The sequence below is a fragment of the Nesoenas mayeri genome (genome assembly GCF_963082525.1).
Source record: "Nesoenas mayeri genome assembly, chromosome: 31".
Classification (NCBI taxonomy): Eukaryota; Metazoa; Chordata; class Aves; order Columbiformes; family Columbidae; genus Nesoenas; species Nesoenas mayeri.
This window is the reverse complement of record NC_137567.1, coordinates 1,059-72,286: the sequence shown is the minus strand read 5'-3', so window position 1 is coordinate 72,286 and position 71,228 is coordinate 1,059. Positions and strand designations below refer to the sequence as shown.

The 71,228-nt window shown below is 63.5% G+C and overlaps 4 protein-coding genes and 1 long non-coding RNA gene across 5 annotated transcripts in view; 3 read left to right on the top strand and 2 right to left on the bottom strand.

Annotated features, from left to right (window-relative positions):
• Positions 1–5,832, top strand: part of LOC308051087 — a 7,580-nt gene extending 1,748 nt beyond the window's left edge. The window contains exons 2-3 of the long non-coding RNA XR_013923436.1: positions 2,490–2,522; positions 3,923–5,832. This is a non-coding gene — a long non-coding RNA (uncharacterized lncRNA). The remainder of the gene's footprint in view (positions 1–2,489; positions 2,523–3,922) is intronic.
• A 1,647-nt stretch (positions 5,833–7,479) lies between these two features.
• On the bottom strand, positions 7,480–15,012 carry PCP2 (Purkinje cell protein 2; the record flags this gene model as incomplete). Its single annotated transcript, XM_080361299.1, has 3 exons — positions 7,480–7,562; positions 10,856–10,986; positions 14,847–15,012. 3 exons carry the CDS (start codon positions 15,010–15,012, stop codon positions 7,557–7,559), a joined length of 303 nt encoding a protein of 100 aa, XP_080217425.1. The 3' UTR covers positions 7,480–7,556.
• An 8,590-nt stretch (positions 15,013–23,602) lies between these two features.
• Positions 23,603–32,368, top strand: TRAPPC5 (trafficking protein particle complex subunit 5). Its single transcript, XM_080361375.1, has 3 exons — positions 23,603–23,652; positions 25,988–26,259; positions 31,874–32,368. The coding sequence occupies exons 2-3, from the start codon at positions 25,990–25,992 to the stop codon at positions 32,168–32,170; spliced, it is 567 nt and encodes a 188-aa protein (XP_080217501.1). The 5' UTR covers positions 23,603–23,652; positions 25,988–25,989; the 3' UTR covers positions 32,171–32,368.
• Positions 32,369–34,475: 2,107 nt separating this feature from the next.
• On the top strand, positions 34,476–42,536 carry NDUFB7 (NADH:ubiquinone oxidoreductase subunit B7). Its single transcript, XM_080361376.1, has 3 exons — positions 34,476–34,679; positions 39,085–39,253; positions 42,350–42,536. Exons 1-3 carry the CDS (start codon positions 34,568–34,570, stop codon positions 42,438–42,440), a joined length of 372 nt encoding a protein of 123 aa, XP_080217502.1. The 5' UTR covers positions 34,476–34,567; the 3' UTR covers positions 42,441–42,536.
• Positions 42,537–44,322: 1,786 nt separating this feature from the next.
• On the bottom strand, positions 44,323–68,731 carry TECR (trans-2,3-enoyl-CoA reductase; the record flags this gene model as incomplete). The annotated part of the gene is made up of 12 exons (XM_080361422.1): positions 44,323–44,541; positions 49,260–49,305; positions 50,276–50,364; positions 52,503–52,560; positions 53,472–53,515; positions 54,714–54,786; positions 54,879–54,984; positions 58,133–58,248; positions 60,117–60,220; positions 62,547–62,591; positions 68,414–68,465; positions 68,564–68,731. The coding sequence occupies 12 exons, from the start codon at positions 68,729–68,731 to the stop codon at positions 44,414–44,416; spliced, it is 1,029 nt and encodes a 342-aa protein (XP_080217548.1). The 3' UTR covers positions 44,323–44,413.
• Between the last annotated feature and the right edge of the window lie 2,497 nt (positions 68,732–71,228).

The window sequence follows — 71,228 nt, the reverse complement described above, 5'->3', positions numbered from 1 at the left end:
ACTGGGACTCGGGTGACATGGGGGGACAGCGGGTGACACCAGAACATGGATGACATTGGGGACGGTGTGACACCAGGACACGGGTGACACTGGAACACAGGTGACATTGGGGGACAGTGGTTGACACTGGGACACAGGTGACATTGGGGACAGTGGGTGACACCTGGACACGGGTGACATTGGAGAACAGCAGGGGACACCGGGACATGGGTGACACCGGGACACTGGTGACATTGGTGACAGTGGGTGACACCAGGACACAGGTGACATTGGGGACAGTGGGTGACACTGGGGACAGCAGGTGACACTGGGATACAGGTGACAGTGGGTGACACTGGGACACGAGTGACATTGGGGGACAGTGGGTGACACTGGAACACGGGTGACATTGGGGACAGTGGGTGACACTGGGACTTGGGTGACATGGGGGGACAGTGGGTGACATTGGGGGACAGTAGGTGACACCAGAACACAGATTATATTGAGGACGGGGTGACACTGGGGACAGGGGGTGACACTGGGACACAGGTGACATTGGGGGATACCGAGGGACACCGGAACACAGGTGACATTGGGGACAGTGGGTGACACCGGGACTCGGGTGACATGGGGGGAGAGCAGGTGACATTGGGGGACAGTGGGTGACACCAGAACATGGATGATGTTGGGGATGGGGTGACACCAGGATACGGGTGACACTGGGGACAGGGGGTGACACTGGGACACAGGTGACATTGGGTGACACCGGGACACAGGTAACATTGTGGACAATGGGTGACACTGTGACATGGGTGACATTGGGGGACAGTAGGTGATAATGGGACACAGGTGACATTGGGGGATACCGAGGGACACCGGAACACAGGTGACATTGGGGACAGTGGGTGACACCGGGACTCAGGTGACATGGGGGGAGAGCGGGTGACATTGGGGGACAGTGGGTGACACCAGAACATGGATGACATTGGGGACCGGGTGACACCAGGACACGGGTGACACTGGGGACAGGGGGTGACACTGGGACACAGGTGACACTGGGACACAGTGGGTGACATTGGGGACAGCGCGTGACACCAGCACACGGGTGACATTGGGGACAGCGGGTGACACCGGGATGCAGGTGACATTGGGGACAGCGGGTGACACCAGCACACAGGTGACATTGGGGACAGCGAGTGACACCAGCACACAGGTGACATTGGAGACAGCGGGTGACACCGGGATGCGGGTGACATTGGGGACAGCGGGTGACACTGGGATGCGGGTGACATTGGGGACAGCGAGTGACACCAGCACACGGGTGACATTGGGGACAGCGGGTGACACTGGTGCAGAGGTGACAGTGCCGGTGTCGCCGCTGTGACCCCAGGGGGGTGACAGGAGGTGACAATGTCACTGTCCCCAGATGTTCCTCTATTTGTCCTTCCCTGTTGGCGTCTTCTGGGTCTCGAACCAGGCGGGGCCGTTCCAGGGGGGCGTGGTCAAGCGCAAGGTGGGCGGGGCCCAGACGCCTGGGTCCCCTAAAGGGGGTTGGGGCCCCGGACGCCTGGGTCCTTCTTGGTGGGAGGGCCCCGGATGCCTGGGTCCCCTAAAGGGGGTTGGGGCCCCGGACGCCTGGGTCCTTCTTGGGGGGAGGGCCCCGAATGCCTGGGTCCCCTAAAGGGGGTTGGGGCCCCAGACGCCTGGGTCCTTCTGGGGGGGAGGGCCCCGGATGCCTGGGTCCTTCTTGGGGGGAGGGCCCCGAATGCCTGGGTCCCCTAAAGGGGGTTGGGGCCCCGGACACCTGGGTCCCCTAAAGGGGGTTGGGACCCGGACGCCTGGGTCCTTCTTGGGGGGAGGGCCCCGAATGCCTGGGTCCCCTAAAGGGGGTTGGGGTCCCGGACGCCTGGGTCCCCTGAAGGGGATTGTGGCCCCGGACGCCTGGGTCCCTTAGTGGGGGAGAGCCCCAGACACCTGGGTCCTTCTTGGGGGGAGTGGCCCCGGACGCCTGGGTCCCCTGGTGGGGAGGGCCCCGGATGCCTGGGTCCCTTGGGGAGAAGTGGCCCTGGACACCTGGGTCCCTTATGGGGAGAGCCCCGGACGCCTGGGTCCCCTAAAGGGGGTTGGAGCCCCGGACGCCTGGGTCCCTTAGGGGGAGAGGGACCTGGATTCCTGGGTCCCCTAAAGGGGGTTGGGGCCCCGGACGCCTGGGTCCCTTAGTAGGGGAGTGGCCCTGGACGCCTGGGTCCCCTAAAGGAGGCTGGGGCCCCGGACGCCTGGGTCCCTTAGAGGGAGAGGGACCTGGATTCCTGGGTCCCCTAAAGGGGGTTGGGGCCTCGGACGCCTGGGTCCTTCTTGGGGGGAGGGCCCCGAACGCCTGGGTCCCTTAGGGGGAGATGTCCCCAGATACCTGAATCCCCTAAAGGGGGTTGGAGCCCCGGACGCCTGGGTCCCCTGTTGGGGAGGGGCCCGGACGCCTGGGTCCCCCCTGACCCCACCTTTGTCCCCAGAGGGAGATTTTCCCACCCGACAACCCTGAGCGGGTGAGTAACCCCCATGTCCCCAATGTCACCTCCGTGTCCCCAGTGTCACTGTCTGTGTCACCCCCATGTCCCCAACATCTCTCCAGCGTCCCCAATGTCCCAAACGTCCCCCCAGTGTCCCCCACAATGTCCCCAACAACCCTCTCAATATCCTCACAGTGTCCCCAGCATCCCCCTAGTGTCCCCAGTGTCCCCAGGGTCCCCAAAATGTCCCCACTGTCCCGTGTCCCCTGTCCCCACTGGCCCCATGTCCCTGCTGTCCCCTGACCCCCTATTGTCCCCTCACCTCATGTCCCCTGTCCCCACTGTCCCCTTTATCCTGTGTCCCCTGTCCCCAACTGTCCTCTGATCCCCCGTGTCCCCATGTCCCCACTGAGCCCCTGTCCCCACTGTCCCATGTCCCCTGTCCTCACTGAGCCCTTGTCCCCCCTGTCCCCATGTCCCCTCTGTCCCCATGTCCCCCCTGTCCCCATGTCCCCACTATCCTGTCCCTCATCCCTGTGTCCCCCATGTCCCCCATGTCCCCCTGTCCCCATTGTCCCCACTGTCCCCCGTCTCACTGTCACCCTGTCCCCATTGTCCCCACTGTCCCCATGTCCCCACTATCCCCTGTCCCTCATCCCTGTGTCCCCCCTGTCCCCATGTCCCCCTGTCCCCACTATCCCCTGTCCCCACTCTGCCCATGTACTCACTGTCCCCTTGTCCCCACTGTCCCCACTATCCCCTGTCCCTCATCCCTGTGTCCCCCATGTCCCCTGTGTCCCCTGTCCCCTCGTCCCACTGTCCTCTGTCCCCATTGTCCCCACTGTCCCCATTGTCCCACTGTCCCCATGTCCCCACTGTTTCCTGTCCCCACTATCCCCTGTCCCTCATCCCTGTGTCCCCACTGTCCTCCTGTCCCCATGTCCCCCTGTCCCCACTGTCCCCATTGTCCCCACTCTGCCCATGTCCTCACTGTCCCCACTATCCCCTGTCCCACATCCCCATGTCCCCACTGTCCCCATGTCCCCACTGTCCCCCTGTCCCCATTGTCCCCACTGTCCCCACTACCCCCTGTCCCCCATCCCTGTGTCCCCACTGTCCCCATATCCCCATGTCCCCACTGTCCCCCTGTCCCCATTGTCCTCACTGTCCCCCGCCCCCATTGTCCCCACTATTCTCTATCCCCCATCCCTGTGTCCCCATTGTCCCCATATCCCCCGTCCCCATGTCCCCACTGTCCCCACTATCCCCCATCCCACTGTCCCCATGTCCCCTCTGTCCCCCCCGTCCCCATTGTCCCCAATGTCCCATGTTCCCACTGTCTCCTATCCCTGTGTCCCCATGTCCCCACTATCCCCACGTCCCCCCCGTCCCCATGTCCCCCTGACCTCGTGTCCCCTTTGTCCCCATGTCCCCAGCGCCGGGCTCTGGCCGAGCTGAAGCGGCGGCTGCGGGAGGGGACCCGAGACTGAGGGGACACGGGGACAGCGGCCACCCCAGCGTGTGACACCGCGGACGTGACACCGGGGACACGCGGCAGCTCGACGTGGCTTCGCGGTGACACCGAGGACACGCGGCTTCGTCCTGGTGCCGTCACCGTCACTGTGGTGGTGACAAGAGGGGACATCCGACTGCATTTGTCACCGTGGCCGTGTCCCGATGCCACCGCCATGGCCGCGTTGGTGACAAGAGGGGACAAAGGGGACACGTGGCTTCGTCTTTGTGCCATCGCTGTGACCGTGTTGGTGACAAAGGGGACAGCGACTGCCACCTGTTGCCATTGCCATGGCCACATTGGTGACAAGAGGGGACAAAGGGGACATGTGGCTTCGTCTTCGTGCCATCACCATGGCCACGTTGGTGACAAGAGGGGACAAAGGGGACATGTGGCTTCGTCCTCATGCTGTCACCATGGCCACATTGGTGACAAGAGGGGACAAAGGGGACGTGTGCCTTTGTCCTCATGTCATCGCTGTGACTGTGTTGGTGACAAAGGGGACAGCGACTGCCACCTGATGCCACCGCTGTGGCCACGTTGGTGACAAGAGGGGACAAAGGGGACATGTAGCTTCGTCTTTGTGCCATCGCCACGGCCACGTTGGTGACAAGAGGGGACAAAGGGGACATGTGGCTTCGTCCTCATGTCATCGCCATGGCCACATTGGTGACAAGAGGGGACAAAGAGGACACGCGGCTTTGTCCTCATGTCATCACTGTGACTGTGTTGGTGACAAAGGGGACAGCGACTGCCACCTGATGCCACCGCCATGGCCACACAGGTGACAAGAGGGGACAAAGGGGACATGTGGCTTTGTCTTCGTGCCATCGCCACGGCCACATTGGTGACAAGAGGGGACAAAGGGGACATGTGACTTCGTCCTCATGCTGTCACCATGGCCACATTGGTGACAAGAGGGGACAAAGGGGACGTGTGCCTTTGTCCTCATGTCATCGCTGTGACCGTGTTGGTGACAAAGGGGACAGCGACTGCCACTTGATGCCATCGCCGTGGCCACATTGGTGACAAGAGGGGACGAAGGGGACATGTGGCTTTGTCCTAATGTCATCGCCATGGCCACATTGGTGACAAGAGGGGACAAAGGGGACATGTGACTTCGTCCTCATGTCATCACCATGGCCACATTGGTGACAAGAGGGGACAAAGGGGACATGTGGCTTTGTCTTCGTGCCATCGCCATGACCGTGTTGGTGACAAAGGGGACAGCGACTGCCACTTGATGCCATCGCCGTGGCCACATTGGTGACAAGAGGGGATGAAGGGAACATGTGGCTTTGTCCTAATGTCATCGCTGGGACCATGTTGGGGACAAAGGGGACATGTGGCTTTGTCCTCATGTCATGGCCATGACCATGTTGGTGACAAAGGGGACAGCGACTGCCACCTGATGCCACCGCCATGGCCACACAGGTGACAAGAGGGGACAAAGGGGACATGTGACTTCGTCTTTGTGCCATCGCGGTGACCGTGTTGGTGACAAAGGGGACAGCGACTGCCACCTGATGCCATCACTGTGGCCACACAGGTGACAAGAGGGGACAAAGGGGACATGTGGCTTTGTCCTGATGCCACCGCTGGGACCACGTTGGTGACAAGGGACATGTGGCTGCGTCCCGGTGCCACCGCCGTGACAGAGGGGACATCTGGCCACGTCTTGTCACCACGTCCGTGACACGGGGACACGTGGCCGCATCCTGATGTCACCACGCGAGTGACATGGGGACAAGTGGCCGTCCCCGTGTCCCTGCCCTGGTGGCATCACCATGCTCGGAGGGGACAATGTCACCCGCGGTGTCCCCAACGCCAATAAACAGCGCTGGTATTGTCATTGTCACTGTCACCGCCTGCGTGGGGGGACACGGTGACACGGGAGGTGTTGGTGTCACCCAGGGTGACACGGGGGGTGGCTTCGGTGTCCCCTGGTGCCACCAGAGGGGTCCTGGGGACCTCATGTCCCTTTGTGCCACCTGTGTGCTGTGGGTGTCCCTTAGTGTCACCCGTGGGACCCCCTTGTGTCACCCGTTGGTGCGGGTGTCCCTTAGTGTCACCCATGGGACCCACCTTGTGTCACCCATTGGTGTGTGTGTCCCTTAGTGTCACCCGTGGGACCCCCTTGTGTCACCCGTTGGTGCGGATGTCCCTTAGTGTCACCCATGGGACACCCCTCGTGTCACCTGTTGGTGCGGGTGTCCCTTAGTGTCACCCATGGGACCCCCTGTGTCACCCATTGGTGTGGGTGTCCCTTAGTGTCACCCGTGGGACTCCCTTCGTGTCACCCGTTGGGTGCGGGTGTCCCTTAGTGTCACCCGTGGGACCCCCCTCGTGTCACCCGTGGGTGCGGGTGTCCCTTTGTGTCACCCGTGGGACCCGCCTCATGTCACCCGTGGGTGCGGGTGTCCCTTAGTGTCACCCATGGGACCCCCCTTGTGTCTCCCATTGGTGTGTGTGTCTCTTAGTGTCACCCATGGGACCCCCCTTGTGTCACCCGTTGGTGCGGGTGTCCCTTAGTGTCACCCGTGGGACCCCCCTCATGTCACCCGTGGGTGTGGGTGTCTCTTAGTGTCACCCATGGGACCCCCCTTGTGTCACCCGTTGGTGCGGGTGTCCCTTAGTGTCACCCGTGGGACACCCCCTCGTGTCACCCGTTGGTGCGGGTGTCCCTTAATGTCACCCGTGGGACCCGCCTCGTGTCACCCGTTGGTGCGGGTGTCCCTTAGTGTCACCCATGAGACCCCCCTTGTGTCACCCGTTGGTGCGGATGTCCCTTAGTGTCACCCGTGGGACCCCCCTCGTGTCACCCGTTGGTGCGGGTGTCCCTTAGTGTCACCCGTGGGACCCCCCTCATGTCACCCGTGGGTGTAGGTGTCCCTTAGTGTCACCCATGGGACCCCCCTTGTGTCACCCATTGGTGCGGGTGTCCCTTAGTGTCACCAGTGGGACCCGCCTCGTGTCACCCGTGGGTGCAGGTGTCCCTTAGTGTCACCCATGGGACCCCCTTGTGTCACCCATTGGTGTGGGTGTCCCTTAGTGTCACCCATGGGACTCCCTTCATGTCACCCGTTGGGTGCGGGTGTCCCTTAGTGTCACCCATGGGACCCCCTTGTGTCACCCATTGGTGTGGGTGTCCCTTAGTGTCACCCGTGGGACTCCCTTCATGTCACCCGTTGGGTGCGGGTGTCCCTTAGTGTCACCCGTGGGACCCCCCTTGTGTCACCCGTTGGCGTGAGTGTCCCTTAGTGTCACCCATGGGACCCCCCTTGTGTCACCCATTGGTGTGTGTGTCCCTTAGTGTCACCCATGGGACCCCCTTGTGTCACCCGTTGGTGCGGGTGTCCCTTGGTGTCCCCCCCACCGTGTCCCTCAGTGTCACCCCGTGTTCTTTATCCCCCCACAATGTCACCCGTGTCCCCACGGTGACGCCATCAGGGGGTTTATTGGGGGGGTGACAGCTTTGGGGGGGTTGTACACACACGTGGGGTGACATCACGAGCTTGGGGACGTTGGGGGTCGGTGACACCATCGGGGGCTGGGGCTCAGTCCTGTGGGGAGATGGGGGAGGTGACAATGGGGGTGTCCCCAACACGGGGGTGACACCACGAGGGTCCCAGGTGTCCCCCCTATGTCCCTGTGTCCCCTTCCCTGGTGTCCCCCACACCCCTTGTCCCCCTGTGTCCCCCCCGGTGTCCCCTCTGTACCTGGCCCCCCCAGTCCCTGTCCCCCTATGTCCCCATACCTGTCCCCCTCAAACCCCGGTTCCCTGTCCCCCGGTGTCCCCAATGTCCCCCCATGTCCCCCATGTCCCCCTCAAACCCCAGTTCCCTGTCCCCCCATGTCCCCAATGTCCCCCCCATGTCCCCAATGTCCCCCCATGTCCCCCTCAAACCCTGGTTCCCTGTCCCCACAGTGTCCCCCTTGTCCCCCCATGTTGCCACCTGTCCCCTCTGAACCCCAGTGTCCCCCCGGTCCCCCTGAACCCCAGTGTCCCCATGTCCCCTGTTGGTCCCTGTCCCGGTGTCCCCCAGTGGGTCCCTGTCCCCCTGTCCCGGTGTCACCTATTGGTCCCTGTCAATCCCTGTCCCCCCTGAACCCCGGTGTCCCCATGTCCCCCCTGAACCCCTGTGTCCCCCCATCCCAGTGTCCCCCTATTGGTCCCTGTCCCCCCTGAACCCCGGTGTCCCCCTATTGGTCCCAGTGTCCCCCTGTCCCTTTTCCCTGGTTCCTGTCCCCCTGTCCCTCCCTGTCCCCCCCGAACCCCGATGTCCCCATGTCCCTGTTCCCTGGTCCCCCTGTCCCAGTGTCCCCACGTCTGTCCCTGTCCCCCTGTCCCAGTGTCCCCCTGAACCCCAGTATCTCCCTGTCCCCCTGTCAGTCCCTGTCCCGGTGTCCCCCATCGGTCCCTGTCCCCTGAACCCCAATGTCCCCATGTCCCTGTTCCCTGGTCCCCCTGTCCCGATGTCCCCATGTCTGTCCCTGTCCCCCCGAACCCCGGTGTCCCCCTGTCCCGGTGTCCCCCATCGTTTCCTGTCCCCACCCCAGTGTCCCCATGTCCCTGTCCCCCCTGAACCCCAGTGTCCCCCCTGTCCCGGTGTCCCCCCGAACCCCGGTGTCCTCCCATCTCAGTGTCCCCCATTGGTCCCTGTCCCCCCTGTCCCGGTGTCCCCCTGTCCTCCAGTCTCTGTCCCCCCAAACCCCGGTGTCCCCATATCGGTCCCTGTCCCCCTGTCTCAGTGTCACCCGGAACCCTGGTGTCCCTCGGTCCCTGTCCCCCCGAACCCCGGTGTCCCCATGTCCCCTGTCAGTCCCTGTCCCAGTGTCCCCCTGTCCCGGTGTCCCTGTGTCGGTCCCTGTCCCCCCGAACCCCAGTGTCCCTCTATTGGTCCCAGTGTCCCCCTGTCTCTGGTCTCTGTCCCCCTCTAACCCTGGTGTGTCCCTGTCCCCCCGAACCCCGGTGTCCCTATGTCGCCGTGTCCCCCAGTCAGTCCCTGTCCCCCCCGAACCTCAGTGCCCCCCCTATCCCGGTGTCCCCTGTCTGTCCCTGTACCGGTGTCCCTGTCCCCTGGTCCCTGTCCCGGTGTCGCCTGTCTCCTGGTCCCAGTGTCCCCTGGTCCCGATGTCCCCTGTCCCGATGTCCCTGTCTCGGTGTCCCCTGTCCCCTGGTCCCAGTGTCCCCCGTCCTGGGGTCCCTGTCCCGGGGTCCCTGTCCCGGGGTCTCTGTCCCCTGGTCCTTGTCCCGGTCCCGGGGTCCCTGTCCCGGTGTCCTGGTGTCCCTGTCCCCCTTCTGTCCCTGGCCCCCCCGAACCCCAGTGTCCCCCCTGTCCCGATGTCCCCTGTCGGTCCCTGTCCCCTGGTCCCAGTGTCCCCTGGTCCCGGTGTCCCCTGTCCCGGGGTCCCTGTCCCGGTGTCCTGGTGTCCCTGTCCCAGTGTCCCTGTGCCCCCCGAACCTCAGTGTCCCCCCTGTCCCGGTGTCCCCTGTTGGTCCCTGTCCCGGTGTCCCCTGTCCCGGGGTCCCTGTCCTCTGGTCCCTGTCCCTGTCCCGGGGTCCCTGTCCCGGTGTCCTGGTGTCCCTGTCCCCCCTCTGTCCCTGTCCCCCCCGAACCTCAGTGTCCCCCCTGTCCCGGTGTCCCCTGTCGGTCCCCGTCCCAGTGTCCCCTGGTCCCGATGTCCCCTGTCCCGGTGTCCCCTGTCGGTCCCTGTCCCAGTGTCCCTGTCCCCTGGTCCTTGTCCCGGTCTCGGGGTCCCTGTCCCCGTGTCCTGGTGTCCCTGTCCCCCCTCTGTCCCTGTCCCCCCCGAACCTCAGTGTCCTCCCTGTCCCGGTGTCCCCTGTCGGTCCCTGTCCCGGTGTCCCTGTCCCCTGGTCCCGGTGTCCCTGTCCTCTGGTCCCTGTCCCTGTCCCGGGGTCCCTGTCCCAGTGTCCTGGTGTCCCTGTCCCCCCTCTGTCCCTGTCCCCCCCCGAACCTCAGTGTCCCCCCTGTCCCGGTGTCCCCTGTCGATCCCTGTCCCAGTGTCCCTGTCCTCTGGTCCCGGTGTCCCCTGTCCCGGGGTCCCTGTCCCGGTGTCCTGGTGTCCCTGTCCCAGTGTCCCTGTGCCCCCCGAACCTCAGTGTCCCCCCTGTCCCGGTGTCCCCTGTCGGTCCCTGTCCTAGTGTCCCCTGGTCCCGGTGTCCCCTGTCCCGGTGTCCCCTGTCGGTCCCTGTCCCGGTGTCCCCTGTTCCCTGGTCCCAGTGTCCCCTGGTCCCGGTGTCCCCTGTCCCGGTGTCCCTGTCCCCTGGTCCTTGTCCCGGTCCCGGGGTCCCTGTCCCAGTGTCCTGGTGTCCCTGTCCCCCCTCTGTCCCTGTCCCCCCCCGAACCTCAGTGTCCCCCCTGTCCCGGTGTCCCCTGTCGGTCCCTGTCCCCGTGTCCCTGTCCCTCTCCCCTGGTCCCTGTCTCGGTGACCCTGTCCCTGTCCCCTGGTTCCTGTCCCGGTGTCCTCTGTCGGTCCCTGTCCCGGTGTCCCCTGTCCCCTGGTCCCAGTGTCCCCCCTGTCCCGGTGTCCCCTGTCGGTCCCTGTCTCGGTGTCCCTGTCCCCTGTCGGTCCCTGTCCCAGTGTCCCTGTCCCCTGGTCCCTGTCCCGGTGTCCCCTGTCGGTCCCTGTCCCAGTGTCCCCTGGTCCCGGGGTCCCTGTCCCAGTGTCCCTGTCCCCTGGTCCTTGTCCCGGTCCCGGGGTCCCTGTCCCGGTGTCCTGGTGTCCCTGTCCCCCCTCTGTCCCTGTCCCCCCCGAACCTCAGTGTCCCCCCTGTCCCGGTGTCCCCATGTGTCCCGGTGTCCCCCCTGTCCCGGTGCATCCCGGTCCGTACCTGTCCGTTCCCGAAGCCGGGCAGGCGCGGCACCGGCAGCCGCTGCTCGTCCATCCGCCGGCCCTGCGCACTCGCCACCAGCTCCAGCAGCGCCGACAGCTCGGGGGGGGCCGGGGGGGCGGCCCCGCCCGCTGTCACGGGGATCGCGACATCGCGACATCGCCCCACACACCGCGACACAACCCGACACCGCGACATCGGGACCCAACCCGACATCGGGACACAACCCGACATCGGGACACAACCCGACATCGCGACATCGGGGCATCGCCCCACCCATTGCGACACAACCCGACATCGCGACATCGGGACACAACCCGACACCACGACATCGGGACATCACCCCACCCATTGCGACACAACCCGACATCGCGACATCGGGACACAACCCGACACCACGACATCGGGACATCACCCCACCCATTGCGACGCAACCCGACATCGCGACATCGGGACACAACCCGACATCGGGACACAACCCGACATCGCGATATCGCGACATCGCCCCACCCATTGCGACACAACCCGACACCGCGACATTGGGACACAACCCGACATCGGGACACAACCCGACATCGCGACATCGGGACCCAACCCGACATCGCCACCCCCCGGCCACCCCCGGCATCACCCGTGTCCCCGCTTGTCCCCCCACGCCCACGTTGTCCCCCGCTCCGTGTCCCCTCGCGTTCTCTCCATGTTCCCCTTGTCCCCCTCGTGTCTCTTGTGTCCCCCCGTGTCCCCTTCCCACCTGTGTCCCCCCCATGCCCACTTTGTCCCCCCGTGTCCCCCCATGTCCCTGTGTGTCCACCTGTGTCCCCCGTGTCCCCCTGTGTTCTCTCATGTCCCCCCCCGTGTCCCACACGTGTCCCCGTGTCCCCTTTCCACCCGTGTCCCCCCCATGCCCACTTTGTCCCCCCGTGTCCTCTCATGTCCCCCCCATGTCCCTTGTGTCCCCCTGTGTCCCCTTTCCACCCGTGTCCCCCCCACGCCCACGTTGTCCCCCGCTCCGTGTCCCCTCGCGTTCTCTCCATGTCCCCCTTGTCCCCCTCGTGTCTCTTGTGTCCCCCCGTGTCCCCTTCCCACCTGTGTCCCCCCCATGCCCACTTTGTCCCCCCGCGTCCCCCCATGTCCCTGTGTGTCCACCTGTGTCCCCCGTGTCCCCCTGTGTCCTCTCATGTCCCCCCCCCGTGTCCCCCCGTGTCCCACACGTGTCCCCGTGTCCCCTTTCCACCTGTGTCCCCGCCACGCCCACTTTGTCCCCCCGTGTCCTCTCATGTCCCCCCCATGTCCCTTGTGTCCCCCCGTGTCCCCTTCCCACCTGTGTCCCCCCCATGCCCACTTTGTCCCCCCGTGTCCCCCCATGTCCCTGTGTGTCCCCCGTGTCCCCACCCCATGTCCCCCCATGTCCCCCATGTGTCCCTGTGTCCCCTTTCCACCCGTGTCCCCCCCACTCCCACTTTGTCCCCCCGTGTCCTCTCATGTCCCCCCCATGTCCCTTATGTCCCCCCATGTTCCCTTCCCACTCGTGTCCCCGCCATGCCCACTTTGTCCCCCCATGTCCCCCCATGTCCCTGTGTGTCCACCTGTGTCCCCCGCATCACCCCGTGTCCCCCCGTGTCCCTTGTGTCCCCCTTGTCACCTCGTGTCCTCCCGTGTCCCCCCGTGTCTTTCTGTCCTCCCTTGTCCCCCCTGTCCCCGTGTCCCCTCGGCAATGGGTCCCCCCATGTCCGTCACATTCCACTGTGTCCCCCACTGTCCCCTGTCCCATGTCTCCTGTCCCACGTCCCATGTCCCCATGTCCCCATGTCCCCATGTCCCCATGTCCCCATATCCCATGTCTCCATATTCCCTGTCCCCATATCCCCATGTCCTCTGTCCCCATGTCCCCCATGTCCCCATGTCCCATGTCCCCTACCCCCATATCCCCATGTCCCCATGTCCCATGTCCCACTATCCCATATCCGCCTATCCCCTAACCCATGTCCCCTGCCCCATATCCCCATGTCCCCATGTCCCCTGCCCCCCTGTCCCCTGTGTCCCCATGTCCCTTGTCCCCCTGTCCCCCATGTCCCCATGTCCCATATCCCACATCCCCTGTCCCCGTGTCCCCTGCCCCCATATCCCCCTGTCCCCATGTCCCCCTGTCCCATGTCCTGTGTTCCCCTGTCCCATGTCCCTTGTCCCATATCCCCATGTCCCCTGTCCCCCTGTCCCCATATCCCCCTCTCCCATGTCCTGTGTTCCCCTGTCCCATATCCCCATGTCCCTATGTCCCCTGTCTCCATATCCCCCTGTCCCCATGTCCCCTGCCCCCATATCCCCATGTCCCCATGTCCCCCTCTCCCATGTCCTGTGTCCCCCTGTCCCATATCCCCATGTCCCTATGTCCCCTGCCTCCCTGTTCCCCTGTCTTGTGTCCCCCTGTCCCCTGTCCCCTATGTCCCCATGTCCCTGTCCCCCATATCCCCATATCCCCATGTCCCCTGTCTCCCTGTCCCCATGTCCCCCTCTCCCACGTCCTGTGTCCCCCTGTCCCATGTCCCTTGTCCCATATCCCCATATCCCCATGTCCCCTGTCCCCATGTCCTCCATGTCCCATGTCCCCATGTCCCCATATCCCCCTGTCCCCCATGTCCCCTTGTCCCCTGCCCCCCTGTCCCCTATGTCCCCATGTCCCTTGTCCCCCTGTCCGCCATGTCCCCTGTCCAGTGTCCCATATCCCACGTCCCTTGTCCCTGTGTCCCCTGCCCCCATATCCCCATGTCCCTATGTCCCCTGTGTCCCCTGTGCCCTGCCCCCCTGTCCCTATGTCCCCCTCTCCCATGTCCTGTGTCCCCCTGTCCCATGTCCCCTTGTCCCCCTGTCCCCCATGTCCCATATCCCACGTCCCCTGTCCCTGTGTCCCCTGCCCCCATATCCCCCTGTCCCCATGTCCCCTGCCCCTATATCCCCATGTCCCCTGTCCCCCCGTCCCCATGTCCCCCTCTCCCATGTCCTGTGTCCCCCTGTCCCATATCCCCATGTCCCTATGTCCCCTGCCCCCCTGTTCCCCTGTCCTGTGTCCCCCTGTCCCCTGTCCCCTATGTCCCCATGTCCCTGTCCCCCATATCCCCATGTCCCCTATGTCCCCTGTCCCCCTGTCCCCATATCCCCCTCTCCCACGTCCTGTGTCCCCCTGTCCCATGTCCCTTGTCCCATATCCCCATATCCCCATATCCCCATGTCCCTATGCCCCTTGTCCCCCATGTCCCCTGCCCCCCTGTCCCCATGTCCCCCTCTCCCATGTCCCATATCCCCATGTCTCATGTCCCTTGTCCCATGTCCCCATGTCCCATGTCCCCATGTCCTCCATGTCCCATGTCCCCATGTCCCCATATCCCCATGTCCCCCTGTCCCATGTCCCCCATGTCCTGTGTCCCCCTGTCCCATATCCCCTTGTCCCCCTGTCCCCCATGTCCCATATCCCACATCCCCATGTCCCCTGCCCCCCTGTCCCCTATGTCCCCCCCTGTCCCCCATGTCCCCATGTCCCCTGTCCCCATATCCCCATGTCCCTATGTCCCCAGTCCCCCATGTCCCCTGTCCCCTGCCCCCCTGTCCCATGTCCCCATGTCCCCTGTCCCCATGTCCCCCATGTCCCATGTCCCCCTGTCCTATGTCCGCCTGTCCCCTATCCCATGTCCCCTGCCCCCATATCCCCATGTCCCCCATGTCCCCATGTCCCCTGCCCCCCTGTCCCCTATGTCCCCATGTCCCCTATGTCCCCATGTCCCTTGTCCCCTTGTCCCCCATGTCCCCATGTCCCCTGCCCCCCTGTCCCCTATGTCCCCATGTCCCCTATGTCCCCATGTCCCTTGTCCCCCTGTCCCCCATATCCCTATGTCCCCTGCCCCCCTGTCCCTATGTCCCCATGTCCCTTGTCCCCCTGTCCCTATGTCCCCTATCCCCCATGTCCCCTGTCCCCTGTCCCCTGTCGCTGTCCCCTCACCTCCGGCCCCCCCCAGGCTGCAGCGCTGCTCGTCCATCCGCGCTCCCTGCACCGAGCTCAGCAGCGAGAAGAACCCCTCCTGTTCCGGGGAGCCCCGCTGCTCCGGGGACCCCCCCTGCTCCGGGGACCCCCCCTGCGATGGGGACCCCTCCTGCAAAGGGGGCATCACCCCTAAATAGGGACCCCCTGCAATGGGGACCCCCCTGTGCCACTGTGCCAGGGATCCCTCCTGCAAAGGGGGCATCACCCCTAAATCCTGCAATGGGGCACCCCCATGCTGGGGACCTCCCTAATGGGGACCCCCCCAGCGATGGGGACCCCTCCTGCAAAGGGGGCATCACCCCAAATAGGGACCCCCTGCAATGGGGACCCCCCTGTGCCAGGGATCCCTCCTGCAAAGGGGGCATCACCCCTAAATAGGGACCCCCTGCAATGGGGACCCCCCGGTAATGGGGACCCCCCCTGCGCTGGGGACCCCTCCTGCAAGGGGGACATCGCCCCTAAATAGAGACCCCCGGTAATGGGGACCCCCCGGTAATGGGGAACACTTCGTGCTGGGGACCCCTCTAATGGGGACCCTAATGGGGACCCCCCGGTAATGGGGACCCCCGGTAATAGGGACCCCCCCGGTAATGGGGACCCCCCCCGGTAATGGGGATCCCTCCTGCAAGGGGAACATCACCCCTAAATAGGGACCCCCCGGTAATGGGGACACCCCGGTAATGGGGATCCCTTCTGCAAGGGGGACATCACCCCTAAATAGGGACCCCCGGTAATGGGGACCCCCCGATAATGGGGACCCCCCCCTGCACCGGGGACCCCTCCTGCAAAGGGGGCATCACCCCTAAATAGGGACCCCCTGCAATGGGGCACCCTCATGCTGGGGACCTCCCTAATGGGGACCCCCCCGGTAATGGGGACCCCTCCTGCAAGGGGACATCACCCCTAAATAGGGACCCCCCGGTAATGGGGACCCTCCGGTAATGGGGACCCCCGGTAATAGGGACCCCCCCGGTAATGGGGACCCCCCCCGGTAATGGGGATCCCTCCTGCAAGGGAGACATCACCCCTAAATAGGGACCCCCTCGGTAATGGGGACCCCCCCGGTAATGGGGACACCCCTGCAATGGGGACCCCCTGCAATGGGAACACGTCCCCGGTAATGGGGACCTCCCCCTGCAATGGGGACCCCCCCGGTAATGGGGACACCCTGGTAATGGGCACCCCCGGTAATGGGGACCCCCCCTCCCCGTTCTGGGGCCCCCCCACAATGGGGACCCCTCCGCCCCGTGCTGGGGACCCCCCTAATAGGGAACCCCCGGTAATGGGGCGACCCCCCCCCCCGGTAATGGGGACCCCCCCGCAATGGGACCCCTTGCTAATGTGGACCCCCCCGGTAATGGGGATCCCCCTGTAATGGGGACCCCCCTCCCGCAATGAGGACTCCCCGGTAATGGGAAACCCCTCGGTAATGGGGCCCCCCCTTCCCGTTAATGGGAACCCCCCTAATGGGGACCCCCTTAATTGGGACCCCCCCTGCAATGGGGACCCACCAGTAATGGGGACCCCCCTGCAATTAACCACAATGGGGACCCTCCCCGTAAATGGGGACCCCCCCTAAAACGGCACCACCCGTGTTCTGGGGAACCCCCCTAATGGGGACCCCGCTGCAATAGGAACCCCCCCCGGGAAATGGGGAACCCCCCTCGGTAATGGGGACCCCCCCCCATAATAGGGACCCCCCTGCAATGGGACCCCCCCCCGGTAATGGGGAACCCCCTGTAATGGAGACCCCCCCCCCCCCAATCCAGGACTCCCCCTGTTCTGGGGACCCCCCCTCAGTGCCCCCCCACCCACGAGTGCCCCCCACCCACGGGTGTCCCCACCCCCCCGGGTGCCCACCCACAGGTGCCCCCCCCCACACTTTGTGTCCCCCAACACCCCCCTATGGGTGCCCCCCACCCCTTTGTGCCCCCCACCCATGGGTGACCCCCACCCTTTGTGCCCCCACCTCCCACGGGTGCCCCCCACCCATAGGTGCCCCCCACCCCCCATGGGTGCCCCCCCACCCCTTTGTTCCCCCCACCCCTTTGCGCCCCAACCCCTTCGTTCCCCCCACCCCTTTGTGCCCCCCAACCCTTATGGGTGCCCCCAACCCTTTGTGCCCCCCCCCCCATAGGTGCCCCCACCCCTTTGTTCCCCCCACCCCTTTGTGCCCCCCAACCCCTATGGGTGCCCCCACCCCTTTGTTCCCCCCACCCCTTTGTGCCCCCCCACCCATGGGTGCCCCCCACCCCTTTGTGCCCCCCAACCCCTATGGGTGCCCCCAACCCTTTGTGCCCCCACCTAGAGGTGCCCCCCCCCAATAGGTGCCCCCCCACCCCTTTATTCCCCCCACCCCTTTGTGCCCCCCAACCCCTATGGGTGCCCCCACCCCTTTGTGCCCCCACCTAGAGGTGCCCCCAACCCTTCGTGCCCCCTACCCATAGGTGCCCCCACCCCTTTGTTCCCCTCACCCCTTTGCACCCCAACCCCTTTGTTCCCCCCACCCCTTTGCGCCCCAACCCCTATGGGTGTCCCCACCCCTTTGTGCCCCACACCTATAGGTGCCCCCACCCCTTTGTTCCCCCCACCCCTTTGTGCCCCCCAACCCCTATGGGTGTCCCCCCACCCATAGATGCCCCCCAGCTATAGGTGCCCCCCCCCCATAGGTGCCCCCCACCCTTTGGTGCCCCCACCGCTTTGCGCCCCAACCCCTTCGTTCCCCCCCACCCCTTTGTGCCCCCCAACCCCTATGGGTGCCCCCAACCCTTTGTGCCCCCCACCCATAGGTGCCCCCCCCCCATAGGTGCCCCCCCCCATAGGTGCCCCCCCACCCATAGGTACCTCCACCCCTTTGTTCCCCCCACCCCTTTGCACCCCAACCCCTATGGGTGCCCCCAATCCTTTGTGCCCCCCAACCATGGGTGCCCCCCACCCCTTTGCGCCCCAACCCCTTTGTTCCCTCCACCCCTTTGTGCCCCCCAACCCCTATGGGTGCCCCCAACCCTTTGTGCCCCCACCTATAGGTGCCACCCACCCATAGGTGCCCCCACCCCTTTGCACCCCAACCCCTTCGTTCCCACCACCCCTTTGTGCCCCCCAACCCTTATGGGTGCCCCCAACCCTTTGTGCCACCCCCCCATAGGTGCCCCCACTCCTTTGTTCCCCCCACCCCTTTGTGCCCCCCCACCCATGGGTGCCCCCCACCCCTTTGTGCCCCCCAATCCCTATGGGTGCCCCCACCCCTTCATGCCCGCCACCCATAGGTGCCCCCCAACCATAGGTGCCCCCCACCTATGGGTGCCCCCACCCCTTTGCGCCCCAACCCCTTCGTTCCCCCCATCCCTTTGTGCCCCCCAACCCCTATGGGTGCCCCCCCACCCATAGGTGCCCCCCACCCATGGGTGCCCCCTCACCGCCGCGTGCTCGGTCTGTGTCCCCCCCGGGGTGGCCATGGTGGGTGCGGCCCCCGCCGCGCGCCGCCACTTATAGTCCCGGACCCCCCCCCGAACCCACCCGTGTCACCCACCCCCCGTGTCACCCACCCCCGTGTCACCCCCCCCCCCCCGTGTCACCCACCCCCCCGTGTCACCCCCCCCCCCCCGCGGCCGGATCAACCAGGGGATGCGGGGGTGGGGGGGGGCGACACGGGGGTGGGTGACACCGCGAGTGGGGGGGAGGGACAAGGGAGGGTGACACGGGGGGGGTGGGTGACACGGGGGGGCGAAGGGGGGTGACACGGGGTGGGTGACATAGGGGGGACAAGGCGGGGTGACACGGGGTGGGTGACACCCCGGGGGGGGGACAAGGGAGGGTGACACGGGGGGGGACAAGGGGAGGGACATGGGGGGTGACACGGGGGGGGTGGGTGACACGGGGGGGCGAAGGGGGGTGACACGGGGTGGGTGACATAGGGGGACAAGGCGGGGTGACACGGGGTGGGTGACACCCTGGGGGGGGACAAGGGAGGGTGACACGGGGGGGGGACAAGGGGAGGGACATGGGGGGTGACACGGGGGGGGTGGGTGACACGGGGGGGGTGACACGGGGGGGGGTGACACCTCGGGGGGGGGACAAGGGAGGGTGACACGGGGGGGACAAGGGGAGGGACACGGGGGGTGACACAGAGTGGGTGACATGGGGGGGGTGACACGAGGGGGGGGTGACACGGGGGGTGACACGAGGGGTGACATGGGGTGGGATAAGGGGTGGGTGACACGGGGGGGGGACAAGGGGAGGGACATGGGGGGTGGCACAGGGTGGGTGACACGGAGTGGGTGACATGGGGGGGGTGACACGAGGGGGGGTGACACGGGGGGTGACATGGAGTGGGATAAGGGGTGGGTGACACGGGGTGGGTGACACGGGGGGGACACGGGGAGGGACACGGGGGGTGGCACAGGGTGGGTGACACAGAGTGGGTGACATGGGGGGGTGACACGAGAGGGGGGTGACACGGGGGGTGACATGGGGTGGGATAAAGGGTGGGTGACATGGGGGGGTGACACGGGGGGTGACATGGGGTGGGATAAGGGGTGGGTGACACGGGGGGGGACAAGGGGAGGGACATGGGGGGTGGCACAGGGTGGGTGACACAAGGGAGGGTGACACGGGGGGGACAAGGGGAGGGACAAGGGGGGTGACACGGGGTGGGTGACACAGAGTGGGTGACATGGGGGGGGTGACACAAGGGGGGGTGACACGGGGGGAATGACACGGGGTGGGATAAGGGGTGGGTGACACGGGGTGGGTGACATGGGGGGTGACACGGGGGTGACAAGAGGGGGTGACACAGGGTGGGTGACACGGGGTGGGGGGCACGAGGGAGGGTGACACGGGGGGTGAGACGGGGTGGGTGACACGGGGGGTGACACGGGGGGGGTGACACGGGGAGGGTGACACGGGGTGGGTGACACGGGGGGTGACACGGGGGGGTGACACGGGGGGTGACACGGGGAGGGTGACACGGGGTGGTTGACGCGTGGGGGACAAAAGGGGGTGGCACGGGGTGGGTGACACGGGGTGGGTGACATGGGGAGCGGTGACATGGGGTGGGTGACACGGGGGGTGACACGGGGGGTGACACGGGGTGGGTGACACGGGGGGGGTGACACGGGGTGGGGGACACAAGGGAGGGTGACACGGGGGGTGACACGGGGGGGGTGACACGGGATGGGTGACACGGGGTGGGTGACACGGGGGGGACAAGAGAGGGTGACACGGGGTTGGTGACACGGGGGGTGACACGGGGGGTGACACGGGGTGGGGTCCCATTGGTGCCCGTGGGTTCTGTAGGGTCTGTGGGTGCTGGGGGGTCCCCCGTGGGGTCTGGGAGGTCCCCGTGGGTGCTGGGGGGTCCCATGGGTGCCCATAGTGTCTGTGGGTTCTGGGGGGTCCCCGTGGGGTCTATGGGTGCTGGGGGGTCCCCCGTGGGTTCTGGGAGATCCCCGTGGGTGCTGGGGGGTTCCAGTGGGTGCTGGGGGGTCCCATGGGTCCTCGTGGGTGCCCGTGGAGTCTGTGGGTGCTGCGGGGTCCCCCTGGGTGCTAGGAGGTTCCAGTGGGTGCTGGGGGCTCCCCGTGGGTGCCCGTGGTGTCTGTGGGTGCTGGGGGGTCCCCCGTGGGGTCTGGGGGTTCCCCGTGGGTGCCCGAGGGGTCTGTGGGTGCTGGGGGGTCCCCGTGGGGTCTGTGGGTTCTGGGGGGTCCCCTATGGGGTCTGGGGGGGTCCCCGTGGGTGCTCGTGGAGTCTGTGGGTTCTGAGGGGTCCCCCGTGGGGTCTGTGGGGGTCCCCGTGGGTGCTCGTGGGGTCTGTGGGTGCTGGGGGGTCCCCCTGGGTGCTGGGGGGTTCCAGTGGGTGCTGGGGGTTCCCCGTGGGTGCCCGTGGGGTCTGTGGGTGCTGCGGGGTCCCCCGTGGGGTCTGTGGGGTCCCCGTGGGTGCCCGTGGAGTCTGTGGGTGCTGGGGGGTCCCCGTGGGGTCTGGGGGGGTCCCCGTGGGTGCCCGTGGGGTTTGTGGGTGCTGGGGGGTCCCCGTGGGTTCTCGGGGTCCCCGTGGGTGTTTGTGGGTCCCATGGATCCCCGTGGGTTCTGGGGGGTCCCCCGTAGGGTCTGGGGGGTCCCCGTGGGTGCCCGTGGTGTCAGTCGGTTCTGGGGGGTCCCCCGTGGGTGCTGGGGGCTCCCCGTGGGTGCCCGTGGGGTTTGTGGGTGCTGCAGGGTCCCCCGTGGGGTCTGTGGGTTCCCCGTGGGTGCCCGTGGGGTATGTGGGTTCTAGGGGGTCCCCGTGGGTGCTGGGGGGTCCCCGTGGGTGCCCGTGGGGTCTGTGGGTTCTGGGGGGTCCCCGTGGGTGTTTGTGGGTCCCATGGATCCCCGTGGGTTCTGGGGGGGGTGTCCCCTGTGAGTTCTGTGGGTCCCATGGGTGTCTGTGGGTGCCGTGGGTGCCCCCGGGTGCTCGCGGCTCCCAGCGGGGGGTGCTGGGTGGGGGATGGGGAGGCCCCCCCCCCCCACGCCCCCGCGTGTCCCCAATCCCCCCCTGGCAGCCGCGAGCAATTAACCAAATGGAGCTTTAATTGCACCGTAATTCCCCCTCCCCCCCCCCCCCTCCCCATGAACAGGGGGGGCCCGGACGCCTGGGTCCCCTCAGCACCTCCCCCCCAACACGAGGAGGGCCGCCCGGATGCCTGGGTCCCTTCTCCAGCCTCTGGGAAACCAGAGCACCCGGGGCGGGGGGGCACCCACCCCCCCAGTGTCCCCAGTTACCCCCCAGTGTCCCCCAGTGTCCCCAGTTACCCCAGTGTCCCCTCCCAGTGTCCCCAGTGCTCTCCCAGTTACCCCCCAGTGTCCCCAGTTACCCCCCAGTGTCCCCTCCCGGTGTCCCCAGTGTCCCCAGTGCTCTCCCAGTTACCCCCCAGTGTCCCCAGTTACCCCCCAGTGTCCCCTCCCGGTGTCCCCAATGTCCCCAATGCTCTCCCAGTTACCCCCCAGTGTCCCCAGTTACCCCCCAGTGTCCCCTCCCGGTGTCCCCAGTGTCCCCAATGCTCTCCCAGTTACCCCCCAGTGTCCCCAGTTACCCCCCAGTGTCCCCATGTCCCCTCCCAGTGTCCCCTATTACCCCCCAGTGTCCCCCCCCGTGTCCCCAGTTACCCCCAGTGTCCCCAGTTACCCCCCAGTGTCCCCCCCCGTGTCCCCAATGTCCCCAATGCTCTCCTAGTTACCCCCCAGTGTCCCCTCCCGGTGTCCCCAATGCTCTCCCAGTCACCCCCCAGTGTCCCCATGTCCCTTCCCAGTGTCCTCTATTACCCCCCAGTGTCCCCCCCCGTGTCCCCAGTTGCCCCTCAGTGTCCCCATGTCCCCTCCCAGTGTCCCCTATTACCCCCCAGTGTCCCCCCCGTGCCCCCAGTCACCCCCCGGTGTCCCCATGTCCCCTCCCAGTGTCCCCTATTACCCCCCAGTGTCCCCCCCGTGCCCCCAGTCACCCCCCGGTGTCCCTCTGTCTCCTCAGTGTCCCCATGTCACCATGTCCCCCCATGTCCCCTCAATGTCCCCATGTCCCTCTGTCCCCTCAGTGTCCTCATGTCCCCCCATGTCCCTCTGTCCCCTCAATGTCCCCATGTCCCCCCATGTCCCTCTGTCCCCTCAGTGTCCCCATGTCCCCCCATGTCCCCTCAATGTCCTCATGTCCCCCCATGTCCCTCTGTCCCCTCAGTGTCCTCATGTCCCCATGTCCCCCCAATGTCCCCATGTCCCTCTGTCCCCCTATCCCCCCATGTCCCCCCCATGTCCCCATGACCTCATGTCCCCCCATGTCCCTCTGTCCCCTCAATGTCCCCATGTCCCCCCCATGTCCTCCTGTCCCCTCAATGTCCCCATGTCCCCCAGGTGGGGGATGGGCTCCCACCCCTTCCAGATGTGCCCAGGGTCAGGGGTCAGGAGGGGACCCAGGCGTTCGGGCGGGGAGGGGTCACCCAGGTGTGTATGTGGGGGGGGAATCACCCGGACGCCTGGGTCCCCCCCACCTTCCTCTCCCCCTCCCTATGACGCTCCTGGTGACGTCATTCAAGAGCCCCTACCCCGGGGGGGGAGAGGGGACCCAGGCGTCCGGGCTCCTCCCCTCCCCCACCCCAGCTGGCGGCCCCAGGTGTCCCATGGGGGAGGGGCGGGGGGAACCCAGGCGTCCGAGCGCGCTGCTCCCACCAACCCGGGACAGTGTGTCCCCCCCCCCCCCCCCGTGCCACCAGATGTCACCAGATGCCACCAGATGTCCCCTTGTGTGGCCCCCCCCGCCCCCCTCCCCACTGTGGGCGGGGTCACGGGGGGGCGTGGTCATGGAGGAGGCGGGGCCATTGAGACGTCCCCTTGTGTGTCCCCCCTCGGCCCCTCTCCCCCACTGTGGGCGGGGCCACCGGGGGGCGTGGTCATGGAGGGGGCGGGGCCACTGAGGGGATGCCGGTGGGGTCATGGGGTGAGCGGAGCCGCTAGGGGCGTGGCCACAGAGGGGCGTGGCAAATGAGGAGTCGGATTGGGGCGGGGCCATGAGGGGGCGTGGCCATTAAGGTGGCGTGTGCGCTCGCAGCCGTGAGTGAGGGGGCGTGGCTTCGCTGGCTCTGACCCCGCCCCCACCGCCCAATCCCCGCGCCCGTCTCCGCTCCTTGGCCCCGCCCTCCGGTTGCCCCGGGCGACGCGACCCCGCCCCCCTCCCCTCTTCTTGCGCTTTGCGGCGCTTTTGCGACGGCGGCGGCCATAAAGCGGGAGCGGGAGCAGCGCCGGACCGTCGGTACTGGGGGGGGGGGGGGAGGGGAAGAGGAAGAGGGGGGGTTTGGGCCCGATCCCTTGTCACCGTGACCCCTCCCCCACCCCGGGGGTGCCCCCTCAGGGTCTCCCCCGGGCCTCCAGGTGTCCCCCGACCGCTCTGGTATCCCTCTGTACCCCCTTTTCACCCCTGTAACGCCCTGTACCCCCATTTCCCCCTTAGAACCCCCTGTACCCCCATTTCCTCCCCTATAACCCCCTTTCCCCTCCATTTCCCCCCCTAGAACCCCCTGTACCCCCATTTCCTCCCATATAACCCCCGTTCCTCCCATATAACCCCCTGTACCCCCATTTCCCCCCCTGTACCCCCCATTTCCCCCATTTAACCTCCTGTATCCCCATTTCCCCCCTATAACCCCCTGTACCCCCCATTTCCCCCCTATAACCCTCTGTACCCCCATTATCCCCCCATATAACCCCCTGTACCCCCATTTCCCCCCTATTTTGCCCCCTATACCCCCCATTTCCCCCCATAACCTCCTGTACCCCCATATAACCCCATGTACCCCCATTTCCCCCCTATAACCCGCATTTCCAGGCATGGACGCCCATTGCACATGGGGCAAGTCCCCCCTGCTGGAGCGGGGGCTGGGCTGGCCCTGTACCCCCCTTTTCACCCCCTGTACCCCCCATATAACCCCCCGTACCCCCATTTCCCCCCCATATAACCCCCATTTCCCCCTATTTCCAGGCATGGATGCCCGTTTCACGCGGGGCAAGTCCCCCCTGCTGGAGCGGGGGCTGGGCTGGCGCTGTACCCCCCTTTTCACCCCCTGTACCCCCATTTCCCCCATATAACCCCCTGTACCCCCATTTCCCCCCTATAACCCTCTGTACCCTCCATTTCCCCCCATATAACCCTCTGTACCCCCATTATCCCCCCATATAACCCCTTGTACCCCCCATATAACCCCTTGTACCCCCCATATAACCCCTTGTACCCCCATATAACCCCCTGTACCCCCATTTTCCCCCTAGAACCACCTGTACCCCCATTTCCCCTCCTGTACCCACATATAACTCCCATTTCTCCCCATAACCCCCTGTACCCCCATTTCCCCCCTATAACCCTCTGTACCCTCCATTTCCCCCCATATAACCCTCTGTACCCCCATTATCCTCCCTATAACCCCCTGTACCCCCATTTCCCCCCATATAACCCCATATAACCCCCCGTACCCCCCTTTTCACCCCCCGTACCCCCCTTTTCACCCCCCGTACCCCCCATATAACCCCCCGTACCCCCATTTCCCCCCCATCTAACCCCCATTTCCCCCCATTTGCAGGCATGGACGCCCGTTTCACGCGGGGCAAGTCCCCCCTGCTGGAGCGGGGGCTGGGCTGGCGCTGTACCCCCCTTTTCACCCCATATAACCCCCTGTACCCCCCATTTCCCCCCCATAACCCCCTGTACCCCCGTTTCCCCCCATAATCCCCTGTACCCCCATTTCCCCCCCATATAGCCCCCTGTACCCCCCATTTCCCCCCTAGAACCCCCAGTACCCCCCACTTCCCCCCCTGTACCCACATATAACTCCCATTTCCCCCCTATAACCCCCTCTACCCCCCATTTCCTCCCCTATAACCCCCTGCACCCGCCATTTCCTCCCATATAACCCTCTGTACCCCCATTATCCCCCCATATAACCCCCATTTCTCCCCCTAGAACCCCCTGTACCCCCATTTCTCCCCCTAGAACCCCCTGTACCCCCATTTCCCCCTATAACCCCCTGTACCCCCATTTCCAGGCATGGATGCCTATTTCACATGGGGCAAGTCCCCCCTGCTGGAGCAGGGCTGGGCTGGCCCTGTACCCCCCTTTTCACCCCCTGTACCCCCATTTCCCCCATATAACCCCCTGTACCCCCATTTCCCCCCTATAACCCTCTGTACCCTCCATTTCCCCCCATATAACCCTCTGTACCCCCATTATCCCCCCATATAACCCCTTGTACCCCCCATATAACCCCTTGTACCCCCATATAACCCCCTGTACCCCCATTTTCCCCCTAGAACCACCTGTACCCCCATTTCCCCCCCTGTACCCACATATAACTCCCATTTCCCCCCATAACCCCCTGTACCTCCATTTCCCCCCTATAACCCTCTGTACCCTCCATTTCCCCCCATATAACCCTCTGTACCCCCATTATCCTCCCTATAACCCCCTGTACCCCCATTTCCCCCCATATAACCCCATATAACCCCCTGTACCCCCCATATAACCCCCTGTACCCCCCATATAACCCCCCGTACCCCCATTTCCCTCCCATCTAACCCCCATTTCCCCCCATTTGCAGGCATGGACGCCCGTTTCACGCGGGGCAAGTCCCCCCTGCTGGAGCGGGGGCTGGCGCGGCCGCGCGGCGAGGTGGCGCTGAGCGCCTTCGCGCTGCTGTTCTCGGAGCTGGTGCAGTACTGCCAGAGCCGAGTCTACTCGGTGGCCGAGCTGCAGGCCAAGCTGGCCCGCCTGGGCTACCAGGTTGGGCTGCGCGTGCTGGACGCGCTGGTGGCCCGTGAGAAGAGCGGCCGCCGCGAGACCAAGGTGCTCAACGTGCTGCTCTTCGTCAAGGTGAGTTGGGGGGAACCGGGAGCCTTGGGGCCGGCTTTAGGGTCGGCTTTGGTGCCGGCTTTAGGGTCAGCTTTAGGGTCGGCTTTAGGGTCGGCTTTAGGGTCGGCTTTAGGGTCAGCTTTAGGGTTGGCTTTGGTGCCGGCTTTAGGGTCGGCTTTAGGGTCGACTTTAGGGTCGGCTTTGGTGCCGGCTTTGGTGCCGGCTTTAGGGTCGGCTTTAGGGTCGGCTTTAGTGCTGGCTTTGGTGTCGGCTTTGGTGTCGGCTTTGGTGTCGGCTTTGGTGCCGGCTTTAGGGTCGGCTTTGGTGCCGGCTTTAGGGTCGGCTTTGGTGCCGGCTTTAGGGTGGGCTTTAGGGTGGGCTTTAGGGTGGGCTTTGGTGCCGGCTTTGGTGCCGGCTTTGGTCCCGGCTTTAGGGTCAGCTTTAGGGTCGGCTTTGGTGCCGGCTTTAGGGTCGGCTTTAGTGCCGGCTTTGGTGCCAGCTTTAGGGTCAGCTTTAGGGTCGGCTTTAGGGTTGGCTTTGGTGTCGGCTTTGGTCCTGGCTTTAGGGTCGGCTTTGGTGCCGGCTTTGGTGCCGGCTTTAGGGTCGGCTTTGGTGCCGGCTTTGGTGCCGGCTTTAGGGTCGGCTTTAGGGTGGGCTTTGGTGCCGGCTTTAGGGTCGGCTTTAATATCAGCTCCAGTATCGGCTCCAATATCAGCTTTAGCATCGGCTTTAGTATCAGCTCAATGTCAGTTTTAATATAGGCTCCAGTGTCAGCTTTAATATCAGCTTTAGTAGTATCAGTTTTAGTAGCGTTAGCTCCAATGTCAGCTTTAGTATCGGCTTTAATATAGGCTCCAGTATCAGTTTTAATATAGACTCCAGTATCGGCTCCAGTGTCAGCTTTAGTATGAGCTTTAGTAGTATTGGTTTTAGTAGCATTGGCTTCAGTATCGGTTCCAATGTCAGCTTTAGTATCGGCTTTAATATAGGCTCCGGTATCGGCTTTAATATCGGCTCCGGTATCAGCTTTAATATCAGCTTTAGTAGTATTAGTTTTGGTAGGATTGGCTCCAGTATTGGCTCCAATGTCAGCTTTAGTATCGGCTTTAATATAGGCTCCAGTATCAGCTTTAATATCGGCTTTAGTAGTATTGGTTTTAGTAGCATTGGCTCCAATATCGGCTCCAATATCGGCTCCAATATCGGCTCCAATATCGGCTCCAATATCGGCTCCAATATCGGCTCCAATATCGGCTCCAATATCGGCTCCAATATCAGCATTAATATCGGCTTTAGTAGTATCGGTTTTAGTAGCATTGGCTCCAGTATCGGGTCCAATGTCAGCTTTAGTATCGGCTTTAATATAGGCTCCAGTATCGGCTTCAATATAGGCTCCGGTATCAGCTTTAATATAGGCTCCAGTATCGGCTCCAGTGTCAGCTTTAATATCGGCTTCAGTAGTATCGGGTTTAGTAGCATTGGCTCCAGTATCAGCTCCAATATCAGATTTAGCGTCGGCTTTAGTATCAGCTCAATGTCAGTTTTAATATAGGCTCCAGTATCGGCTCCAGTGTCAGCTTTAATATCAGCTTTAGTAATATCGGTTTTAATAGCATTTGCTCCAATGTCAGCTTTAGTATCGGCTTTAATATAGGCTCCAGTATCGGCTTTAATATAGGCTCCAGTATCGGCTTTAATATGGGCTCTAGTATCGGCTCCAGTGTCAGCTTTAGTATCAGCTTTAGTAGTATCGGTTTTAGTAGCATTGGCTCCAGTATCGGCTCCAATGTCAGCTTTAGTATCGGCTTTAATATAGGCTCCAGTATCGGCTTTAATGTAGGCTCCAGTATCGGCTTTAATGTAGGCTCCGGTATCGGCTTTAATGTAGGCTCCGGTATCGGCTTTAATATAGGCTCCAGTATCAGCTTTAATATTAGCTTTAGTAGTATTAGTTTTAGTAGCATTGGCTCCAGTATTGACTCCAATGTTAGCTTTAGTATCAGCTTTAATATAGGCTCCAGTATCGGCTCCAGTGTCAGCTTTAATATCGGCTTCAGTAGTATCGGTTTTAGTAGCATTGGCTCCAGTATCGGCTGCAATGTCAGCTTTAGTATCAGCTTTAGTAGTATCGGTTTTAATAGCGTTAGCTCCAATGTCAGCTTTAGTATCAGCTTTAATATAGGCTCCGGTATCGGCTTTAATATAGGCTCCAGTATCAGCTTTAATATAGGCTCCAGTATCGGCTCCAGTGTCAGCTTTAGTATCGGCTTCAGTAGTATCGGTTTTAGTAGTATTGGCTCCAGTATCGGCTCCAATGTCAGCTTTAGTATCAGCTTTAGTAGTATCGGTTTTAGTAACGTTGGCTCCAGTATCAGCTCCAATGTCAGCTTTAGTATAGGCTCCGGTATCGGCTTTAATATAGGCTCCAATATCGGCTCCACTGTCAGCTTTAGTATCAGCTTTAATATAGGCTCCGGTATCGGCTTTAATATAGGCTCCAGTATCGGCTCCACTGTCAGCTTTAGTATCAGCTTTAGTAGTATCGGTTTTAGTAGCATTGGCTCCAGTATCGGCTGCAATGTCAGCTTTAGTATCAGCTTTAGTAGTATCAGTTTTAGTAGCGTTAGCTCCAATGCGAGCTTTAGTATCGGCTTTAATATAGGCTCCGGTATCGGCTTTAATATAGGCTCCAGTATCAGCTTTAATATAGGCTCCAGTGTCAGCTTTAATATCAGCTTTAGTAGTATTGGTTTTAGTAGCATTGGCTCCAGTATCGACTCCAATGTCAGCTTTAGTATTGGCTTTAATATAGGCTCCAGTATCGGCTTTAATATAGGCTCCAGTGTCAGCTTTAATATCAGCTTTAGTAGTATTGGTTTTAGTAGCATTGGCTCTAGTATCGGCTCCAATATCAGCTTTAGTATCAGCTCCAATGTCAGTTTTGATATCGGCTTTAGTATTAGCTTTAATATAGGCTCCAGTATCTGCTTTAGTATCAGCTCCAGTATCAGCTTTAGGACCAGCTTTAGTAGTATCGGTTTTAGTACCATTGGCTCCAGTATCAGCTCCAATATCACCTTTAGTATCAGCTCCAATATCAGTTTTAATATCGGCTTTAGTACAGGCTCCGGAATCAGCTTTAGTGTATAGCCTCCAGTATCTGCTTTAGTATCAGCCCCAATATCGGCTTTAGGATCGGTTTTAGTAGCTGTAGCTCCAGTATTGGCTCCAATATCAGCTTTAGCATCAGCTTTAGTATCAGCTCCAGTGTCGCTTTTAGTATTGGCTCCAATATCAGCTTTAGTATTGACTCCAATGTCAGTTTTAGTATCGGCACCGGAATCCCCTCCAGGCTCAAAATGGCGCCAAAAATCCCCTCAGGGCCCAAAATGGCGCCAAAAATCCCCTCAGGGATCAAAATGGCGCCAGAATCACCTCAGGGCTCAAAATGGCGCCAAAAATCCCCTCAGGGCCCAAAATGGCGCCAGAATCACCTCAGGGCTCAAAATGGCCCCAAAATCACTTCAGGGTCAAAATGGCGCCAAAAATCACCTCAGGGCTCAAAATGGCGCCAGAATCACCTCAGGGCTCAAAACGGCGCCAAAAATCACCTCAGGACTCAAAATGGCCCCAAAATCACTCCAAGGATCAAAATGGCGCCAAAAATCCCTTCAGGGCTCAAAATGGCCCCAGAATCCCTTCAGGGCTCAAAATGGCCCCAGAATCACCTCAGGGCTCAAAATGGCGCCGGAATCCCCTCAGGGTTCATTGCCGCGGGTGGGTTCTGGTTGGACTGGACCTCTCGGGTCCTCTCCACCCAAACCCGTCCCCGTCCTCCCGGTGCCAAAAATCCCCTCATGGTCAAAATGGCGCCAGAATCACCTCAGGGCTCAAAATGGCGCCAGAATCACCCCAGCGCTCAAAATGGTGCCAAAAATCACCTCAGGGATCAAAATGGCGCCAAAAATCCCCTCATTGATCCAAATGGCCCCAGAATCACCTCAGGGCTCAAAATGGTGCCAAAAATCACCTCAGGGCTTAAAATGGCCCCAAAATCACTCCAAGGATCAAAATGGCGCCAAAAATCACCTCAGGGCTCAAAATGGTCCCAAAATCACCTCAGGGCCCAAAATGGCCCCAAAATCCCTTCAGGGCTCAATATGGCGCCAAAAATCCCCTCAGGGCTCAAAATGGTCCCAAAATCCCCTCAGGGATCAAAATGGCGCCAGAATCACCTCAGGGATCAAAATGGCGCCAGAATCACCTCATGGTCAAAATGGCGCCAAAAATCCCCTCAGGGATCAAAATGGTGCCGGAGTCACCTCAAGGATCAAAATGGCGCCAAAAATCCCCTCAGGGCTCACAATGGCGCCAGAATCACCTCAGGGATCAAAATGGCCCCAAAAATCCCCTCAGGGCTCAAAATGGCGCCGGAATCCCCTCAAGGTTCATTGTCGCGGGTGGGTTCTGGTTGGACTGGACCTCGCGGGTCCTCTCCAACCAAACCCATCCCCGTCCTCCCGGTGCCAAAAATCCCCTCAGGGCTCAAAATGGCGCCAGAATCCCCTCAGGGATCAAAATGGCGCCAGAATCACCCCAGCGCTCAAAATGGCGCCAAAAATCACCTCAGGGATCAAAATGGCGCCAAAAATCCCCTCATTGATCCAAATGGCCCCAGAATCACCTCAGGGCTCAAAATGGTGCCAAAAATCACCTCAGGGCTTAAAATGGCCCCAAAATCACTCCAAGGATCAAAATGGCGCCAAAAATCACCTCAGGGCTCAAAATGGTCCCAAAATCACCTCAGGGCCCAAAATGGCCCCAAAATCCCTTCAGGGCTCAATATGGCGCCAAAAATCCCCTCAGGGCTCAAAATGGTCCCAAAATCCCCTCAGGGATCAAAATGGCGCCAGAATCACCTCATGGTCAAAATGGCGCCAAAAATCCCCTCAGGGATCAAAATGGTGCCGGAGTCACCTCAAGGATCAAAATGGCGCCAAAAATCCCCTCAGGGCTCAAAATGGCGCCAGAATCACCTCAGGGATCAAAATGGCCCCAAAAATCCCCTCAGGGCTCAAAATGGCGCCGGAATCCCCTCAAGGTTCATTGTCGCGGGTGGGTTCTGGTTGGACTGGACCTCGCGGGTCCTCTCCAACCAAACCCATCCCCGTCCTCCCGGTGCCAAAAATCCCCTCAGGGCTCAAAATGGCGCCAGAATCCCCTCAGGGATCAAAATGGCGCCAGAATCACCCCAGCGCTCAAAATGGCGCCAAAAATCACCTCAGGGATCAAAATGGCGCCAAAAATCCCCTCATTGATCCAAATGGCCCCAGAATCACCTCAGGGCTCAAAATGGTGCCAAAAATCACCTCAGGGCTTAAAATGGCCCCAAAATCACTCCAAGGATCAAAATGGCGCCAAAAATCACCTCAGGGCTCAAAATGGTCCCAAAATCACCTCAGGGCTCAAAATGGCGCCAAAAATCCCCTCAGGGCTCAAAATGGCGCCAGAATCACCTCAGGGCTCAAAATGGTGCCCGAATCCCGTCAGGGTTCATTGCCGCGGGTGGGTTCTGGTTGGACTGGACCTCGCGTGTCCTCTCCACCCAAACCCGTCCCCGTGGTCCCGTCCTCAGGGCCCCGTGTGGCGCGCGCTCTTCGGCAAGGAGGCGGACAAGCTGGAGCAAGCCAACGACGACGACAAGACGTACTACGTGATCGAGAAGGAGCCATTGGTCAACACCTTCATCTCGGTGCCCAAGGAGAACAGCACCCTCAACTGCGCCGCCTTCACGGCCGGGCTGGTGGAGGCCGTGCTGACGGCCAGCGGCTTCCCGGCCAAGGTCACGGCGCATTGGCACAAGGGGACCACGCTCATGATCAAGTTCGACGAGGCCGTCATCGCCAGGGACAAGAGCCTGGAGGGACGCTGAGGGGGACGCCATGGGGATGGTGGTGAGGGTACTTGGCCACCTTGGTGTCCCATGGGGACGTTGGAGGTGGTTTGGGTCGCTCATCCCATCGCTTGTCCATTCTGATGGCCCTTGGTTGACTTTGGGGACGCTGGAGCTGGTTGGTGTCACCATAAACCATCTCTTGTCCATTCTGATGGCCCTTGGTTGACTTTGGGGACGCTGGAGCTGGTTGGTGTCACCATAAACCATCTCCTGTCCATTCTAATGGTTCTTGGTTGACTTTGGGGACGCTGGAGCTGGTTGGTGTCACCATAAACCATCTCTTGTCCATTCTGATGGCCCTTGGTTGACTTTGGGGACGCTGGAGCTGGTTGGTGTCACCATAAACCATCTCTTGTCCATTCTGATGGCCCTTGGTTGACTTTGGGGACTCGGTTGGTGTCCCCATAAACCATCCTTTGTCCATTCTGATGGCCCTTGGTTGACTTTGGGGATGCTGGAGGTGGTTGGTGTCACCATAAACCATCTCTTGTCCATTCTGATGGCCCTTGGTTGACTTTGGGGACTCGGTTGGTGTCCCCATAAACCATCCTTTGTCCATTCTGATGGCCCTTAGTTGACTTTGGGGATGCTGGAGGTGGTTGGTGTCACCATAAACCATCTCTTGTCCATTCTGATGGCCCTTAGTTGACTTTGGGGATGCTGGAGGTGGTTGGTGTCACCATAAACCATCTCTTGTCCATTCTGATGGTTCTTGGTTGACTTTGGGGACTTTGGTGGCCCTTGGTGTCCCATGGGGGTGTTGGAGGTGGTTCGGGTCCCTCATCCCATCCCTTGTCCATTCTGATGGCCCTTGGTGACACTGGGGTCTCTTCATGTCCCAGGACACCACCCATTGTCCCTTTGGTGGCCCTTGGTGTCCCATGGGGATGTTGGAGGTGGTTTGGGTCCCTCACCCCATCCCTTGTCATCCCAATGATCCTTGATGTCTCTTGGGGACACTTGGTTGGTGTTACCATCTCTTGTCCATTCTGATGGCTCTTGGTTGACTTTGTGGACTCGGTGTCACCATAAACCATCTCTTGTCCCTCCTGGTGACTCTTGGCTCCTGTTTGAAGCTTTGGAGACATCCTGGGGCTGATTTGGGTCCCTCACCCCATCCCTTGTCCCTCCCGATGGCACTTGGTGACATTGGGGTCCCTTCCCCACGCTCATGATCAAGTTCGACGAGGCCGTCATCGCCAGGGACAAGAGCCTGGAGGGACGCTGAGGGGGGCGCCATGGGGATGGCGGTGGGGGGACTTGGCCACCTTGGTGTCCCATGGGGACGTTGGAGGTGGTTTGGGTCGCTCATCCCATCGCTTGTCCATTCTGATGGCCCTTGGTTGACTTTGGGGACGCTGGAGCTGGTTGGTGTCACCATAAACCATCTCTTGTCCATTCTGATGGCCCTTGGTTGACTTTGGGGGCGCTGGAGCTGGTTGGTGTCACCATAAACCATCTCCTGTCCATTCTAATGGTTCTTGGTTGACTTTGGGGACACTGGAGATGGTTGGTGTCACCATAAACATCTCTTGTCCATTCTGATGGCCCTTGGTTGACTTTGGGGACGCTGGAGGTGGTTGGTGTCACCATAAACCATCTCCTGTCCATTCTGATGGCCCTTGGTTGACTTTGGGGATGCTGGAGCTGGTTGGTGTCACCATAAACCATCTCTTGTCCATTCTGATGGCCCTTGGTTGACTTTGGGGATGCTGGAGCTGGTTGGTGTCACCATAAACCATCTCTTGTCCCTTCTAATGGTTCTTGGTTGACTTTGTGGACTCGGTGTCACCATAAACCATCTCTTGTCCCTCCTGGTGACTCTTGGCTCCTGTTTGAAGCTTTGGGGACATCCTGGGGCTGTTTTGGGTCCCTCACCCCATCCCTTGTCCCTCCCGATGGCACTTGGTGACACTTAGGGACATTTGGGGACACTGGGGACCATTGGGGGCGTCAGGGACCTTTGGGGACCCTTAGGGACATTTGGGGACACTGGGGACCATTGGAGGTGTCAGGAACCTTTGGGGACCCTTGGGGACATTTGGGGACCCTTGGGGACATTTGGTGACACTGGGGACCATTGGGGGCATCAGGGACCTTTGGGGACACTGGGGACACCCCCCGCGTCCCCAAAAGTCCCCAAACATCCCCCCCAAACCCCCATCCACACTCCCCCCCCCCACCAAGTCCTCCCCGCCTCGATGTGGCGCCAAACGCTCAAGCGCCGCTCTAGCCGCCGCCTCTATGCTCCACCCCAGGAAGGGGGGGGGCGCAACTTCCGGTTTCCACGGGTCCGTCGCGCTTTGCGCTCCCGGTGTCCCCGCCGGTGTTCCCGCCGGTGTTTCCGGTGTCCGCCGGTGTTTCCGGTCCGCCATGGGCGCGCACCTGGCGCGGCGCTACCTGGGGGACGGGGAGGTGGAGCCGGACCCGCTGCACATGCCGACGTTCCCCCCGGAGCTGGGGCTGCCGGGCCGGGCCCCGCGCGGTCAGTGCGGACACGGGGCGGGGGGGGCGTGGGGGGGGGGTGGGGGACACGGGGGGGATAGGGGGGATTAGGGGGACATGGAGGACACGGGGGACATGGGGGACATGGAGGACACGGGGGACATGGGGGGACGTGGGGGGATATGGGGGGAAACGGGGGACATGGGGGGACACGGGGGATATGGGGGGACATGGGGGACGTGGGGGGATATGGGGGGACATGGGGGATATGGGTGGCATGGGGGATGGGGGGACATGGGGGGACACGGGGGATATGGGGGGACACGGGGGACGTGGGGGGACATGGGGGACGTAGGGGGACACGGGGGATATGGGGGACGCGGGGGACATGGGGGGACATGGGGGACATGGGGGACATGGAGGGACATGGGGGATATGGGGGGACATGGGGGATGTGGGGGGATATGGGGGACATGGGAGATATGGGGGGACATGGGGACACGAGGGACATGGGGGGACATGGGGGACATGGGGGATGAGGTGGACATGGGGGACACAGGGGACATGGGGGACATGGGGACAAGGGAGACAAGGGGGATGGGGGCGACGTGGGGACACGGGGGACATGGGGGACACGGGGGACATGGGGGGACATGGGGGACACAGAGGACATGGGGGATATGGGGGACATGGGGGACATGGGGGACACGGGGGACATGGGGACAGGAGAGACAAGGGGGATGGGGGCGACGTGGGGGATGGGGGGACACGGGGGACATGGGGGGACATGGGGGACATGGGGGGACACGAGAGACATAGGGGACATGGGGGACACGGGGGACATGGGGGGACATGAGAGACATGGGGGACATGGGGGACATGGGGACATGGGGGACATGGGGGACACGGGGGGATAAGGGGGATCGGGGGGACATGGGGGACACGGGGGACAAGGGGGGACATGGGGGACATGGAGGGACATGAGAGACACGGGGGACATGGGGGATATGGGGGGACATGGGGGACACAGGGGACATGGGGGACATGGGGACACAGAGGGACAGGGGGACACGGGGGGACAGGGGAGGATGGGGGTGCCATGGGAGACAAGTGGGATAGGGGTGACATAGGGGATGGGGGGACAAGGGGGATGGGGGGGACATGGGGGTGACACGGGGGACAAGAGGGATGGGGGGACATAGGGGATGGGGGGACATGGAGTACAATGGGGACAAGGGGGATGGGGGGGACATGGGGACACGGGGTGACATGGGGGATGGGGGGACACAGGGGTGACATAGGGGATGGGGGGACTTGGGGGACACGGGAGGGACACAGGGGATGGGGGGACATGGGAATGGGGGGGACATGGGGGACACGGGTGACTCCACGCTGAGCCCGTCCCGGGGTGTCCTTGGGGTGTCCTTGGGGTGACCCTGTGGGACTGGCCCCTCCTATGACCTCTGGGTGACCCCCATGACCTCTGGGTGACCCCGTGACCCCGGGTGACCCCTCAGCCCCCCCCATGTCCCCTCCCCTGTCACCCACCCCTGTGTCCCCCCCATGTCCCCTCTCGTGTCCCCAATGTCACCATGGCCCCTCTTGTGTCCCCCCATATCCCCTCCGCTCCCATGTGTCCCCCCCATGTCCCCCCTCCCCGTTTCCCCCCAATGTCCCCCCATGTCCCCCCAATGTCCCCATGTCCTCATGTCCTCCCCTTCTTGTGTCCCCCTCAATGTCCCCCAATGTCCCCATGTCCCCCTGGTGTCCCTGTATCCTCCCCTTCTTGTGTCCCCCACAATGTCCCCATGTCCCCCAATGTCCCCATATCGCCCCACTGTCCCAATGACCCCATGTTCCCCCATGTCCCCCACTGTCCCCATGTCCCCCCATGTCCCCCCATGTCCCCCACTGTCCCCATGTCCCCCCATGTTCCCCCCTGTCCCCATGTCCCCCAATGTCCCCCCATGTTCCCCCATGTCCCCCACTGTCCCCATGTCCCCCAATGTCCCCATGTCCCCCACTGTCCCCATGTCCCCCCATGTTCCCCACTGTCCCCATGTCCCCCCATGTTCCCCCCTGTCCCCATGTCCCCCACTGTCCCCATGTCCCCCCATGTTCCCCCCTGTCCCTATGTCCCTCAATGTCCCCATGTCCCCCACTGTCCCCATGTCCCCCACTGTCCCAATGACCCCATGTCCCCCCATATCCCCCAATGTCCTTCAATGTCCCCATGTTCCCCACTGTCCCCATGTCCCCATCTCCCCCAATGTCCCCATATCCCCCCATATCCCCCAATGTCCCCTGTCCCCGTCCCCGCAGCCCCGGGGTGCTCTGTGCAGCAGCTGGCCGCGGCGCGGGTGCCACTGTCCCCATGTCCCCCACTGTCCCCATATCCCCAATGTCCCCATGTCCCCCCATATCCCCCAATGTCCCCATGTCCCCCAATGTCCCCATGTCCCCCAGTGTCCCAATGACCCCATGTCCCTCCATATCCCCTGATGTCCCCCAATGTCCTCATATCCCCGATGTCCCCCCATGTCCCCCAATGTCCCCCCATGTCTCCATATCCCAAATGTCCTCATATCCCCCCATATCCCCCCATATCCCCCCATGTCCCCCACTGTCCTCATGTCCCCCACTGTCCCCATGTCCCCATATCCCCCAATGTCCCCATGTCCCCCCATGTCCCCATATCCCAAATGTCCCCATGTCCCCCCATGTCCCCCCATGTCCCCCAATGTCCCCATGTCCCCCACTGTCCCCATGTCCCCCAATGTCCCCATATCCCCAATGTCCCCATGTCCCCCAATGTCCCCATATCCCCCATGTCCCCCACTGTCCCCATGTCCCCCTATGTCCCCATATCCCCAATGTCCCCATGTCCCCCCGTATCCCCCATGTCCCCATGTCCCCCCATGTCCCCATATCCCCAATGTCCCCATGTCCCCCCATGTCCCCAATGTCCCCATGTCCCCCCATGTCCCCATGTCCCCAATGTCCCCATCCCCGCAGCCCCGGGGTGCTCGGTGCAGCAGCTGGCCGCGGCGCGGGTGCCACTGTCCCCATGTCCCCCCATGTCCCCCCAGGTCCCCAATGATGTCCCCAATGTCCCCATGTCCCCGCAGCCCCGGGGTGCTCGGCGCAGCAGCTGGCCGCGGCGCGGGTGCCACTGTCCTCATGTCCCCCCATGTCCCCATGTCCCCAATGATGTCCCCAATGTCCCCGCAGCCCCAGGGTGCTCGGCGCAGCAGCTGGCCGCGGCGCGGATGCCGCTGTCCCCATGTCCCCCCATATCCCCCAATATCCCCATGTCCCCCACTGTCCCAATGACCCCATGTCCCCCCATATCCCCTGATGTCCCCCAATGTCCTCATATCCCCACTGTCCCCCCATGTCCCCCCATATCCCCCCATGTCCTCCACTTTCCCCATGTCCCCCAATGTCCCCATGTCCCCATAACCCCCAATGTCCCCATGTCCCCCACTGTCCCCATATCCCCACTGTCCCCATCTCCCCCACTGTCCCCATGTCCCCCCATGTCCCCAATGATGTCCCCAATGTCCCCGCAGCCCCGGGGTGCTCGGTGCAGCAGCTGGCCGCGGCGCGGGTGCCACTGTCCCCATGTCCCCCCATGTCCCCATATCCCCAATGTCCCCATGTCCCCCCATATCCCCCAATATCCCCATGTCCCCCACTGTCCCAATGACCTCATGTCCCCCCATATCCCCTGATGTCCCCCAATGTCCTCATATCCCCACTGTCCCCCCATGTCCCCCCATATCCCCCCATATCCCCCCATGTCCCCCACTTTCCCCATGTCCCCATGTCCCCCAATGTCCCCATGTCCCCATAACCCCCAATGTCCCCATGTCCCCCACTGTCCCCATATCCCCAATGTCCCCATGTCCTCCCATGTCCCCCACTGTCCCCATCTCCCCCACTGTCCCCATGTCCCCCAATGTCCCCATGTCCCCAATGATGTCCCCATCCCCGCAGCCCCGGGGTGCTCAGCGCAGCAGCTGGCCGCGGCGCGGGTGACACTGTCCCCATGTCCCCCCATGTCCCCATATCCCCAATGTCCCCATGTCCCCCCCATATCCCCCAATGTCCCCATGTTCCCCCATGTTCCCCACTGTCCCCATGTCCCCCAATGTCCTCATATCCCCCATGTCCCCCAATGTCCTCCAATGTCCCCATGTCCCCCACTGTCCCCATGTCCCCCCATGTCCCCCGATGTCCCCCAATGTCCTCATATCCCCAATGTCCCCCCATGTCCCCCATATCCCCCCATGTCCCCCACTGTCCCCATATCCCCCCATGTGCCCCATGTCCCCAATGATGTCCCAATGTCCCCGCAGCCCCGGGGTGCTCTGCGCAGCAGCTGGCCGCGGCGCGGGTGCCACTGTCCCCATGTCCCCAATGATGTCCCCATGTCCCCGCAGCCCCGGGGTGCTCTGCGCAGCAGCTGGCCGCGGCGCGGGTGCCGCTGGAGCAGCGCGATTACTGCGGGCGGGAGCTGCTGCGCCTGCTGCGCTGCCACCGCGACGCCTTCCCCCTGCCCTGGGCCTGTCACCACCTGCGCCACCGCTGGGACGCCTGCCAGCACCGCGAGTAGGGACACGGGACACGGGGGGACATGGGGGGACACGGGGGACACGGGGGATGGGGAGACAAGGGGGACAGGGGGGACATGGGGAACAGGGGGGACAGGGACACAGGGGAGACACAGGAGTCAAGGGGGACAGGGGGACACAGGGGGCAGGGGGGACAAGGGAACATGGGGGACAAGGGGGGACACAGGATGGGGGGACATGGGGGATAGGGAGGGCGTGGGGGACACAGGGGACAGGGGGACATGGGGGACAATGGAGGATGGGGGGACACAGGGGACAGGGGGACACAGGGGACATGGGGGGGACACAGGGGACAGGGGGACAGGGGGGACACGGGGGATGGGGGGGACAGGGGGGACATGGGGAACAGGGGGGACAGGGACACAGGGGAGACACAGGAGACAAGGAGGATGGGGGGACACAGGGGACAGGGGGACACAGGGGATGGGGGGGGACACACGGGGAAGAAGGGGACACAGGGGGTGGGGGGACATGGGGGACGGGGGGGTACATGGGGAAGAGGGTGACACAGGGGACAATGGGGGTAGGGGGGACAAGGGGACATGGGGGACAAGGGGGGACACGGGATGGGGGGACACGGGGGATAGGGAGGGCGTGGGGGACACAGGGGACACGGGGGGGACACAGGGGATAAGGGGACAGGGGGGACACAGGGGACAGGGAGACATGGGGGACACGGGGGAGGGGGGGGACACAGGGGATGGGGGGACACAGGGGACAATGGGGGCAGGAGGGACAGGGGGACATGGGGGATGAGGGGACAGGGGGGACACAGGGAACAATGGGGGACACGGGGGATTGGGGGGACAGGGGGACACAAGGAAGAGGGGGACACAGGGGACAATGGGGGCAGGGGGCACAGGGGATGGGGAGGACACGGGGGATAAGGGGGACAGGGGGGACAGGGACACAGGGGAGACAGAGGAGACAAGGGGGATGGGGGGACACAGGGGACAGGGGGACATGGGGGACAGGGGGGACACGGGGAAGAAGGGGACACAGGGAGTGGGGGGACATGGGGGACAAGGGGGACAGGGGGACATGGGGGACGGGGGGGGACACGGGGAAGAGGGTGACACAGGGGACAATGGGGGTAGGGGGGACAAGGGGACATGGGAGACAAGGGGGGACACGGGATGGGGGGACACGGGGGATAGGGAGGGCGTGGGGGACACAGGGGACAGGGGACACGGCGGGGACATGGGATAAGGGGACATGGGGGACATGGGGGATGGGGGGGACACAGGGGATGGGGGGACACGGAGGATAAGGGGACACAGGGGATGGGGGGACATAGGGGATGGGGGGACACAGGGGACAAGGGGGATGGGGGGGACACAGGGAATGGGGGGACACAGGGGATGGAGGGACACAGGGGACCAGGGGGGACAGGGGATGGGGGGACAGGGGATGAGGGGACAGGGAGGACACAGGGGACAGGGGGACATGGGGGACACGGGGGATAGGGGGGACACGGGGTATGGGGGGTACAGGGGGACACAGGGGATGGAGGGGACAGGGGGGTGGTGGGGACATAGGGGATGGGGACACAGGGGGACACGGGGGATAGGGGGGGACACGGGGAAGAGGGGGACACAGGGGACAATGGGGGATGGGGGGACACGGGATGGGGGGACACAGGGGATAGGGAGGCGTGGGGGACACAGGGGACAGGGGGACACAGGGGACACGGGGGATGGGGGGGACACGAGGGGGACACAGGGGATAAGGGGACATGTGGGACACGGGGGATGGGGGGGACACAGGGGATGGGGGGACACAGGGGATGGGGGGACACAGGGGACAAGGGGGACAGGGGGGACATGGGGAACAGGGGGGACAGGGACACAGGGGAGACACAGGAGACAAGGGGGACGGCGGGACACAGGGGACAGGGGGACACAGGGGACGGGGGGGACACGGGAAAGAGGGGGACACAGGGGACAATGGGGGCAGGGGGGACAGGGGGACATGGGGGATGAGGGGACAGGGGGACACAGGGGACAGGGGGACATGGGGAAGAAGGGGACACAGGGGGTGGGGGGACATGGGGGACAAGGGGGACAGGGGGTGGGACATGGGGAAGAGGGGGACACGGGACAATGGGGGACATGGGGGATGGGGGGGACACAGGGAAGAGGGGGACACAGGGGACAATGGGGACAGGGGGGACAGGGGGGACACGGGATGGGGGGGACACAGGGAATGGGGGGACACAGGGAACAAGGGGGACGGGGGGACACAGGGGATAGGGGGGATGGGGGGTGGGGGGACACAGGGGACGGGGACACAGGGGGGACACAGGGGACCAGGGGGGAAAGGGGGACATGGGGGACAAGGGAGACGGGGGGGACACAGGGAACAGGGGGACACGGGGGATGTGGGGACACGGGGAATGAGGGGACAGGGAGGACACGGGATGGGGGGACACAGGGGACAAGGGGGACACGGGGGCCAGGGGGACATGGGGAAGAGGGGGACACAGGGGACCAGGGGGGACAGGGGGAATAGGGGGACACATGGGACAGGGACACAGGGGATGGGGGGACAAGGGGGACGGAGGGGACAGGGACACAGGGGGACATGGGGGGACACAGGGGGACATAGGGGACAGGGGTGACATGGGGGTCAGAGGGACAGGGGGACACGAGATGGGGGGACACAAGGGACAGAGGGACACAGGGAGACATGGGGGACAGGAGGACATGGGGGTCAGAGTGACAGGGGACACTGGGACATGGGGACATGGGAGGGACACGGGGACAGAGGGACAGGGGACATGGGGACATGGGGGGCATGAGGGGGACAAGGGGGGACGTGGGGACAAGGATGACAGGGGAGGGTCAGAGGGACACGGGGACAACAGGTGACACCAAGACGTGTCACTGCGAGGTGACGGGGCCACAGGGCCGGTGACAATCGGGGACATGGCGGGACGGGCTTGGGGACATCATGGGACATCCCCTGGGGCTCCGTGTCCCCACCTCCGGGGTGTCCCAGTGCAACGCTGGCCCTGGGGACACTTGGGGACACTTGGGGACACTTGGGGACATCCCTGTCCCCATGTCCCCAGCTACGTGATGCGCATGAAGGAGTTTGAGCGCGAGCGGCGGCTGCTCCAGCGCCAGAAGCGGCTCCGGCAGCAGGAGGTGACAAGCGAGTGACATCGGGACACAGGTGACACGGTGACATTGGTGACACCGGTGACACGGTGACACCGAGACACCCACCACACAATAAAACCCATAGAGTTGATTCTGCGCCCGCTTGTTTGTCACTGCGCTTGGGGACAACACCCGGGGGACGGTGACACCCGCCCAGCTTGGGGACAGCGGGGACTGTCCCCATGGGGTGGGACAATGACAGGACGCACGTGCTGGGGGGTGACACCGTTTATTGTCGCCTGTGGGGACGGGGCGGGGGACACAATGACGGGTCACGTGCGGGTGACACACACGGGTCATTCCGGTCACTGCGGGTGACACGGTCACGGGGGACGTCGCGTTGTCACCGGGTGGCTGCAGCGGTCCCACGGGTGACAGTGCCACACGGGATGGGGACAGAGGGGACAGGTCCCTGGAAGGGTGACAAGGGACAGTGTGGCCCCGTGTCCTGTTGTGACCGTGGCGGGGGGACAACACGCTCGTGTCACTTGTCCTGGTGTCCCCGTCCCTGCTGCTGGCTCGGGGTGGCACTGGGGTGTCCCCAGGGGTGACAGGGACAGGTCAGGGTGTCCCCGCTGTCCCCAGGGTGGCCCTGCAGGGTGTGTGGGGGGGTGTCCCCACGGTGTCACAGCAGGAACGGAGGGTGTCCCCAGGGTGTCCCCTTGGTGTCACAGCAGGAAGGGGACGATCCGGGGGTGTCCCCAGGGTGTCCCCGTGGTGTCACAGCAGGAACGGGGGGTGTCCCTGGGGTGTCCCCTCGGTGTCACAGCAGGAAAGGGACAACCCGGGGGTGTCCCCATGGTGTCCCCGCGGTGTCACAGTAGGAAGGGGACAATCCGGGGGTGTCCCCATGGTGTCCCCTCGGTGTCACAGCAGGAACAGGGGGTGTCCCCGGGGTGTCCCTGCAGTGTCACAGCAGGAAGGGGACAACCCGAGGGTGTCCCCGGGGTGTCCCCTCGGTGTCACAGCAGGAAGGGGATGATTGGGGGTGTCCCCATGGTGTCCCAGGGGACAACCGGGGGGTGTCCCCTTGGTGTCACAGCAGGAACGGGGGGTGTCCCTGGGGTGTCCCCTCGGTGTCATAGCAGGAAGGGGACAACCCGGGGGTGTCCCCAGGATGTCCCCGCAGTGTCACAGCAGGAACGGGGGGTGTCCCCACGGTGTCCCCGCGGTGTCACAGCAGGAACGGGATGATCCGGGGGTGTCCCCATGGTGTCCCCTCGGTGTCACAGCAGGAACAGGGGGTGTCCCCGCGGTGTCCCCTCGGTGTCACAGCAGGAAGGGGACAATGGGGGGGTGTCCCCATGGTGTCCCCTCGGTGTCACAGCAGGAACGGGGGGTGTCCCTGGGGTGTCCCCTCGGTGTCACAGCAGGAAGGGGACAACCCGGGGGTGTCCCCATGGTGTCCCCGCGGTGTCACAGTAGGAAGGGGACAATCCGGGGGTGTCCCCATGGTGTCCCCTCGGTGTCACAGCAGGAACAGGGGGTGTCCCTGGGGTGTCCCTGCGGTGTCACAGCAGGAAGTGGACAACCCGGGGGTGTCCCCAGGGTGTCCCCGTGGTGTCACAGCAGGAACGAGGGGTGTCCCCGCGGTGTCACAGCAGGAAGGGGACAATCCGGGGGTGTCCCCATGGTGTCCCCGCGGTGTCACAGTAGGAAGGGGACAATCCGGGGGTGTCCCCATGGTGTCCCCTCGGTGTCACAGCAGGAACAGGGGGTGTCCCCGGGGTGTCCCTGCGGTGTCACAGCAGGAAGTGGACAACCCGGGGGTGTCCCCAGGGTGTCCCCGTGGTGTCACAGCAGGAACGAGGGGTGTCCCCGCGGTGTCACAGCAGGAAGGGGACAATCCGGGGGTGTCCCCATGGTGTCCCCTTGGTGTCACAGCAGGAAGGGGACGATCCGGGGGTGTCCCCGGGGTGTCCCCGCGGTGTCACAGCAGGAACGGGGGGTGTCCCCGCAGTGTCCCCTCGGTGTCACAGCAGGAAGGGCACGATGGGCGAGCGCAGCGCCGGGTACTCGCGGAACTCGCGCAGGTAGCTGCGGTGCTTCCCCTGCGCCCAAATGGCCATCTGCACGAAGCCCACCAGCGAGAACAGCGCCACTGCCACCGACACGGCACGCGTCACACGCGGGACACGCGTCACCCACACGGACACGCGTCACACACACATGGGACACGGACACGCGTCACACACACACATGGGACACACATCAGGGATATGGACACGCGTCATGGACATGGGGACACGGGCACGCGTCACACACGCGGGACATGGAGACGCGTCACACACACGGGACACGCATCGGGGACACAGGGACACGGACACACGTCATGGACACGGGACATGGACACGCGTCACACGCGGGACACCGACACGCGTCACACGCGGGACACATGTCACCCACATGGGACACGGACACGCGTCACACACGGGACACGCATCGGGGACACAGGGACACGGACACGAGTCACCCACACGGGACATGGACACGCGTCACACACGGGACACGCATCATGGACATGGGACACGGACACGTGTCACCCACACGGGACACGGACACGCGTCACACATGGGACACGGACACATGTCACACACACGGGACACGCATCGGGGACACAGGGACACAGACACGCGTCATGGACATGGGACATGGACACGTGTCACACGCGGGACACGGACACGCGTCACACACACATGGGACACGCATCGGGGACACAGGGACATGGACACGCGTCACACACACGGGACACGGACACGCGTCACACGCGGGACACACGTCACCCACACGGGACACGCGTCACCGACATGGGACACGGACACGCGTCACACACACATGGGACACACATCGGGGACACAGGGACACAGACATGCGTCATCAACACGGGACACGGACACGCGTCACACGTGGGACATGGACACGTGTCACACGTGGGACATGGACACGTGTCACATGCGGGACACGGCACGTGTCACACACACATGGGACACGCATCGGGGACACAGGGACACGGACACGCGTCACACACACGGGACACGCATCGGGGACCCAGGGACACGGACATGCATCATGGACATGGGACATGGACACGCGTCACCCACATGGGACACGGACACGCGTCACACACACGGGACACGCATCGGGGACACAGGGACACAGACGCGTCACCCACACGGGACACGGACACGCGTCACACGCGGGACACGGACACGCGTCACACACACATGGGACACGCATTGGGAACATAGGGACACGGACACGCGTCATGGACATGGGACACGGACACGTGTCACACGCAGGACACGGACACGCGTCACACGCGGGACACGGACACGCGTCACCCACACGGGACACGGACACACGTCACACACACGGGACACGCATTGGGGACACAGGGACACAGATGCGTCATGGACATGGGACACGGACACGCGTCACACACACATGGGACACGCATCGGGGACACAGGGACACAGACGCGTCACCCACACGGGACACGGACACGCGTCACACGCGGGACACGGACACGCGTCACACACACGGGACACGGACACGCGTCACACACGCATGGGACACGCATTGGGAACACAGGGACACGGACACGCGTCATGGACATGGGACACGGACACGTGTCACACGCAGGACACGGACACGCGTCACACGCGGGACATGGACACGCGTCACACATGGGACACGGACACATGTCACACACACGGGACACGCATTGGGGACACAGGGACACAGACACGCGTCATGGACATGGGACACGGACACGCGTCACACACACATGGGACACGCATCGGGGACACAGGGACACGGACACGCGTCACCCACACGGGACACGGACACGCGTCACACACACGAGACACGCGTCACGCGGGACACGGACACCTGTCACACACACGGGACACGCATCGGGGACACAGGGACACGGACACGCGTCTCTCACACACACGGGACACGGACACACGTCACACACGGGACACGGACACGCGTCACACACGTGGGACACAGACACGCGTCACACGCAGGACACGCATCAGGGACACAGGGACACGGACACGCGTCATGGACATGGGACATGGACACGCGTCACACGCGGGACACGACACGCGTCACACACACACGGGACACGCATCGGGGACACAGGGACACGGACACGTGTCACACGTGGGACACGGACTCGCGTCACATGTGGGACATGGACACGCGTCACCCACACGGGACACGGACACGCGTCACACACGCGGGACACGACACGCGTCACACACACATGGGACATGGAGACGCGTCACACACACATGGGACACGCATCGGGGACACAGGGACACGGACACATGTCATGGACACGGGACATGGACACACGTCACACGCGGGACACCGACACGCGTCACACGCGGGACACATGTCACCCACATGGGACACGGACACGCGTCACACACGGGACACGCATCGGGGACACAGGGACACAGACACGCATCATGGACATGGGACACGGACACGTGTCACCCACACGGGACACGGACACGCGTCACACATGGGACACGGACACATGTCACACACACGGGACACGCATCGGGGACACAGGGACACAGACACGCGTCATGGACATGGGACACGGACACGTGTCACACGCGGGACACGGACACGCGTCACACACACATGGGACACGCATCGGGGACACAGGGACACGGACACGCGTCACCCACACGGGACACGGACACGCATCACACACGCAGGACACGGACACGCGTCACATACAGGGGACACGCGTCACATGCGGGACACGGACACGCGTCACCCACACACGGGACACACATCGGGGACACAGGGACACGGACACGCGTCATGGACACGGGACATGGACACACGTCACACGTGGGACACCGACACGCGTCTCACACACACGGGACACGCATAAGGGACACAGGGACACAGACACGCATCATGGACATGGGACATGGACACGAATCACTCACACGGGACACGGACACACGTCACACGCACATGGGACACGCATCGGGGACACAGGGACACAGACACGCATCACCCACACGGGACACGGACACGCGTCACACACGGGACAGGGCACACGTCACACACACGGGACGCGGACACGCGTCACACGCATGGGACACGCATCGGGGACACAGGGACACGGACATGGGACATGTGTCAGGGACATGGGGACACAGACATGGGACACGCGTCAGCGACACACATCACGGACATGGGACAAGCGTTGGGGACACAGGGACACGTGTCGGGGACATGGGGACATGGACACGCATCGGGGACACGGGGACAAGGGACATGCATCACGGACACAGGGACACGCATCACGGACAGGGGGACACATGTCGGGCACACGGGGACAAGGGACATGCATCACGGACACACGGACACACGTCAGGGACACGGGGACACACATCAAGGACACAGGGACATGGACACGTGTCACGGACATAGGACACACGTTGGGGACATGGGGACACATGTCAGGGACACAGGGACACGCATCGGGGACATTGGGACACGGACACGCGTCACGGACACGGGACACGCGTCGGGGACAAGGGGACACGTGAGGGACATGGGGACACCAGGGGGTGGGACATCTGGGCAGCTGGAGGGGGGACACGGAGACCAGGGTGGGACAGGGGACATGGGGACCCCAGAGTGGGACATGGGGGGGTGTCAGGGGACATAGGGACCCCAGGGTGGGACATGGGACATAGAGGGGACATGGGGACCCCAGGGTGGGACATGAGGGGGTGTCAGGGGACATAGGGACCCCAGGGTGGGACATGGGACATAGAGGGGACATGGGGCTCCCAGGGTGGGACATGGGGGTGACAGGGGATATTGGGACCCCAGGGTGGGACATGGGGGTGACAAGGGACTTGGGGATCCCAGGGTGGGACATGGGACGTGGAGGGGACATGGGGACCCCAGGGTGGGACATGGGACATAGAGGGGACATGGGGACCCCGGGGTGAGACATGGGGGTGACATGGAGACCCCAGGGTGGGACATGGAGGGGACATGGGGACCCCAGGGTGGGACATGGGGATGACAGGGGACATTGGGACCCCAGGGTGGGACATGGAGGGGACATGGGGACCCCAGGGTGGGACATGGGGATGACAGGGGACATTGGGACCCCAGGGTGGGACATGGAGGGGACATGGGGACCCCAGGGTGGGACATGGGGGTGACATGGGGACCCCAGGGTGGGACATGGAGGGGACATGGGGACCCCAGGGTGGGACATGGGGGTGACAGGGGACATTGGGACCCCAGGGTGGGACATGGGGGTGATAGGGGACATTGGGACCCCAAGGTGGGACATGGAGGGGACATGGGGACCCCAGGGTGGGACATGGAGGGGACATGGGGACCCCAGGGTGGGACATGGGGGTGTCAGGGGACATTGGGACCCCAGGGTGGGACATGGAGGGGACATGGGGACCCCAGGGTGGGACATGGGGGTGACAGGGGACATTGGGACCCCAGGGTGGGACATGGGGGTGACATGGGGACCCCAGGGTGGGACATGGGGGTGTCAGGGGACATGAGGACCCCAGGGTGGGACATGGGACACGGGGGTGTCAGGGGACATGGGCACACAGGGTGGGACATGGGGGTGTCAGGGGACATGGGCACACAGGGTGGGACAGGGGACATGGAGGGGACATGGGGACCCCAGGGCGGGACATGGAGGTGACAGGGGCCATGGGGACACCCCCGGGGTGGCCCATCCCCCGCAGGGTCCCCCCGTCACAACCGTCCCCCGTGTCCCCGTGTCCCCGCGCTCACCGGGCAGACACTGCGTCATGATGGTGAAGCCGATCCAGGACCCGACCTGGGGGGGGTCACACCCCATTGGTGTCACCAACCCCATTGGTGTCACCAACCCCATTAGTGTCACCAACCCCCCCATTAGTGTCACCAACCCCCACATTGGTGTCACCAACCCCAGCAGTGTCACCCCAGCATTGTCACCCCAGTGGTGTCACCCCAGCAGTGTCACCAACCCCATTAGTGTGACCCACCCCAGCAGTGTCACCCCAGCATTGTCACCCCAGCATTGTCACAACAGCGGTGTCACCCCAATATTGTCCCCTCCAGCAGTGTCACCTCCTAGAGGTGTCACTCCGCCAGTGTCACCCCAGCATTGTCGCCTCCGCGGTGTCACCCCAGCAGTGTCACCAACCCCATTAGTGTGACCCACCCCAGCATTGTCCCCCCCAGCAGTGTCACCCCCAGTAGTGTCACCCCAGCGGTGTAACCCCAGCAGTGTCACCAACCCCATTAGTGTCACCCACCCCAGCAGTGTCACCCCAGCATTGTCACCCCCAGCAGTGTCACCCCCAGCAGTGTCACCCCAGCAGTGTCACCTCTGCAGTGTCACCCCAATATTGTCCCCCCCAGCAGTGTCACCCCCAGCAGTGTCATCCCTAGAGGTGTCACCCCGCCAGTGTCACCCCAGCATTGTCACCTTAGTAGTGTCACCCCAGCGGTGTCACCCCAGCATTGTCCCCTCCCCAACAGTGTCACCCCAGCAGTGTCACCCCAGCGGTGTCACCCCAGCGGTGTCACCAACCCCATTAGTGTCACCCACCCCAGCAGTGTCACCCCAGCATTGTCACAACAGCGGTGTCACCCCAGCAGTGCCACCTCCAGCAGTGTCACCCCCAGCAGTGTCACCCCTGCAGTGTCACCCCAATATTGTCTCCCCCAGCAGTGTCACCCTAGCGGTGTCACCCCAGCATTGTCCCCCCCAGCGGTGTCACCCCAGCACTGTCCCCCGCGCGGTGTCCCCGCGCTGTCACCTCGTAGGTGTAGTTGGGACAGGACACCAGCAGGAACAGCCACGTGAAGGGGTTGCGGGTGGGGTACGGGATCTTCCGCGTCTTGGAGCCTGGAACCCCCAAAATGTGGGACCCCCCGGGACACCCGTGGGACACCCGTGGGACACCCCAGGGACCCCCACAGGACACCCCAGGGACCCCCCACGGGACACCCCAGGGACACCCATGGGACACCCACGGGAGACTCAGGGACACCCATGGGACACCCCAGGGATCCCCATAGGATACCCCAGGGACACCCACGGGACACCCATGGGACACCCACGGGACAATGTGTGACACCCGTGGGACACCCCAGAGACACCCCCCGGCCACCCCAGGGACACCCGTGGGACACCCCAGAGACCCCCACAGGACACCCCAGTGACACCCATGGGACACCCAGAGACACCCCTGGGGCCACCCCAGGCAACTCCAGGGACACCCGTGGGACACCCATGGGACAGCCATGTGACACCCAAGGGACACCCATGGACACCCAAAGGAAACCCCAGGGACACCCGTGTGACACCCATGGGACATCCAGGGACACCCGTGGGACACTCAGGGACACCCATGGGACACCCCAGGAACACCCATGGGACACCCAAGGGACACCCATGGAGACTCATAGGAAACCCCAGGGACACCCGTGTGACACCCATGGGACATCCAGGGACACCTGTGGGACACCCGTGTGACACCCATGGGACACCCATATGACACCCATGGGACACCCGAGGGACACCCATGGACAACCACAGGACACCCCAGGGACACCCAGAGGAAACCCCAGGGACACCCGTGTGACACCTGTGTGACACCCATAGGACACCCATGGGACACCTGGGGGACACCCCAGGGATCTCCATAGGATACCCCGGGGACACCCATGGGACACCCATGGGACACCTGTATGACACCCATGGGACACACATAGGGCACCCCAGGGACATCCATGTGACACCCCAGGGACACCCGTGTGACACCTGTGTGACACCCATAGGACAACCATGGGACACCTGTGGGACACCCATGGGACACCCACAGGACACCCCAGGGACACCCATGGGACACCCAGAGACACCCCCGGGCCACCCCAGACAACCCCAGGGACACCCGTGGGACACCCAGGGACAACTGTGTGACACCTGTGTGACACCCATAGGACACCCCAGGGACACCCGTGAGACACCCCAGGGACACCCGTGGGACACCCAAGGGACACCCATGGACAACCGTAGGACACCGCAGGTACACCCATAGGAAACCTCAGGGACACCCGTGGGACACCCATGGACACCCGTGTGACACCCAGGAACACCCATGGGACACCCGAGGGACACCCATGGACAACCACAGGACACCTCAGGGACACCCATGGGACACCCCAGGGACACCCGTGTGACACCCATGGGACACCCAGGGACACCCATGGGACACCTGTGGGACACCCATGGGACACCCCAGGGACAACCAGGGACACCCGTGTGACACCTGTGTGACACCCATAGGACACCCCAGGGACACCCGTGTGACACCCAGGAACACCCATGGGACACCCATGGGACACCCGAGGGACACCCATGGACAACCACAGGACACCCCAGGGACACCCATGGGACACCCCAGGGACACCCGTGTGACACCCATGGGACACCCATGGGACACCCATGGGACACCTGTGGGACACCCATGGGACACCCCAGGGACAACCAGGGACACCCGTGTGACACCTGTGTGACACCCATAGGACACCCCAGGGACACCCGTGTGACACCCAGGAACACCCATGGGACACCCATAGAACACCCATGAGACACCCATGGGACACCCATGGACAACCACAGGACACCCCAGGGACACCCATGGGACACCCCAGGGACACCCATGTGACACCCATGGGACACCCAGGGACACCCATGGGACACCTCGGACACCCATGGGACACCCATATGACACCCATGGGACACCCGAGGGACACCCATGGACACCCGTAGGACACCCTAGGGACACCCAGAGGAAACCTCAGGGAAACTCATGTGACACCCATGGGACACCCAGGGACACCTGTGGGACACCCCAGGGACACCCATGTCCCCATGTCTCCATGTCCCCGTGTCCCCCATGTCCCCACATCCCCCCATGTCCCCCCATGTCCCCCTGTCCCCATGTCCCCCCATGTCCCCATGTCCCCCCGTCCCCTCACCCGCCGGGCGCAGGTTCCTCAGGGCCACGTGGATGGAGAAGTTGCCGAGTTGGCAGAACTGGGTGGGGGGGACACGGGGGGGGTCCCTGAGTCCCTGAGCTGCGGGTGGCACCCGGCACCCCCCCCCCCCCCCCCTCCCCCCAGTACCCACCCGGTGTCCCCCCACCCACCTCCCCCCCAACCCCCCCAGCACCCACCCGGAGCCCCCCCCAGCACCCACCTGGTGTCCCCCACACCCACCTCCCCCCCACCCCCCCCAGCACCCCCCCCCCCACTTCTTCTTCCCCCCCCAGAACCCACCTGGTGTCCCCCCCCTCCACCTTCCCCTCCCCCCCCCCAGCACCCACCTGGTGCCCCCCCCCACCTCCCTCCCCCCCCCCCCCCCCCAACCGGACCTCCCCCCAACCCCACCTCCCCCCTCCACCCCCCCCAGCACCCACCTGGTACCCCCCACCCCCACCTCCCCCCCCACTCCCCCCCAGCACCCACCCCAGACCCCCCCAAACCCCCCCAGCACCCACCCGGTGTCCCCCCGCCCCCATCTTCCCCTCCCCCCCCAGCACCCACCTGGTCCCCCCCCCACCTCCCTCCCCCCCTTTTCCACCCAATCGGACCTCCCCACACCCCCACCTCCCCCCCCACCCCCCCCCCCCCAGCACCCACCCCAGACCCCCCCACCCCCCCCCAGCACCCATCTCAGACCCCCCCAAACTCCCCCAGCACCCACGTGGGCCCCTCACCCCCACCTCCCCCCACCCCCCCCCCAGCACCCACCTGGTACCCCCCACCCCCACCTGCCCTCCCCACCCCCCCCAGCACCCACCCCAGCCCCCCCCCCCAAACCCCCCAGCACCCACCCGGTGCCCCACAACACCCACCCGGTGGCCCACAACACCCACCTGCCCTTCCCCACCCCCCCCAGCACCCATGTGCCCCCCCCCCAGCACCCAAGTGCCCCCCAGCACCCACCAGGAAGACGGCCAGCGCCAGCTTCACCTGCTCGTCACCATAGGCTGGGGGACACGGTGGGGGGTCAGGGACGGTGACACCCCCACGGTGTCCCCAGGGACATGGGGACACATGGGGACACATGGGGACACATGGGGACACAGGGACGGTGACACCCCCACGGTGTCCCCAGGGACATGGGGACACATGGGGACACATGGGGACACATGGGGACACGGGGCGGGGTCAGGGACGGTGACACCCCCACGGTGTCCCCAGGGACATGGGGACACATGGGGACACATGGGGACATGGGGATGACAGTGACGGTCACAGTGACGGTGACACTCCCAGGGGGTGTACAGCTGGTTGTTGTGACAGGGGGTGACAGTGACAGTGATGGTGACAGTGACACTCATGGGGGGTGTAGAGCGGGTGGTTGATGTGACAGGGGACAGGGGGTGACAGTGACAGTGACGGTGACACTCCCAGGGGGTGTACAGTGGGTGGCTGATGTGACAGGGGGTGACAGTGACGGTGACACAGGGGTGTACAGTGGGTGGTTGATGTGACAGGGTGACAGTGACAGTGATGGTGACAGTGACACTCACGGGGGGGTGTAGAGCAGGTGGTTGATGTGACAGAGGACAGGGGGTGACAGTGACGGTGACAGTGACGGGGTGGTGTACAGTGGGTGGTTGATGTGACGGGGTGACAGGGACAGTGACGGTGACAGTGACACTCATGTGGGGTGGAGAGCGGGTGGTTGATGTGACAGGGGGTGACAGTGACAGTGATGGTGACAGTGACACTCATGGGGCGTGTAGAGCAGGTGGTTGATGTAACAGGGGTCAGGGGGTGACAGTGATGGTGACAGTGACAGTGACACTCATGGGGGTGTAGAGCGGGTGGTTGATGTGACAGGGGGTGACAGTGACGGTGACAGTGACACCCATAGGGGGGTGTAGAGTGGGTAGTTGATGTGACAGGAAACAGGGGGTGACAGTGATGGTGACAGTGACGGTGACACTCACCGGGGTGGGTGTACAGAAGGTGGTTGAGGTGACAGGAGGTGACAGTGACAGTGATGGTGACAGTGATGGTGACACTCATCAGGGTGGGTGTACAGCGGGTGGTTGATGTGACAGGGGGTGACAGTGACAGTGACGGTGACAGTGACACTCATGGGGGGTGTAGAGCGGGTGGTTGACGTGACAGAGGACAGGGGGTGACAGTGACGGTGACAGTGACGGTGACACTCACCGGGGGGGGTGTAGAGCGGGTGGTTGATATAATACGCCATCCAGGCAGCGAAGCCCCAGTAGTAGGTGCAGTTCTGTGGGGACACGGTGGGGACACATTGGGGACAGTCGGGGACAGGCGGACGGTACAGGCGGTGCCCGGGTGACGCGGGGGTGGCGGTGTCACCTTGAAGATGTTGCGCAGCGGCATGGTCCCGTGCGAGAACCGGTGCACGAACAGCGTCTCCAGGAGCCGCTTGACGTAGTGGAACGAGTGACAAGCGCAGGCCAGGCTGGGGACACGGGGACATGGGACATAAGGACATGGGGACATGGGGACACAGGGACATGGGGGGACATGGGGGGACATGGGGGGACATGGGGGGACACAGGGGCATGAGGGGACATGAGGTTCCCCTGTCCCCCAATGTCCCCGTGTCCCCCATGTCCCCAATGTCCCCATGTCCCCACTGCCCCCACTGCCCCTATTGCCCCCAATGTCCCCCATGTCCCTCATGTCCCCAATGTCCCCATGTCACCCATGTCCCCCATGTCCTCATGTCCCCAATGTCCCCAATGTTCCCCATGTCCCCAATGCCCCCAAAGTCCCCAATGTCCCCCATGTCCCCAATGTCCCCATTGCCCCCAGTGTTCCCATTGCCCCCAATGCCCCCAATGTCCCCAAAGTCCCCAATGTCCCCAATGCCCCCATTGCCCCCCATGTCCCCATGTCCCCACTGCCCCCACTGCCCCTATTGCCCCCCATGTCCCCCATGTCCCCATGTTCCCACTGCCCCCAATGTCCCCAATATCCCCCATGTCCCCCATGTCCCCATTGTCCCCATTGCCCCCAATGTCCCCAATGCCCCCAATGTCCCCCATGTCCCCAATGCCCCCAATGCCCCCAATGCCCCCAATGTCCCCATTGCCTTCATTGCCCCCAATGTCCCCACTGCCCCCAATGTCCCCATTGCCCCCAGTGTCCCCATTGCCCTCATTGCCCCCCATGTCCCCCATGTCCCCAATGTCCCCAATGCCCCCCATGTCCCCAATGTCCTCAATGCCCCCAATGTCCCCCATGTCCCACATGTCCCCGTTGCCCCCATTGCCCCCATTGCCCCCAATGTCCCCAATGCCCCCAATGTTCCCCATGTCCCCATTGCCCCCATTGCCCCCAATGTCCCCAATGCCCCCAATGTCCCCATTGCCCCCAATGTCCCCAATGCGTCCATTGGCCCCAGTGCCCCCAATGTCCCCATTGCCCCCAATGCCCCCATTGCCCCCAATGTCCAGATTGCCCCCAATGTCCCCAATGCCCCCAATGTCCCCATTGCCCCAGTGCCCCAAATGTCCCCAATGCCCCCAATGTCCCCATTGCCCCCAATGCCCTCAATGTCCCCAATGCCTACAATGTCCCCATTGCCCCCATTGCCCCCATTGCCCCCAATGTCCCCAATGCCCCCAATGTCCCCATTGCCCCCAATGTCCCCAATGCCCCCAATGTTCCCCATGTCCCCAATGCCCCCCATGTGCCCAATGTCCCCAATGTTCCCCATGTTCCCAATGCCCCCATTGCCCCCCATGCCCCCAATGTCCCCATTGCCCCCAATGCCCCCAATGTCCCCATTGCCCCCAATGCCCCCAATGTCCCCATTGCCCCCATTGCCCCAAATGTCCCCAATGCCCCCAATGTCCCCATTGCCCCCAATGCCCTCAATGTCCCCAATGCCCACAATGTCCCCATTGCCCCCATTGCCCCCATTGCCCCCAATGTCCCCAATGCCCCCAATGTCCCCATTGCCCCCAATGCCCCCAATGTCCCCATTGCCCCCATTGCCCCCAATGCCCCCAATGTCCCCATTGCCCTCAATGTCCCCAATGTTCCCCATGTCTCCATTGCCCCCAATGTCCCCAATGCCCCCATTGCCCCCAATGTCCCCATTGCCCCCAATGTCCCCAATGCGCCCATTGGCCCCAGTGCCCCCAATGTCCCCATTGCCCCCAATGCCCACAATGTCCCTAATGCCCCCATTGCCCCCAATGCCCCCAATGTCCCCATTGCCCCCAATGCCCCCAATGTCCCCATTGCCCGCAATGTTCCCAATGCCCCCATTGCCCCCAATGCCCCCATTGCCCCCAATGCCCACAATGTCCCCATTGCCCCCATTGCCCCCAATGTCCCCATTGCCCCCATTGCCCCAAATCTCCCCAATGTCCCCATTCCCCCAATGCCCTCAATGTCCCCAATGCCCCCCATGTCCCCAATGCCCCCCATGTCCCCAATGTCCCCAATGTTCCCCATGTCCCCATTGCCCCCATTGCCCCCAATGCCCCCAAAGTCCCCACTGCCCCCAATGCCCCCATTGCCCCCAATGTCCCCATTGCCCCCAATGTCCCCAATGTGCCCATTGGCCCCAGTGCCCCCAATGTCCCCATTGCCCCCAATGCCCCCATTGCCCCCAATGTCCCCAATGCCCCCAATGTCCCCAATGCCCCCAATGTCCCCATTGCCCCCAATGCCCCCAATGTCCCCAATGTCCCCATTGCCCCCAATGTCCCCAATGTCCCCAATGCCCCCAATGTCCCCATTGCCCCCAATGCCCCCAATGCCCTCAATGTCCCCAATGCCCCCAATGCCCCCAATGCCCCCATGTCCCCAATGCCCCCATTGCCCCCAATGCCCCCAATGTCCCCATTGCCCCCAATGTCCCCATTGCCTCCAGTGTCCCCATTGCCCCCAATGTCCCCAATGCCCCCAATGCCCCCATTGTCCCCATTGCCCCCAATGCCCCCAATGTCCCCATTGCCTCCATTGCCCCCAATGCCCCCAATGTCCCCATTGCCCCCAATGTTCCCATTGCCCCCAATGCCCCCAATGTCCCCATTGCCCCCAATGCCCCCAATGTCCCCAATGCCCCCATTGCCCTCAATGTCCCCAATGCCCCCATTGCCCCCAATGTCCCCTTTGCCCCCAATGCTCCCATTGCCCCCAATGCCCTCAATGTCCCCAATGCCCTCATTGTCCCCATTGCCCCCAATGCCCCCAATGTCCCCATTGCCCCCATTGCCCCCAATGCCCCCAATGTCCCCATTGCCCCCAATGTTCCCAATGCCCCCATTGCCCCCAATGCCCCCCATGTCCCCAATGTCCCCATTGCCCCCATTGCCCCAAATGCCCTCAATGCCCCCAATGTCCCCATTGCCCCCAATGCCCCCAATGTCCCCAATGCCCCCATTGCCCCCAATGCCCCAAATGTCCCCATTGCCCCCAATGCCCTCAATGTCCCCAATGCCCCCATTGCCCCCATTGCCCCCAATGCCCCCATTGCCCCCATTGCCCCCAATGCTCCCATTGCCCCCATTGCCCCCAATGTCCCCATTGCCCCCAATGCGCCCAATGTCCCCACTGCCCCCAATGTCCCCATGTCCCACGTCACTCACTGCACCACGTGGTGCCGGCTGGCCGTGAAGTCGTAGCGCGGCCCGTACAGGAAGGGGACGCGGAAGTAGAAGAGCAGGTAGATGAGCAGCGGCCCCGCGTACTCCGTCAGGAACACCTGCGGACGGACGGACAGACGGACGGACCGGGGGTGAGCGACAGAGGGACATGGGGACACTGGGGACATTGGGGGCACATGGGGATATTGGAGACAGGGGGACACTGGGGACATTGGGGGACATGGGGACACTGGGGACATGGGGGGGACACAGGGGACATGGGGGACACTGGGGACATTGTGGGACATGGGGACACTGGGGACATGAGGACACTGGGGACAGGGTGACACTGGGGACATTGGGGGGACATGGGGACACTGGGGACATGGGGACATTGGGGACATTGGGGAGACATGGGGACACTGGGGACAGGGGGGACACTGGGGATGGGGGACACTGGGGGGCCAGGGGGACATAGGGGACACAGGGGACACGGGGGACATGGGGGACACAGGGGACATGGGGACACTGGGGACATTGAGGGGACACAGGGGACATGGGGGACACAGGAGACATGGGGACATTGGGGACATTGGGGGGACACAGGGGACATGGGGGACACTGAGGACATTGGGGGACATGGGGACTCTGGGGACATGGGGACACTGGGGAGACACGAGGGACATGGGGGACACTGGGGACATTGGGGAGACATAAGGGACATGGGGGACACTGGGGACATTGGGGGGACATGGGGACACTGGGGACATGGGGGGACACGGGGGACATGGGGACATTGGGAACACTGGGGAGACACGAGGGACATGGGGGACACAAGGACAGACACAGTGATGCACGGACAGACAGGACAGAGAGACACAAGAGACAGAGGGACGGACACAGGGACAGAGGGAGGGTGGGATGGACAGACGAAGGGACAGAGAGACGGACACGGAGACAGAGGGATGGACATGGGGACAGAGGGACGAAGGGACAGACAGATGAAGGGACAGAGGGAGGGACATGGGGACAGAGGGACGGACACGGGAACAGAGGGACGGATGGATGAACAGGTGAAGGGACAGAGGGACCGACAGACAAAGGGACAGAGGGATGGACATGGGGACAGAGGGATGGACATGGGGACAGAGGGACGCATGGATAGACAGACGAAGGGACAGAGGGACCGACATGGGGACAGAGGGAAGGACACGGGGACAGAGGGATGGACATGGGGACAGAGGGACGCATGGATGGACAGACGAAGGGACAGAGGGACAGACATGGGGACAGAGGGATGGACAAGGGGACAGAGGGACGCATGGATAGACAGATGAAGGGACAGAGGGAGGGACACGGGGACAGAGGGATGGACAAGGGGACAGAGGGTGGGAGGGACAGACAGACGAAGGGACAGAGGGACAGACACAGGGACGGAGGGAGGGAGGGACCGACAGACGAAGGGACAGACGGACTGACAGACAAAGGGACAGAGGGATGGACATGGGGACAGAGGGATGGACATGGGGACAGAGGGACGCATGGATAGACAGACGAAGGGACAGAGGGACTGACATGGGGACAGAGGGACGGACATGGGGACAGAGGGAGGGAGAGACAGACAGACGAAGGGACAGAGGGACGGACATGGGGTCAGAGGGACGCATGGATGGACAGACGAAGGGACAGAGGGACGGACATGGGGACAGAGGGAGGGACATGGGGACAGACAGACGAAGGGACAGAGGGACGGACATGGGGACAGAGGGAGGGACATGGGGACAGACAGACGAAGGGACAGAGGGATGGACATGGGGACAGAGGGACGCATGGATAGACAGACGAAGGGACAGAGGGACGGACACAGGGACAGAGGGACAGATGGATGGATAGGTGAAGGGACAGAGGGACGGATGGATGGACAGGTGAAGGGACAGAGGGATGGACACGGGGACGGACACGGGGACGGACGGACGGACAGACTGACCGTGACCCAGCTGATCTGGGCGCCCAGGTCCCGGAAGTAGAAGGTGGCCGTGGTGCCCACGGGGAGCGTCTGCAGCACGTCCTCGTCACGCAGGGAGCGGCCCTCTGCGACACCGGCGTGGGGACACGGGGACACGGGGACATGGGGACACGGGCGTGGGGACACGGGGACACGGGCGTGGGGACACGGGGACACGGGCATGGGGACACGGACATGGGGACACGGACATGGGGACACGGGCGTGGGGACGTGGGGACACGGGCATGGGGACACGGGCGTGGGGACACGGGGACACGGGCATGGGGACACGGGGACACGGGCATGGGGACACGGACATGGGGACACGGACATGGGGACACGGGCGTGGGGACGTGGGGACACGGGCATGGGGACACGGGCGTGGGGACATGGGGACACCCAGGGACACCAGGGACACTGGGGACAGTGGGGACACCTGGGACACTGGGGGCAGTGGGGACACCCAGGGACAGCAGGGACACCCAGGGACAGTGGGGACATCAGGGAGAGATGGGACAGTGGGAACACCCAGGGACACTGGGGACACCAGGGACACTGGGGACAGTGGGGACAGCAGGGAGAGAAGGGATAGTGGGGACATCCAGGGACAGTGGGGAGAACAGGGACAGTGGGGACACCCAGGGACAGTGGGGACAGCAGGGACACCCGGGACACTGGGGGCAGTGGGGACACCAGGGACAGCTGGGACACCCAGGGACGCTGGGGACAGTGGGGACAGCGGGGACAGTGGGGACACCCGGGGACACCCGGGGACAGCAGGGACACCAGGGAGACAAGGGAGAGTGGGGACACCCAGGGACAGTGGGGTCTGTGGGGACAGTGGGGAGAGTGGGGACAGTGGGGACACCCAGGGACGCTGGGGACAGTGGGGACACCCAGGGACACTGGGGACAGTGGGGACACCAGAGACAGCTGGGACACCCAGGGACGCTGGGGACAGTGGGGACACCTGGGACACTGGGGACAGTGGGGACACCAGGGACAGCTGGGACACCCAGGGACACTGGGGACAGTGGGGACAGCGGGGACAGTGGGGACACCCGGGACACTGGGGGCAGTGGGGATAACGGGGACAGTGGGGACACCGGGGACTGTGGGGACACCCGGGAGAGCAGGGACACCGGGGACAGTGTGGACAGTGGGGACACCCGGGGACACTGGGGACAGTAGAGACACCCAGGGATAGTGAGGACACCGGGGACAGTGGGGACACCCAGGGACGCTGGGGACAGTGGGGACACCCAGGGACGCTGGGGACAGCGGAGACAGCAGGGACTGGGGACACCCAGGGACAGTGGGGACAGCGGGGAGAGATGGGACAGTGGGGACACCCAGGGACAGTGGGGACAGTGGGGACACCAGGGACAGCAGGGACACCCAGGGACAGCAGGGACACCGGGGACAGTGGGGACAGTGGGGACAGCGGGGACAGCGGGGAGAGTGGGGACAGCGGGGACACCCAGGGACAGTGGGGACTGTGGGGACAGTGAGGACACCAGGGAGAGTGGGGACAGTAGGGACACCCAGGGACAGTGGGGAGAGTGGGGACAGTAGGGACACCCAGGGACAGTGGGGACAGTGGGGACACCTGGGACACTGGGGACAGTGGGGACTGCAGGGACAGTAGGGACACCAGGGACAGTGTGGACACCCAGGACGCTGGGGACACCAGGGACAGCGGGGACAGTGGGGACAGCGGAGACAGCGGGGACTGGGGACACCCAGGGACAGTGGGGACAGTGGGGACAGTGGGGACACCCGGGACACTGGGGACACTGGGGACACTGGGGAGAGCAGGGACAGTGGGGACACTCAGGGACAGCGGGGACTGTGGGGACACCCAGGGACAGTGGGGACAGCGGGGACACCCAGGGACAGAGGGGACACCCAGGGACGCTGGGGACAGTGGGGACAGTGGGGACAGCGGGGAGAGTGGGGATAGTAGGGACACCCAGGGACAGTGGGGACAGCAGGGACACCCAGGGACACCCAGGGACAGTGGGGACAGTGGGGACAGTGGGGACAGTGGGGACAGTGGGGACACCCGGGGACACCAGGGACACCCAGGGACAACCAGGGGACATCCAGGGACAGTGGGGACAGTGGGGACACCGGGGACAGTGGGGACACCCGGAGACAGTGGGGACACCCAGGGACACCAGAGACAGCGGGGACACCTGGGACAGTGGGGACACCGGGGACAGTGGGGACACCAGGGACAGTGGGGACACTGCAGTGACACTGGGGACACCACAGGGACACTGCGGGGACACCACAGGGACACCTGGGGACACCAGGGTCACCTGGGGACACCACCGGACACCCGGGGACACTGCGGGGACACCTGGGGACACCTTGGGGACACCTTGGGGACACCTTGGGGACACTCACTGGGGTCCAGGCGCAGGGACTGCCGGGCCGGGTACCACTGCGGGTCTGTGGGACAGAGGGGACAGCGTGGGTGGCACCGCGGGGACACGGACACGGGGGGACAACGGGGGTCCCCACGGTGTCACAATGGGCCCTGGGGACATAGGGGGTCCCCATGGTGACACAATGGGCCCTGGGGACAAGGGGGGGTCCCCATGGTGACACAATGGGCCCTGGGGACAAGGGGGGGTCCCCATGGTGCCACAATGGGCCCTGGGGACCAGGGGGGTCCCCATGGTGTCACAATGGGCCCTGGGGACAAGGGGGGTCCCCACGGTGTCACAATGGGCCCTGGGGACAAAAGGGGGTCCCCATGGTGTCACAATGGGCCCTGGGGACAAGGGGGGGGATCCCCATGGTGTCACAATGGGGACACAGTGACAAGGGGGCCCCATGGTGTCACAATGTGCCCAGGGGACAAAGGGGGTCCCCATGGTGTCACAATGGGCCCTGGGGACAAGGGGGTCCCCATGGTGTCACAATGGGACCTGGGGACAAGGGGGGTCCGCACGGTGTCACAATGGGCCCTGGGGACAAGGGGGCCCCACGGTGTCACAATGGGCCCTGGGGACAAGGGGGTCACCATGGTGTCACAATGGGACCCAGTGACAAGGGGGGTCCCCATGGTGTCACAATGGGACCTGGGGACAAGGGGGGGTCCCCATGGTGTCACAATGGGCTCTGGGGACAAAGGGGGTCCCCATGGTGTCACAATGGGGCCTTGGGGACAAGGGGGTCCCCATGGTGTCACAATGGGACCTGGGGACAAGGGGGGGTCCCCATGGTGTCACAATGGGCCCTGGGGACAAGGGGGTCCCCAGGATGTCACAATGGGTCAACGGGACAAGGGGGGGTCCCCATGGTGTCACAATGGGCCCTAGGGACAAGGGGGGTCCCCACGGTGCCACAATGGGCCCTGGGGACAAGGGGGTTCCCCATGGTGTCACAATGGGACCTGGGGACAAGGGGGGTCCCCACGGTGCCACAATGGGCCCTGGGGACAAGGGAGTTCCCCATGGTGTCACAATGGGCCCTGGGGACAAGGGGGTCCCCAGGATGTCACAGCAGGGACCCTGTGACAAAGGGGGTCCCCATGGTGACACAATGGGCCCTGGGGACAAGGGGGGTCCCCATGGTGTCACAATGGGCCCTGGGGACAAGGGGGTCCCCAGGATGTCACAGCAGGGACCCTGTGACAAAGGGGGTCCCCATGGTGACACAATGGGCCCTGGGGACAAGGGGGGTCCGCACGGTGTCACAATGGGCCCTGGGGACAAGGGGGCCCCACGGTGTCACAATGGGCCCTGGGGACAAGGGGGTCACCATGGTGTCACAATGGGACCCAGTGACAAGGGGGGTCCCCATGGTGTCACAATGGGACCTGGGGACAAGGGGGGGTTCCCATGGTGTCACAATGGGCCCTGGGGACAAGGGGGCCCCATGGTGTCACAATGGGACCTGGGGACAAGGGGGGTCCCCATGGTGTCACAATGGGACCTGGGGACAAGGGGGTCACCATGGTGTCACAATGGGCCCTGGGGACAAGGGGGGGTCCCCATGGTGTCACAATGGGACCTGGGGACAAGGGGGGTCCCCATGGTGTCACAATGGGACCTGGGGACAAGGGGGGGTCCCCATGGTGTCACAATGGGCTCTGGGGACAAAGGGGGTCCCCATGGTGTCACAATGGGGCCTTGGGGACAAGGGGGTCCCCATGGTGTCACAATGGGCCCTGGGGACAAGGGGGTCCCCATGGTGTCACAATGGGACCTGGGGACAAGGGGGGGTCCCCATGGTGTCACAATGGGTCCTGGGGACAAGGGGGTCCCCAGGATGTCACAATGGGTCAACGGGACAAGGGGGGTCCCCATGGTGTCACAATGGGACCTGGGGACAAGGGGGGGTCCCCATGGTGTCACAATGGGCCCTGGGGACAAGGGGGGTCCCCACGGTGCCACAATGGGCCCTGGGGACAAGGGGGTTCCCCATGGTGTCACAATGGGACCTGGGGACAAGGGGGGTCCCCACGGTGTCACAATGGGACCTGGGGACAAGGCGGGGTCCCCATGGTGTCACAATGGGCCCTGGGGAAAAAGGGGGGTCCCCATGGTGTCACAATGGGACCTGGGGACAAGGAGGGTCCCCATGGTGTCACAATGGGCCCTGGGGACAAGGGGGGTCCCCACGGTGCCACAATGGGCCCTGGGGACAAGGGAGTTCCCCATGGTGTCACAATGGGCCCTGGGGACAAGGGGGTCCCCAGGATGTCACAGCAGGGACCCTGTGACAAAGGGGGTCCCCATGGTGACACAATGGGCCCTGGGGACAAGGGGGGTCCCCATGGTGTCACAATGGGCCCTGGGGACAAGGGGGTCCCCAGGATGTCACAGCAGGGACCCTGTGACAAAGGGGGTCCCCATGGTGACACAATGGGCCCTGGGGACAAGGGGGGTCCCCATGGTGTCACAATGGGCCCTGGGGACAAGGGGGTCCCCAGGATGTCACAGCAGGGACCCTGTGACAAAGGGGGTCCCCATGGTGACACAATGGGCCCTGGGGACAAGGGGGGTCCCCATGGTGTCACAATGGGAAATGGGGACAAGGGGGGGTCCCCAGGATGTCACAATGGGCTCTGGGGACAAGGGGGTCCCCATAGTGTCACAATGGGGACCCAGTGACAAGGGGGTCCCCATGGTGTCACAATGGGACCTGGGGACAAGGGGGGTCCCCATGGTGTCACAATGGGACCTGGGGACAATGCGGGGTCCCCAGGATGTCACGATGGGCCCTGGGGACAAAGAGGGTCCCCGGGGTGTCACAATCGGACCTGGGGACAAGGGGGGGTCCCCATGGTGTCACAATGGGCCCTGGGGACAAGGGGGTCCCCATGGTGACACAATGGGACCTGGGGACAAAGGGGGTCCCCACGGTGTCACAATGGGCCCTGGGGACAAGGGGGGGGTCCCCATGGTGTCACAATGGGCCCTGGGGACAAAGAGGGTCCCCGGGGTGTCACAATGGGACCTGGGGACAAAGAGGGTCCCCAGGGTGTCACAATGGGACCTGGGGACAAATGGGGGCCCCAGGATGTCACAGCAGGGATCCAGTGACAAGGGCGTCCCCATCATGTCACAATGGGGCCCTAGTGACAAGGGGGGTCCCCATCGTGTCACAATGGGCACAATGGGCACAATGTCACAGGTTGACACATTCCCACCCACCATGAGTGTCACCACCACCCCAGGTGGGTCCTCATGGCCCTGTGACGTGTCCCTGGTCACAATGAGGGTCACCATCACCCCACGGTGGGTCCCCAAGGGACAGGTGACCACAATGGCCCTGTGCTGCATCCCTGCTCACAACAAGGGTCTCAACCACCCCATGACTGTGTCCCCATGACCCTGTGACATGTCCCCACCCACCATGAGGGTCACCACCACCCCACGGTGGGTCCCCATGGACCTGTGATGTGTCCTTGGTCACAATGAGGGTCACCATCACCCCACGGCGGGTCCCCAGGGGCCTGTGACAGGTCCCATGGGTGACCATAATGGCCTTGTGATGGTCATGATGAGGGTCCCCACCACCCTGTGACAGGGTCCCCATGTCCCACTGACACATCCCCACTCACAATGAGGGTCACCATCACCCCATGGTGGGTCCCCATGGACCTGTGACATGTCCCTGGTCACAATGAGGGTCCCCATCACCCTTTGTCAGGGTCCCCATGTCCCACCAATGCATCCCCACCCACCATACGGGTCACCATCACCCCACGGTGGGTCCCCATGGACCTGTGACGTGTCCCAGGTCACAATGAGGGTCACCATCACCCCACGGTGGGTCCCCAAGGGACAGGTGACCACAATGGCCTTGTGCTGGGTCCCTGCTCACAACAAGGGTCCCAACCACCCCATGACTGTGTCCCCATGTCCCACTGACACATCCTCACCCACCATGAGGGTCACCACCACCCCACGGCGGGTCCCCATGGACCTGTGACGTGTCCCTGGTCACAATGAGGGTCACCATCACCCTATGGTGCATCCCCAAGGGCCTGTGACAGGTCCCACGGGTGACCACAATGGCCTTGTGATGGGTCTCTGGTCACAACAAGGGTCCCAACCACCCCATGACAGGGTCCCCATGACCCTGTGACATGTCCCCAGTAATGACCAGGGTACCCACCACCCCATGTCAGGGTCCCCATGTCCCACTGACACATCCCCACCCACCATGAGGGTCACCACCACCTCACGGCAGGTCCCCATGGAACTGTAACATGTCCCTGGTCACAATGAGGGTCACCACCACCCCACGGTGGGTCCCCATGGACCTGTGACGTGTCCCTGGTCACAATGAGGGTCACCACCACCCCACGGTGGGTCCCCAAGGGACAGGTGACCACAATGGCCCTGTGCTGCATCCCTGCTCACAACAAGGGTCCCAACCACCCCATGACTGTGTCCCCATGACCCTGTGACATGTCCCCACCCACCATGAGGGTCACCACCACCCCACGGTGGGTCCCCATGGACCTGTGATGTGTCCTTGGTCACAATGAGGGTCACCATCACCCCACGGCGGGTCTCCAGGGGCCTGTGACAGGTCCCATGGGTGACCATAATGGCCTTGTGATGGTCATGATGAGGGTCCCCATCACCCTATGTCAGGGTCCCCATGTCCCACCAATGCATCCCCACCCACCATGAGGGTCACCATCACCCCATGGTGGGTCCCCATGGACCTGTGACATGTCCCTGGTCACAATGAGGGTCCCCACCACCCCATGTCAGGGTCCCCATGTCCCACCAATGCATCCCCACCCACCATGAGGGTCACCACCACCCCAGGTGGGTCCTCATGGACCTGGGACGTGTCCCTGGTCACAATGAGGGTCACCATCACCCCACGGTGGGTCCCCAAGGGACAGGTGACCACAATGGCCCTGTGCTGCATCCCTGCTCACAACAAGGGTCCCAACCACCCCATGACTGTGTCCCCATGACCCTGTGACATGTCCCCACCCACCATGAGGGTCACCACCACCCTACAGTGGGTCCCCATGGACCTGTGATGTGTCCCTGGTCACAATGAGGGTCACCATCACCCCACGGCGGGTCCCCAAGGGCCTGTGACAGGTCCCATAGGTGACCATGATGTCCTCATGACATGATATTGGCTGTGATGAAGGTCCCAATCACCCTGTGACAGGGTCCCCATGGCCCTGTGACATGTCCCCACCCACCATGAGGGTCACCATCACCCCACGGCGGGTCCCCATGGACCTGTGACATGTCCCTGGTCACAACGAGGGTCCCCATCACCCTATGTCAGGGTCCCCATGTCCCACCAATGCATCCCCACCCACCATGAGGGTCACCACCACCCCACTGCAGGTCCCCATGGACCTGTGACGTGTCCCTGGACACCATGAGGGTCACCATCACCCTATGGTGCATCCCCAAGGGCCTGTGCCAGGTCCCACACGTGACCACAATGGCCTTGTGATGGTCATGACGAGAGTCCCCACCGCCCTGTGACAGGGTCCCCATGTCCCACCAATGCATCCCCACCCACCATAAGGGTCACCATCACCCCACGGCGGGTCCCCATGGACCTGTGACGTGTCCCCTGGTCACCATGAGGGTCACCATCACCCTATGGTGCATCCCCAAGGGCCTGTGACAGGTCCCACGAGTGACCACAATGGCCTTGTGATGCATCTCTGGTCACAACAAGGGTCCCAACCACCCCATGACTGTGTCCCCATGACCCTGTGACATGTCCCCACCCACCACGCGTGTCCCCACCCCATCCCCACGTACAGGCCTTATTGAACAGGCTCTTGATCTCGGCGACTGTTGCATTGGGCTCCACCTGCAGGACCGGGGAGGGGGGGGGTGTGAGACACACACGGCGTCACCTCGACGTCCCCGTCCCCAACCCCGCGCCCCCCGTCCCCGTGTCCCCGTTACCTTATCGAGGAAGCAGAGCTTCTCCCGCGTCCGTGCGTCCAGGATCTCCACCTCGAAGAACAAAACCACCTTGTAACGCTTTTTGGCTGGGGGGCCCTGACGCCACAACGCCAACACGGGGGCGGGGGACATGGGGGTCCCCTCCCGTGACACCCCCGCGCCCTCCATGGCACCGGGGACGGCGCGGGGACGCCGAAACTCGATAGGGTGCTGGGGAGCTGCTAAATATAACACCCCCCCGCCCCCGCCCTCCCCGGCCCTGGTTTGGGTGGCTCTTGGCCCTGGTGGCCAAGGAGGTGGCCCCGGTGGTGGCCACGGGGGGGACGGGGACGCTGGGGACCGGGGGACACGGGGACGCGGCGCAGGTGAGGACGGACCCCACGGGTGTCCCCATGGGTGTCCCCAATGGTGTCCCCAGGGGTGTTCGCGAGGGCGTCGGTGGCACGAGGGAGGGGACAAGGTGGGAAGAGGCCACGCGGCTCAATGTCACCGGGGGGGGACGGGTGTGCGTCACCCGGAGGGAGCGGGACGGGGACAGGGGCTGTCAGCCTGTGATATGGGAATGTCATGCTGTGACAGGGGATTGTCACCCTGTGATATGGGACAGGGGATTGCCGCCCTGTGATATGGGACAGGGGATTGCCGCCCTGTGATATGGGACAAGGGACTGTCACCTTGTGATATGGGACAAGGGATTGTCACCTTGTGATATGGGACAGGGGATTGTCGCCCTGTGATATGGGACAGGGGACTGTCACCTTGTGATATGGGACAAGGGATTGTCACCTTGTGATATGGGACAGGGGATTGTCACCCTGTGACACCCTGAAGGGGACAGGGGATTGTCGCCCTGTGACATGGGACAGGGGATTGTTGCCCTGTGACATGGGACAGGGGACTGTCACCCTGTGATATGGGACAGGGGATTGTCACCCTGTGACACCCTGAAGGGGACAGGGATTGTCACCCTATGATATGGCACTGTCACTCTGTGATATAGGACAGTGGACTGTCACCCTGTGATATGGGACTGTCACCCTGTGATATAGGACAGGGAACTGTCACCCTGTGACACCCTGAAGGGGACAGGGAACTGTCACCCAGGGATATGGGACTGTCACCCTGTGACACCCTGAAGGGGACAGGGGATTGTCACCCTATGATACGACAACGTCACCCTATGACACCCTGAAGGGGACAGGGAACTGTCACCCTGTGATATAGGACAAGGGATTGTCACCCTGTGACACCCTGAAGGGGACAGGGGATTGTCACCCTATGATATGGGACAGTGGACTGTCACCCTGTGACACCCTGAAGGGCACAGGGAACTGTCACCCAGGGATATGGGGCAGGGGACTGTCACCCTGTGATATGGGACTGCCACCCTGTGATATAGGACAGGGAACTGTCACCCTGTGACACCCTGAAGGGGACAGGGAACTGTCACCCTGTGATATGGGACAGGGGACTGTCACCCAGTGACAGCCTGAAGGGGACAGGAACTGTCACCCTGTGATATGGGACAGGGGACTGTCACCCAGTGACAGCCTGAAGGGGACAGGAACTGTCACCCTGTGATATGGGACAGGGGACTGTCACTCTGTGACACCCTGAAGGGGACAGGGAACTGTCACACTGTGATATGGGACAGGGGACTGTCACTCTGTGACACCCTGAAGGGGACAGGGACTGTCACCCTGTGATATGGGACAGGGGACTGTCACCCTATGATACGACACTGTCACCCTATGACACCCTGAAGGGGACAGAGAACGTCACCCTGTGATATAGGACAAGGGATTGTCACCCTGTGACACCCTGAAGGGGGACAGGGGATTGTCACCCTGTGATATAGGACAAGGGATTGTCACCCTGTGACACCCTGAAGGGGACAGGGAACTGTCACCCTGTGATATGGGACAGGGGACTGTCACCCAGTGACAGCCTGAAGGGGATAGGGAACTGTCACCCTGTGATATGGAACAGGGATTGTCACCCTGTGACACCCTGAAGGGGACAGGGAACTGTCACCCTGTGATATGGGACAGAGGATTGTCACCCTGTGACACCCTGAAGGGGACAGAGATTGTCACCCTGTGACACAGGACTGTCACCCTATGATATGGCACCGTCACCCTGTGACACCCTGAAGGGGACAGTGACGGTGACACCACCGGGGGTCTGAGGGAGCCCAGTGACATTGACACCGCCGGGACGGTGACAGTGACACCACTGGGGGTCTGAGGGAGCCCAGTGACAGTGACACCGCCGGGACGGTGACAGTGACACCACCCGGGGGGGGAGGTTTATTTTGGCTCGTCCCCCCCCCCGGGCCGTGTCCTGTGCGCGGTGTCACCATCGGTGTCACCGTCACTGTCACCGCTGAGCTATGACAGACATGACAAACATCCGCCTGGGGCCCCTCCCGATGCCACCCGGGGGGGGACGGGACCCACCTGTCACCCGTGGGCGTGGGGACACTATGGGGGGACACTATGGGGGGGACACTATGGGGGGGACACACCACACCATGGGTGGGGGGACAATATGGGGGGACACACCACATCATGGGTGGAGGGGACAATATAGGGGACACACCACATCATGGGTGGGGGGGACAATATGGGGGGACACACCACACCATGGGTGGGGGGACAATATG

Bases quoted from the DNA above. Each gene is read 5' to 3' on its own strand.
- TRAPPC5 (XM_080361375.1), top strand. From the start codon at position 25,990: ATGGACGCCCGTTTCACGCGGGGCAAGTCCCCCCTGCTGGAGCGGGGG. The intron at 26,260-31,873 runs GTGAGTTGGGGG...TCCCGTCCTCAG, and splicing joins ACGTGCTGCTCTTCGTCAAG to GGCCCCGTGTGGCGCGCGCT.
- NDUFB7 (XM_080361376.1), top strand. From the start codon at position 34,568: ATGGGCGCGCACCTGGCGCGGCGCTACCTGGGGGACGGGGAGGTGGAG. The intron at 34,680-39,084 runs GTCAGTGCGGAC...ATGTCCCCGCAG, and splicing joins GCCGGGCCGGGCCCCGCGCG to CCCCGGGGTGCTCTGCGCAG. The intron at 39,254-42,349 runs GTAGGGACACGG...CCATGTCCCCAG, and splicing joins GACGCCTGCCAGCACCGCGA to CTACGTGATGCGCATGAAGG.